Source organism: Chenopodium quinoa, unplaced genomic scaffold (assembly GCF_001683475.1).
Source record: "Chenopodium quinoa cultivar QQ74 unplaced genomic scaffold, ASM168347v1, whole genome shotgun sequence".
NCBI lineage: Eukaryota > Viridiplantae > Streptophyta > Magnoliopsida > Caryophyllales > Amaranthaceae > Chenopodium > Chenopodium quinoa.
In genome coordinates, this window is record NW_018742484.1 from 8,130,507 (window position 1) to 8,202,595 (window position 72,089).

The following is a 72,089-nucleotide window of genomic DNA, read 5'->3' on the forward strand; positions in this document are numbered from 1 at the left end:
AATTCAACTTAATGAACTAACAATCAATACCCACATTAAGTCATATTTTTCCCCTCATTTTTACTTGAGCCACTAGCCACCTCATTTTTAAATGGGGGATTTTTTGCGTGACTGGTCACACCGTGTGGCCGGGATGACTTGAGTTACTTAGTCAGGGGTTACTCGAGTTACTTCTGACCAAGTGACCCCTCAAGTAACCCCTGACCGAATTCCCCGGTCTCGAGTAAATTAAACCCCTGACCGAGTAACTCGAGTAACCCTTGACCGAGTAACCCCTCAAGTAACCCATGGCCGAGTAACCCCTAACTGAACCCCTCAAGTAACCCATGACTGAGTAACCCCTGACTGAACCCCTAAAGTAAACCCTGACAGAGTAACCCCTCGAGTAACCCCTGGCCGAGTAATCCCTAACCGAGTAACCCCTTAAGTAACCCATGACCGAGTAACTAACCCCTGATTGAACCCCTCAAGTAACCCCTGACCGAACCCCTCAAGTAACCCATGACCGAGTAACTAACCCCTGACCGAACCCCTCAAGTAACCCCAGATCGAACCCCTCAGTAGTCCCTGACTAAACCCCTCAAGTAACCCCCTAATCGAGTAACTCGAGTAATCCTGCCACACGGTGTGGCCAGTCACATATAAAAATTTGTCTTTTAAATGACTATCTCCGTCCTCTAACTTAATATATTTTTGGAAAAGTTTACCAGTATAATAACATGATCATTATATATTGTATTTCGTATATCACATATATTTTCGTATCTTTTTTTTCTCCTTTATGGCTTCTAAAAACACTTAAAGTTTAACATGAAACTTTTAAAAATAGGATTTTTGATTCCATCACTTACTACCTTGATTTTATTACATGATGAATTCACCTGATCATCACCACACACCTATCGTACCTTCTACAACCAAAAATTCACACGTCTAAAAAATTTGCAAAGCCACTAACTTAAAACTTAGTACGAAGTATAATTTTTTTTTTCTAAAATTTTAACCTCGGAATGATGTTTAGGCTTGTCAATTGTTTGACTATCCGTCTTTTTTGAATTATATGTAATCATTTTATATTTTTATTACATATATATAATAGTAAATAAAAAAAAATACAAGCATATAAGAGAAGAAAAATAAAATGCATATCATTCTTACATATCACTCGTGACGACATATACAAAATCTATAACATATTTTCTGTGCGGCTGGTCACACCGTGTGAGCGCTTGTAAACAAAACGGAGTAACCCCTATGACACTAACTAACTAACCCCTACTATATTGACAGAGTAACTTCTAAGCCCTATTCACTTCACCTTATATTTGTTAAATTTAAATTATTTTTACTGAATCAAAATTATTTTTGATAAACTTAAATTATTTTTACTAAACTAAAATTAATTTTATTGAATTGAAATTATTTTTGCTGATAATTTTTTTTTTTTGTTGTTTCTCTATTATATTTCTTCTTTAAAGTAATAGTTTTTTACTTACCTGAAATTAATATACCAAATTGAACTTATTTATACTAAACTGAAATTATTTTTTCCAAATATTATATCTTTAAGATGAAGTTAACAGAGTCTTATTATAACCCTTAAATAACAAAGTAACAACTATAACACTAGCTGGGTAACCCCTATAACACTAACCGAGTAACCCTATGATGGTTGGCTACACACATATAAAATTAGTACCAAAATCTATATTAAAAATGAGAATTATATTTTATCTTATAGGGTGGTACACTTACGTGCCTCGTATTATTATTTTTTTTATATGCATTTATTTATGTCTATTATGCAAATTTATATACAATAGATAAATAAATTAAAATCATTTCTTATGCACACTCAATACTCATAAGTTCATAATGGATACGTATATGTAGTATCAAGTATAATATTATCCCTATATTCATTCCATGAACTAACTGTCTAACTAACAATACCCACATCTTAAATATGTTGATTGTAGATATTACGCATGAGTGTATTGTAATATTAGTTGTCAAATAAATAGTTTGATTATAGGTGTAGCATAAATTTAAAATCCTATTATAATATGAAGAGATTTTGGGTTTAGGAATTTTGTAACAAATTATTATAGCAAAAATTGAATCAGCAACTTTAGTGTGTTGCTGGCCACACGATGTGGCGAGCAAACACATGAGTAACCCTTGACGTGACCAGGTAACCCTTGAGCGATTGAGTAACCCCAAATCAAGTAACCCCTGAGTCCCTGACCGACTGAGTAACCCTTGACTGATTGAATAACCCCTGACCAAGTGAGTAACTCCTGACTGACCGAGTAACCCTTGACCAAGTAACCCCGACCATTATTTAAAAAAAAAAGAAAAAAAATGTGGCTAGCTACATGGTGTGGCCAGCCACTTATGAAAGTTTGTGAAATTGAATTATATACAATATGTAAATTTTTTTATAAAATAAATATGATATACCTAAAATTTTACGGTACAAAATTAGTATTATATCAACATAATTGGCTCACAATTTACATATTTTAAAAACATAATTTAACAAAAGACTACTATTAAACATTTTTGAATCAATCAAAATCAATTCGTAGTATATCAAATAATTAATCAAAATTCATAATTTTGTGATCAATTTTTAATTAGCGGTATATCATTTTTATGTATAGTATTCTGATAATAGTTTCTAGTCAATTATTTTTTTGATTGATTTTTTTTGGTGAAATATCCCTTTTTTTTTTTAATGTTACATGATTTTAGACTAAGATTCACGAAAAATAATCATATCACCTTCTATAAATGCGTATATACAATTTTTATAAGTGTATAAATATGTAAAATAATCAAATTCGAGTAAATAAAAAATATGGAAATGCACTTATCATAATTTATTATTTAGACCACGTGTTATATAAATTTGTATATTTGAATGATATATGATTGATAATCTATATTATCAATAATATCATTAATTAACAAAACTATAATCTAAATTTGACTAAAAATATAGAGGATATAAGATATTATAGATTATTCTATAATATGCAATATTATAAATCTTTTACTAATGTAATTTATAAAATTTTCTAGCTTCATAAATGGTCAAGAATGCTTATAATTTGTAGCTATTCATAATCTATTATTGACTATCATTGTAGGAAAAAATATCACTTGTCAATCTTTTACCAAACTGTAAGAGATTTTTAATACATAGATTTTATATATAGAGTGGTAAAATATAGGAAAAATATATCTTTTCTATAAATTATATGTATCACTCCATATCTTTTAATAATATTCTACTTAATAATATATTACATTCTATGAAAAGATAGAATATTACATATTATAAAATATATATTTTAAGGAATAGTATACTTGAGTGATAGATGAGTGATAATCTATATATTCAATACGTATACATTATATTTCTTCAAAAAAAATAAATTCGTATACATTATATTGAGTTCCATACAAGAATAAAAACAAAAAATTTATTTCTTAGGATTATGTATGTAGGATGAAAATTATTTACTATAACTAAAGTATAAAAATATTATTCAACATCTTTTACAAAATTATTTGCTACTTAATACTACCCTCGCTTTCCCAAGTTCTATCCATTTACAATTCCTAAGGTTAAAGTTGAGGTAGTATATTACGTAGTATATTTTATAAATAAAATAATTTATAAAATTAGTGTATTTGAGTGATAATCTACCTTTACTAAAGTATTCAATATTCATGTGTAAAATATATCAGATTTTATATATTATGAACATTATTTTATAATATGCAATTAATAGAATTTTTGACAATGATATACATTCTAACAATAGACAGCTAAAAAAAAAAAAAAGGACACGTGTCAGCTTTGGAGCTAGTGTACCCTATTTTAGTATAGTGTGTGTGTATATATATAGATTGTTTTCTTGACAAGAACAAGAAAAAATTCACTTTTTAGAAAATACTTAATTGCCGTAAATAGAAAAAACAACGCTATATTTTTTTATCAATGCACTATATGTATTTTTTTATTTATTTATTTATTTTTTTTTATGCAAGGGGAACTTCATTTTCATGTTCAAACAAACAACATTTTTGCAGTTCCTTATTTATAGATGGAGAAACTGCAGATTGAGCTAGACACTGTAAACTACCAAACTTAAATTAATAACAAACGCTCATACGTATACTAGCTAGTATAATTGGTAATTATTGCATCTTTTAATACTTTTATCTTACATTAGTGAGCTACAATTATAATTTATACGAGTATCATTATATTATAATCTGGTGTGAGATATTTTCTTCTAAAGTCAATCAACGTGGAGGATGCACACATTCTAAAATAAGACTCAAGCGAGTGTTGTAATTAGGGAGACAAAAGATCAATTAAAAAAAATTACTTTCTCCGTTTCGTATTAATCGCAACACTAGGGTGCTCACAAAATTTAAAAATTTTATAGGGTAGAGCCTAAATAAAGATTCTTTATAATATAAAGTATTATTAGTAGAAGAGAAATAATAAAAAAGTAGGGTAAGTGGGGTTGGTAAAAAAGCGATTTAATAAAATATTTGTGAAAGTGAGGTTAGTGTGAAAGAGAAATCATAAAATAATGGTGGGTCCTTTCAAATATAGAAGTGTTGCAATTAATATGAAACAAATGAAAAAGGGAAAGTGTTGTGATTAATACGAAACGGAGGAAGTAACTCATTTGAATAATATGACGAACAAGTAAATAAACGAGAACCATTAGTCTATTTAAAATGTTACTCCCTCTGCGGCTCCGCCTCAAAAGAATTTAAATGTATAACTTCTTTTTTTCTTCTTACAATTTATATACTAATTTTGAGCATAATATTTAGTAATGCGTCGCCAAAAACAAAATTTTTAAAATATAATGTTTCATAATATCAATTTTTTTTTGCTCTCTCTCTCTTTATTATATTTCCTTTTGTTCTTTCTAAATAGCATTGTTGGTGATTTCATGTTTGGATTCTATAATTGTTACATACTGATTAGTATTATTTATAACTTTTGAATTTTTTTATGCCTCACAAATAATCTCTAAAAATTGTAAATTATATGTAATGGAGTTAGTTTGTAAGGTCAAAGTATTAAATTGACATCGAAGTCAAATTCAACTGTGTCAATTATTTTGGTTAGAAGAAAGTCGTTTAAGAGTTAAAGACACACAAGATAAATCATAATATTTACTCAAAAAAAAAAAGATAAATCATAATATAACACATGTAATTAGTGCATTGGTTCATTGAACAATTCACACTAATAATTTAGTTATTTTATAATTAAAGATTCCTCCCATGTCTTAAAATGGAAAAATACTACAGTAGTACATGTAAAAAAGATTTTAAAAAATAATTATATATATATATATATATATATATATATATATATAAATGGCCCAAAATTTTCTGCCGGGTTTACTCTAGCCAACCGTGTTGCCTGCCGCGAAGCAGACAGTGATAGTGACGAGACTTAGCGGTAACGGCAGCCCCACGCTCTTCCGTCACTGTTGTTACACTTTCCCGTTAAGTCACGCGCCCCTAAACGACGCCATTTATTGGAAACATTATTACTTCATTTTTTACCACTACTATTCAGTCAATATGTGTCAACCTACTTGTTAACTAACGGCTCCGTCAATTGATTTTGTTGTCCCTTACCACAACATTACACCAACATCCCTTTGATCCCGTTTAAGATTCTAACCATGGTTAAAAAAGAACTTAACCATGGTTGGATAAATTAGTTAAGTTTTGTCAATTTTTGCAATTATTTTTAATTTTCCGGCCTGCCCACATCATGAATGAAAAAGAAGGAAGGTCCCCCACATTATGAAGTACTAGTACTAATGCTTTTGTAATTATTGAACTATTTGTGTGTTCTAGATGTGACTATCTCTTATACTACTTGAATTGTAATGTAATGCTATCTTGATTTACCTAGGATTATATAAAAAGGACATGTCCATAGCTTATACTTATGCTTATACTTATACTTAAGCTAAGTATAGCAACAAATTTGTAAATCTTTTCCAAGTAATGGATAAGTTACTTTTAGATGTGACCGTGACAGATGAAAAAAATAACAATAAACGTAAGGGATAAAATAAGCGCAAATCTAACTACAAACTCTATATATGGCTTGGCGTACATCAATAGACACATGTAAATGAAAATGTAAAGCCCAAATTTACTGAATTCTATGCAAGGTTTGGCGTGCATCAATAGACACGTGTTGTATGTGTGAGTGATAATGTAAAACCTAGACTTAAATAATGGATGGATTTTACTTTAAACATATGATGTTACCGAAAAAGAAGTATAAAACCATTTAACCAAATCAAAATAAATTAAAACTATACATGGTAAAATGCTATGGCATACAAAGTATCTAAATACGAGACACATGGTATGAGACTATGAGTAGCATAAGTTTTCGCCATAGGAAAATTTTTCCAATTCAATCTTCATTCTGTTCCGATTGAAAGCATTGTGATTTACCTAAGATTTTTTTTAACAAAAAATGAGCTTGTTATATTAAGCTAAATAACAAGATATTGTAAAGTCTATTTCAAATAATGGATGAGTTAATTTAGACATGAATGTATGACAACAATATAGAGATATTGTGGTTAATGACAAATGCAAACATTAACATAAACTCAAATTTATAGATAGACCGCTATGCATGCCTAAGTGCAAAATTAATCAATAGGAACTTAACATGATGTACGTGTCTATACTAATTCAACACATATATATGCCTTTATCGGACTAAACAATTAATGAATGTGTACACCATCTGTTTTATATAGATTTTTTTTTAAAAGTGAGAATATTATCATCAATATGAAACATATTGTAAGAAGTATATGATTTATTTTAAGCATTGTATACATTTTCTTCCAGCTTAAAAATAATATTAATAATAAAGGAAATGAATTGAACATCATAATACAATTGACTTCACAACCTCGATCTAGATCTTTTGCTTAGGTTTTAATTTATATAATTAGTACATTTGGTTTAATTTGCAAATAACTAAACTAGTAGTGGAATTTAGCTCTATGATGTGATAAATTTTCTCCTCTTTTCGTTTGTTAATAAGAGCTAGGGGATAATACATTAATACATAACCACTATTGTTGTTCAATAACAAAATTGCTGATTTTGACCCGTTTATTGAAACACCTTTTTGATCTGATCCAAACCTTTTAAACTGATTGCAAAATTTTCACATAGGTATTTAGATAGTTAGAGTACAAGTGATGTTGGTAAAACATTTTAGAGTACGCCTATACGTACAGACCTTATCACTTGTGTTATACGATGTTGTAATTAATTTGAAATGGAAGAGAGCTAATTCATCTATAAGCCTTAAAGTGGAACATGTCAAAAAGCAATAATAGGTTCTCACATCATAGGGTTTTTGCTTATTGACGTATCGTGCAAAGTATATTAAAAAAAAAAAAAATTATGTGTGTGACTTGACATATTTCACACCTACTCCCTCCGTCCCTTATATTTTGCCCCATAGTGTAATGTTACTTTATTAAGTTTTGGTTGAAAAAAGGTAATTAGAGAGAAAAGTAATGAGGTTAATGGGGTGGTCGTGAGAGTAGAAATGTCCAAAAATAAAATGGGACAAAATTAAAAAGACAGACTAAAAAGAAAATTGGGATAAAAATTAAGGGAGAGAGGAAGTACAAATAAATGTGACATCACTACCTCTTACCGGATATACATATCATTAACACCTCTAATTGGATATTATCTAAACTAGTTGGGCCCAATTCACATAACTGTCTTTATAGATATCATCAAACTCAAGTGATTAATTAAGTTTAATTTCCAAAATTTACATACAATAATGTATTTTTGTTTTTAAAAAAGGGCTCCATGTGTAATAATGTGTGAAATATTATTAGCTGTGTAAATCATATGAAAAGGGAAATTAATTATTTATTAATGATACCATTTCTTATATGTCTTGCAATTAGTTGTCCATAATCTCACATTGCCTTCTATTAAGATTTACTAATATATCATCCAAATATAAAAGATTATTTCTATCATTAAGATGTTTCAAGTCTATATATACAATGGTCTAAATCAGTGACAAATTCCATTCAAGAAGATACTCCACAAAACATATACAAAAATATCCTTGAAGAATTCCTCCATATAGCAAAGGTAAGTCATCACATATTCTCTTTAGTATTAGAATGTCTATCAATTATAATTATATATTCTCTATAGCATAGATGTCTTCCAATCTGTTACTTTGTCAAAATACAGCAATTCGAATAATACCATTTCTAAATCTTTTATTTATATAAATTCATTCGTACAAGATAAAAAGCACCCATGCTTCCCTACAAACAGTATGGAATCATTTTATTTATTTGACTATAAAATCCAGTATTTTATCTTTTAATAAGTAATACAAGTACTGTACCATTTTTTTTTTTGAAGCAACTATTCCTTTTTATAATTAGTTGCATCATTTTTTTTTGCACTATCTATATATAAAATTGTCATAAACTCATCACCCAATCAGAAAAAACTCGATCATATAATTAATCTGCATGAGCATATAAATTTAGCACAACTTAAAATCCGAAATGACCCAATCTAACCTTGCCCGATGACCGTACCCGAATTTACATTGGTTTTGATCCCGTTTGTTTTACATACTTTATATAGTACTCTGTAGCTAGATTTATAATTCTATATAAATTTATGCAATATCAAACCTAAAAGTCATCAAAATGGTGTTACGGCTATGTTTAATTTACCTTTATTATTTCAGAAACTTATTAGTTGTAGTTGATCACCAGCTCAGACCAAAAAAAAAAAATGAATTGATTAATATTTTACACTTTAAATGTATCAATATAATTAGGATTTTTTTGTAAATAACCACCAAAATGTACCCAGTGTTGAACTAACCACTCATTTTTTTTTGAAATTAAAAAATACCACCCTTATTTTACAAAACCAGTAGCTTTCACCACCCATCCTATATCCCGGCCTGTTTTCCGACTGATGGCCCACGTGGCACCACCCCTATTGGTCTAAAATAAAGAAAATAAAAAAAAAATCAAATTTTCCCCTCCTCCTCCTCCTGCCATCGGGACAGTGAACCCCACCCAAACCAACCTCTTGCCGGACCATCAAAATCAGCCAACGCCGCCCTCTCCCACTCCCCATTCACTGCCAGCGTCTAGCATAGCCTCCCCGCCAGCACCCACTCTTCCCCTAATTGCCGACAAACCAAACTCAACCTTCTAGCCTCCACCTCGACCATCGCCTGAAACTCGCATCATTCCTCGAAGAAGCACCAATCGCTATCCCCACCCCTCACCTGAAATCTGTAACTCATCCCTCGCCTGAAACCCTTACCCACTCTCCACAGCCTGAAATCCCCTATTAGCCCGAAACTCCAACCCTCACATGAAACCTAACCCTTAAACTATCCTAAACCAAGGAGGGGGGTCGAAATTATTGAGGGGGGAAGGAAAGGGGCCGGAAACAAGGACGGAAAGAAGGAGGGGGTGCCGGAAACGGAGACGCGGAAAGCAGGGGGTGCCGGTGGTGGCAGGGCTGCCGCCTACTAGAGGTGACAGGAATGGGTTTAAATTTTTGTAAGTTTAATTTTTATTTCAAAACCCTAAATCGAAAAAACTGGCCGGAATAGAGGTAGGGGTGGTAAAATCTACTGATTTTGTAAAATAGTGGTGGTATTTTTTAATTTAAAAAACAATGGGTGGTTGGTTCAACACAGGGTACATTTTGGGGTGGTTATTTACAAAAATCTATATAATTATAAAAATTAAGTTTCTTTAGATTAAAATAAAAATTGAAATAATTTTTTTAAAAAAAAATAAATTGTAAAAATTAATACGGAGTATTTAATTAAATACATAAAAAATAATACGAGTACCAACTACAGTATTGAAAAACATGTCACTTAACTTGCTAAAATCGGTTATCAACCAATCTTATTCTATTTAAACGAATGCCCCGAAGGACAAAGGTGGTACTATTATTATTTTGGAATAATTAACCAAAGGGTCAATTAGTTATGGAAGATCAATCAAAAGTCATATACTACAAGATTTTTTAATCGAATGAAGTAAGATTTTTACTTCATATTTTCTTTGGCCAGTTGTCCAGATTCGTAAATAAAAAAGACTCATTATGACAATTTGATAAAAAAAATGACTCCAACAACAATTTGGTAAAAAAACCTAATTCCAAGTGACAGTTTGCTTAAAAAAAAAAAGTTGAAGTTAGTTTTTTTTTTATTTTTTTTTTTTATTACCAAATTAGTCTTTTTTATTTACAAATGTGATCAATTGACCTATTTTCTTTTAAATGAAAAACTTTAGTCCTAAAATAAGGAGAGAGAAAGAAGTGATGTCCGTGTGAGTCATGACACGGTGAAAGGCAGCAACAAACGGGGGTGAGAGGATGCGTATAATAAGACGCGCGTAAAGCGGTTTTGGGATTCTGTAACGGCGTTCATTTCCCCCATCAAATCAAACATACCCAAAAAAAAAAAAAAAAAAAAAACTAGAGAGAGAAAAAACTCCAGCACCAACAACATTACAAGAAGCAGAGGAACAAAAAGCTGGTTTTACTGGATTTTTTAAGCGGTTTTGTTTAGCTAAAAAGCAGTTTTCCGGGTGGTAGAGAAGTGGGTTTTATGTGATTATAAACTTTTGGGGTGGTTTTTTTTATTAGAGAAATTTCATTTCAGTTACAAACGTTTCGAAACTCCAAAGGTTGGAGCTTTAATTGCAGACAATAATATTGGTGATAAATTGAGTATTTATTGATTGATTCAGAAGCTTTGTATTTTTTGTTACCCTTTTCAACTCATTTTAAGATTTGAAGAAGAAGATTATTTATGGCAAATAGTATGGCATTTGGACAACCCAATTTATCTCCTGGTGTTCGAGATTCAGGTACATATTTTTTAGAAAATTTTTCCAAATTTAATTTAATAATTCCTGTGAATTTCGTCAATTGAATATAAAATGGGTTTATTTATTTTATAATTTTTGTGAAATTGTGAATAATTTAGCAGGTGGAGGTGATGTTCTGTATCCAGAGCTATGGAGGGCGTGTGCTGGTCCACTGGTGGAAATTCCGCGCGTGAATGAGAGAGTTTACTATTTTCCTCAAGGTCATATGGAACAAGTGAGTTTAATTTCCATATATATATATATATTTTTATTTTTTTTTTAATTTTGGGTTTTTAATTTTTTTGAAGGATTTTTAATTTTTTCTGGGTTAATTTTGATGAATATTTGCAAAATTGTTTGTAGTTGGAAGCGTCAACAAACGAGGAATTAAATCAGAGAATTCACATGTTTAATCTAAATTCTAAGATCTTATGTCGTGTGTTGAACATTCATTTGCTGGTAATTATTCTTTGAATTTCGCTATTTTTTTTTTAATAATTTTTGTAATTTTATAATGTTTTAAATTAATTAATTATTTGGTTGTTTAATTGTAGGCTGAAAAAGAAACAGATGAAGTGTATGCACAAATAACTTTACTGCCAGAAGCAGATGTAAGACTCTTTGAAAATGATTGTTAATTTGTTTGATTTTGACAAGGCCTTTGCATCTTTTGATTTTGATTTTGATTTTATTACTTTTTGTGTTGAAATTTCTTTTTGGGGGTGTTTGCTTTTTTTTTTGATTTTCTCCTGAAATTGTGGTTTGTTGAGGAAATTTTGTTATTTTTGTGTGTAGCAAACTGAACCACTAACTGCTGATGAATATCCATCCGAGCCACGGAGGCCGACGATTCGGTCCTTCTCTAAGGTCTTGACTGCCTCCGACACCAGCACCCATGGTGGATTCTCCGTTCTTCGCAAACACGCGAATGAATGCCTTCCTCCTTTGGTATATACTTGTTTTTGCTCAAATTTTAAGTTTGTGGTTCTGCTGATTTTTGATGATAATTGATTTCTCGTGTTTTTTTTCTTTCCTAGGATATGACCCAACAAACTCCAACTCAAGAGTTGGCAGCCGAAGATCTTCATGGCTATCCGTGGCGCTTTAAGCATATCTTCAGAGGTATGATCATTTTGTAGTTCAATGTGATGTTCAATTCATTAATCGAGCAATGTTCAATTTTCATTGATTAGTAAATACACCAAATTGTTGAAAGTAAAGCTGCTTGCTACCTTGCTCTAATCACATGCATTAGGTTGTCTAGAAACCACCTAATGTTCTCACCAATCATTTCATCCTCGTGTAGGTCAACCTCGAAGGCATTTGTTAACAACTGGATGGAGTCATTTTGTGACTTCAAAGAGAATAGTTGCTGGTGATTCTTTTGTTTTCCTCAGGTAAATTGCTTGTTCCAAAATTACAAGGATCCTGTATGCAAATTGTCTGTGGTATTGTATTAATGTTCGTCATTGGGTTGTTTAGAGGAGAGAAGGGTGAATTACGAGTTGGGGTGCGGCGTGTTGCCCGTCAACAGAGCAGCATGCCCTCGTCTGTGATCTCTAGTCAGAGTATGCACCTCGGAGTACTTGCAACTGCATCCCATGCTGTCACTACTAATACCTACTTTGTGGTTTATTATAAGCCGAGGTAAGCTTCACTACTAATTATGAAATGTAAATTGTAATGCTGTTGCTGGTTTCCAATCTTAGGAGTCGAGAACTATAATATTTTTGTGACACCAGTTGGTTTTTTTTTCATCTTAAAACAAGCAGGATGAGTCAGTTCATCGTAGGATTGAACAAATACTTGCAGTCGGTTGCCAATGATTATAAAGTGGGCATGAGGTTTAAGATGAAATTTGAAGGGGACGACACTCCAGAGAGAAGGTATTGGAACGTCACGTGTCCTTTCAGTTAAATTTGTTTCTGAGATTAGAGTTGTCATTAAATAATCTATTCTATTCTTAAATTTGGTGATTTCAATAGGTTTACAGGTACAATTGTTGGTGTTGAGGAACTCTCACCCCAATGGAAGGATTCTAAATGGCGATCATTGAAGGTTCAGAAGCCCTCCTTTTCTGTGTCCAATTATGAAGTTGCTACGCTTTGTAGTCAAATTTCTTATTGTTTTACCTTCTTTTGTAGGTTCAATGGGATGAACCCACATCCATTCCTAGATCAGATAGGGTGTCTCCATGGGAGATTGAACCCTTTGGTTATCCTGCTGCTTCAGATGTTGCAGATCCTGTTGTCAAGAACAAAAAGCCCCGGCCATCAGTTGAAATCCCTGGCCATGGTAAGAGAAGCCTTTTCTGCATTACTCCTGTCTTTTGAGCTCAAAATTTTTAATGTGTTGCTTAGAATCTTCTGTACAACTTTCGTTCCTAATTTCCACCATCTTACTTGCAGCTTCCATGTCAGTTAATGATTCAACTCCTTGGAATCCCATTAATGACATCGCTCAGGTGAGTCTAGAGTCTTTGAATTTCATAAAACATACTCTGTATTTATTATCAAGAATCTCGACATTTGGATTTCTTTTGGATTACTGCTATATTTTCTCTATCTTACATGTAAATTTGATATCAGGCAGAAATAGAGGATTGTAAAACTGCAACTGCATGGTCCGTTTTCTCTGGATATGGAACCCCACAGTCTGCGAAACAAACTGGTGACCTAACTGAAATTGGGAAGAAAACCGAGACCACTTCGAGCTACAGGCTGTTTGGTATTGACCTAATGAAACCTTCCACACCGACAACTGTGGAGGAGGACTTTGTGCAAGAGCCAAATGTGAATGGAGTCTCCAAAGAGGAACAGGGGCGCAGCTTAGACTCAGCCGCTGAATCTGAACAAAAATCAGATCTTTCAAAGATTTCTCAAGAAAAGAAGCAAACGCTACTATTGGCTTCATCCAAAGATATGCCAAGCAAGCAGGGTTCCTCTACCAGAAGTCGTACAAAGGTATATACAAGTGATGCATAAGATAGTACCCTATGATCCTGATTTTCCTAGTTTATTAGTCTAATAAGAACATTTGTTGGAATAGGTGCAAATGCAAGGTGTTGCTGTTGGTCGGGCTGTTGATTTGACAACGTTGGAAAATTATGATCAGCTAATCGATGAATTGGAAGAGCTTTTCGATATAAAAGGAGAACTTCGTCCCAGAGTTAAATGGGAAATCGTATTCACAGATGATGAAGGTGATATGATGCTTGTTGGCGATGATCCTTGGCTGTGAGTCTTCTTTCTATCTTGGTCTCATTAAAATGAAACAAAAACTGTCCATTTCCAAATTTGCTGATTCAGTTTTTTATTTGTTTTCGTGCAGTGAATTCTGTAGCATGGCCAAGAAACTTTACATCTGTTCAAGCCAAGAAGTGAAGAAAATGAGCGCGGGATGCAAGTTGCCCTCGTCATCATTAGAAGGTGATGGTACTGTTGTAAGCATGGAATCTTCTGGGAATTGAAGGGCTCTTAATCAAAACTTTAGGACCTTCCTTCTGGGTGAATGGGTGATCAACCTTTTTTTTTTAGTCTTTTTAATTCATTTTGATGAAATGGAAACTGTTTCATAATTTGTTAGTGCTAATGTGGTGAGCTTAGAGAAAAGGATTCTTTTCCTTTTTGTTGGCAACTCACTTTTTAGGGAGTTATTTTATAAAAACTTGGTAGGCTAAGTAGTAGTCCTAAAAGCCAACTACTAAAGTTGGGGTTTTTTTCAAGTGTTAAAAATCAATTTCAAATCATCAGGATGATTAGTGGGAAGAGAGAGAGATAGAAATGTTAGGACTTTTAGACTGTTGTGAATATATAAAATGTTAAGCCATTTTTAGTGGTTCTTTCTTTCTCTTTTCTATGTTTGGTTTGTAAATAACTGTACTTAGCTTGTGGCAATTTAGTCATTTATTTTGCCTTTACCAGCTTTATGGTATTATTGGTATATACAAACAAATTAGAGTAATTTCTTGTTATATTTCTACCATATATAGACCAACTAGTTTTAGTGGACTACATGGGATGATTCTTGCAAGTATAAAAAATTCTGAAGTTAGTTCATTTTCTTGCTTTAGCAGTAGTGAAAGTGACTACATAATTACCTTCTTCGGCCGCCTATTAGGGTGAAGTTACTTGAAAGAGAAAGTAAGTAGGGCTGAATGTAGGTGTGAAAGTAAATTGTGTTAATCTATGAGACTATGACCATTTGTAGTACGGGGCAAACTCAAGCCCTCAAGGGGACTAATCAGATTGAAAGCCTGGCAAACTCGAAAGGACAAACTTTGTTCCTTTCAAGTGATAGAGGGAGTAGCTGAAGATTTCATTTCCAATTTTTGTGCCTTACAAAGGAGAATGATAAGTTTTGGGTAGAGAATTTCCAATTTCTTTGAAGTTAAGTCTAGCCGCTTTTATGCAAAATATGGTGATTTCCTTTCTACCATCCTTTTCTCATAAGTATGCTATAGGTTATTTTCTACTTCTTCAACTGGATAAGTTGGAGTTTAAGTTGGAGCTTGGAGATATAGTTGTCTCCTATTGATTTTGGAATGAAATCTTACTCTAGCCATCACCTATTGATTTTGGAATGAAATCTAATTTGGGCTTATAAACGGCTAACTCCATTTACATATTTAATGTTAAATATTCATCGGGGTAACCTCTTTCTTTTTTGAGGAAGATTTACGTAGTACATTATTTGGTTCTCTTACATGCCATATTTCGATCCTTACTATAAGATAGTATACTAGCAGGATAAAAATTTACTCCTATTAAGTTTTGGGTTTGTGGTTTTTGTTAACTACTCATCATATAATTATTTGTCTTAGACTATCTTTATTAGAATTTGGATCTTTTAGTACGTATTTCTAGAAAGGAAGAAATCAAATCCAATTAATCTATCGTGAAGACTAAAGGAGACACTTCAGGATATGGTTTATCCAATTCAGAAATCAGGATATGGTTTGTCAGAGTTTTCTTCAAGCTAATGGTATGCAACATCAAAAAACACACACTAATGCACTATGCTACTATGATCAAGTATTTGGGGGAGTGTACAACTTTTTGTTCAGTGTGAATGCAACATGTCTTATTCTTGGCGTAATCGTGTAACTCGTGAAATCCTGTATTCTGTTCATTCTCCTTGATAGCCAATGAGTACTTGTAGTTTGGTACCACCATGTCATTTGTCGTCCTGACCAATAAGTGTTGATATTCTAGGTTTTCTAAATGAAGCTTAAGATTGTATTACGGAACTGAAAATGAAGCTTAAGATTGTATTACGGAACTGAAAATGAATGTTAAGCGGGTTAAATTGTGATTGATAAGCAGTTAGAGTAGAGGATAGAGATAATATGGTGGTCTTATTTCATCCAAGATATTTTAGAAGGAATAGGCAGATAGCAGAATGCAACTTACAAAGACAATTAGGTTTTTGATGGGCCTATGTTGTCAGAAAGTTCAATAGTTGTTAGCTTGATGGTAATTCATGAGAATTGTTAAAGTTGGAATTTAAAAGGGGCCTTGATTTGGAATATAATTAAAGGGTCGTGATCCATTGCAAATTTACAATATAAAAGCTATATTAATCTCACAATTATTTATTACGACTTTTACAACGAGGAATCAAAGATGAATGTTTCTTTGAATTTTTGAAATGACTTGTATATTTTTTGCAAAGGACATGTATGTGCTATTTACATCATCATTTGCAATACGGAGATGAATTTCGATCTACTCAACCATGCTGTCTTTCACCGTTGCTTCTAAGATACTAAACGGCAAATTAATGGTTAATAAAGGGCATTAAACTCCCTATTATCTCGTAATAGTTTGACTTATACTTCGTATATCAAAGTATTTTCATTGATCATCTGCAAGAATGAGATGGGTTAAGTTAATCCTTTTGGTAGAAGCTAAGTGCTAACCTTATTTCTTCTTCCATTAGAAAAAAAGGGCTTCCCAACTCACGTAGAGGTTCTGACATATGGGGTTGTTTAGCAATCGGCGGTTGGCTGTTGGCTTATTTGCTTGGCTTGTTTGACTAGCTGGAAGTATTAGCTGTATGGATTGACCTTTTAAGTTAGTTGTTTAAGCCGGCTGTTTACAAAAGTGTTTGGTAAAATTATCTATGGTTGTTAGCCGTTTATTAGTGATAGAGTGGGCCAACAAGCCAAAAGCCAATAGAAAAAGTTACTTCTATTAGCTTTTGGCTTTTGGCGGAAAAACCAGCTTAAAAGCCAACAAAAAAGCCAACTATTGATGTATGCGTTTTATACCATGATTTACCCCGGTTTTATAGTGTATATTTGCATGGTTTTGAGCTCTACGGAGCCCTTTCTCGCTAACAATCTCTTCTCTAGTGTGTTCGATCTATTTTATTGAGTTTCACAGGAATACAAAGATTTCTTAGATGAATCGGACTTATTTTGGATGATTATAGAAGAATTGTCGAGTGAAGAATGAAGATTTCCCCAATGCCTTATCGGGCATCCCATGCCCTGGCTGCTAGGGCGAAGAAAGGAAGAGCTAACTACGAAGAATAGTCATTTGATCACACGTGCCCTATCGGGCATGTCATGCCCTGGCAGACCGGGCAATGAAGAGTTATTTTTAGAGCTTCATTCTTGAAGCTGTTATGCGCGCCCGACCGGGCGTGAGGTGCCCTGGCTGACCGGGCAGAAGAAGAAAGTTAGAGTAGGAGACATTAACTTTGTCCGCCCGATTGGGCAGGCCTTGCCCGGTCTGGTCGGGCACTGTTGCGCACCGTCGTTAATTGTTTTCGGAATTCTATCTTTTGAAGGGTATAAATACCCCCTGTAATCACATTTAGAAGACAGCTTATTATTTTCCCTAGTATTAGAACTACTTTAAAAACCCTAGTTTACTCTCTTTAAGCAATTAATTTCTACTCTTGGTTTTAGAATTATTGTTCATCAACAATTTAAGCTTTCTCAATTGAAGTAATTGGTATTCATCTACTTTATCACTCTTTTACTTTTCATTGCTTATTAACTATGTTTTCTTCATTGAATCTTATTTTTGCCTTCGTTAATACGTGTGAGTAGATCATTAATCCGGGATCTTGCAAGGCCCGAGTATGGTTGATACATGAATTGAATCTTTAATTCCTCCAATAATAATCCCAATTGACATGCTTAATTGATTGTGTTTATGCCATGCTAGATTAGGAATAATTAGTATTGTTATCATCCCTTTGTTCTTATTGCAACAGAAGTTGGGTATTAACGAGATTTGGGTATTTCAATTAGTGGTTTGAAGATCATCACGGAAGTAGGTGATTGGATGATTAGGAAGTTAAGCATTGTGTTTAATGTCCCTTATTACTTGATTCCATGGAAATAGGCTTGATAGTTTATATGGGAAGTCATTGATAACTCGGAAGAGACCTTTGGTATTGTTTAGGGAATGTTTTTCCTCTTGTCAATTGACTTATTATTGGGGGTAGATTTATTAGTGTATCGATTATGTTCGTGGTAATGCTTGATCTTGGATGTTTTAGTTAATTGATTTATCACTCTATTTAAATTAATTGTGCCATTTAGATATATTAGTTATTAGTGTTCTTCACTATTGATTGGTTACTTGCTTAGTGATCGCTTGAGTCTAATTAATTAGGTGAACCTTAGTCTCTTGGGATTCGATCCTTACTTGCCCGTCTACATAGTAGTGGTCTTGTTTGGTTTATTTTTGTTAGGTACGTGACACGTCTATCAACTATCAAACATATATTTTGACTATTTGACCAAACTAAAAAGCCAAAAGTCAAAAGTTAGGCAAAAAACCAATTGCCAAACACCCCAATAACCATGCATCAATGACCATGCTATATGGGTCATTGAATCAACAATCCCACTAAGGGATGCCTTGCACGGCTGCACCCCACTATAGAAGTCAAAATCATCACTAACTATCTAAAATGTGTTCTCATAAAACTATCATTTTTACAACGAAACAATGTAAACTCGGTCAACTTGACTGTGGACAGGGGGAGTATAGTAATACTTATGTAATACAATGAAACAAACTTGTTTCTATCTCCGTCAAAATTGACCATCTACATAGTAGTGGTCTTGTTTGGTTTATTTTTGTTAGGTACACGACACGCCTATCAACTATCAAACATATATTTTGACTGTTTGACCAAACTAAAAAGCCAAAAGCCAAAAGTTAGGCAAAAAACCAATTGCCAAACACCCCAATAACCATGCATCAATGACCATGCTATACGGGTCATTGAATCAACAATCCCACTAAGGGATGCCTTGCACGGCTGCACCCCACTATAGAAGTCAAAATCATCACTAGCTATCTAAAATGTGTTCTCATAAAACTATCATTTTTACACGAAACAATGTAACCTCGATCAACTTGACTGTGGACAGGAGGAGTATAGTAATACTTATGTAATACGATGAAACAAACATGTTTCTATCTCCGTCAAAATTGACCGTTGTAACAACTTTATGATATTAAAGCACAACTGCACAAGTATGTAAAGTGACGCACTCTGTATTATTAAACACTAAACACATGAGCCGGTTAGGTAGCCAATTTAAAAAATATCTTCTTCATTAATCTCTACACAATCCTATGAGATTTTGCTATCCATTTCCCGTAATTATGCAAGAAACCCCGCTTTTAATAACACTCGTCAATGTTGTTATCACAATATCACCAGATGCACCTTACATGGCCTATTGGCCAACTTCTATACTCAAAATAAATTTTAACAACAATAAAAAAAATGAGGCTTCTATAAAACCATTTTTCCATTCAGTTGAAAGCAATGTAAATCCAAGCTTAAGACGTCAAAGTCTATTTTGCAATTAAAATGGCTAAATTCACGGTTTCCCTCCTCTTGGTTCTCCTTGCTTCCATCTTTGGTACGGTGATTAGTTCTTCTCCTTCGAATTAAGATTTTGAATTACTTCTTCTTCTTTGTATTATTCTGAAAGATGGGGTAAAAGGTTGGATTATTCTGTAATAATCAAAAGGTGAGATTATTTTGGGAGATTTGAGCAAAGGTTGGATTATTTAAAATAATTTTTTCAATTTAAAATTAAATCTAGCTAGCTTATTAAACTAGCTTAGTAAAGAGTTGTTTTATTTGTAGACGCTATATAAAATAGAAAAGTGACCTACGTCTTAGTAATTAATTAATTAATTATAAAGAGACGGTATTTTTTTTTTTTGACATTTTAGTCCAATTAATCAATATTTATAAATTTATAATAGTATATGACATATGTGACTATTATTTCTAGATGATTATGTGTTGCTTGCAATTTCATATTTTTATTTTCATCTTATTTGCGATTTTTATAGAATGGTGTTTGTTTTTGTATGTAGGAATTACAACAGGGGAAAGTTGCACATATTTTGCACAAGTACCTGGAGGGTGCCCTGACATTAAACAATGCACAGAAACATGCAGGCCTTGTTACCGAGGAGTAGGGCTTATACTACCAGAATGTGTGGCACCAGGCGGCGACGTCCATTTCTGGGAATGTAGGTGTTACTTCAGAAATGGGGCACCCTGCCCACCACCAGGCAGTGGCCCTACATGCCCTAAGCCGCCTGGTGCATTGCCGCGACAATGATCAAGCCCATTGAGCAGTCCTAAGCTAGATTCACCTTGCATCGCATTTTGTTGATCCTAAAGAATCCTTTCTAGTCCATGGTTGTTTATTTATTATAGTCTTAATTAAAGGACAATAAAATTTGATAGGTTCAAATTTGAGCTTTGAAGGAGTTAATTTTTTTTTTATTTGATTTTTTTAGCCTACAATTAAATGTTGTTATTGGCCATAAAAATCAAGCACCTATAATGTTTTTGGTCATAGGAATACATTGAAAATAGTGGATGATCTATTCATACTTTTACTGTTACATAGTTACATGCATGCTGTCACAACCTTACACAAATTTATTTTTTTTATTTTTATTTTTTGAGGAAACCACCTTACATAAATTAGGGACTATTAATGGCATCACTAAATCTGGAAAATATAATTTAATTTCGAATTACACACCCAAATTAGAGAATTCGATCTTGACCCAATGACATAGGGGCACTACTGCGTGTAGAAAACACATTTGTTTTCAATGTGTATATCGAAAACCGTACAAATAAAGTACTCCGTAACAACTTATGAAAACAAAAGGAAGCCTATAATTATTTTGTGAGTGAAAACAAGACCGAGTTTTTAACTTTTTATCGAACTTATTTTTATTTTTAATAAACCTAACTTATTTTTATTGAGCATAATTTATTTTAATTGAACTTAGCTTAATTTCACTTTTTCGAAATGCTCTATTAATGCTAGACTATCTTTTGGTGATAACTAATTTTTCTTCTTCTATTATACCTGTATGTTTGATTAGCTAGCATGAATGCATGATTATAATTTATATATTTCAATTTTTAATATAAATTTTTTGGATTTATCATGTCAAATTTAATACTACGTAATTTAATTAAGTTTATTGTTATATTGTCAATCAAATTGAAGTAGCAAATTTTCAAAATTAATTAGAGTAAGTAACACTGGTGCAGATAATGCTAGTTTTTCCATAATCCAACCTTTTTTTTGGTGTAGTTTCACCCGGTTCACCCTTTGGGCTAATCTGGATTCGGGCTCAGTTTTGGGTGGTTAGGTTCCACTCCCTTCCCAATTATTGTTGCGGGGGATCGACCACGCGGTCCTTCCTACCAAGTGTAGCTCCAATCACCACTACTGTACCAACAACCAATTGGTTCCATAATCCAACTTTACATATATATGCAGTTATGCTTATTATTGATTAATTGCTTACATTGAGTTGACATGTACTCCGTTTATACATTACACTCAAAATATTCTTAACATATACTGTATTGCTAATAATTCCATGATTTAAGAACTTCACATATGCACATTATATTATTGCTCACCATTAATTGACATATATATATACATTATACTCAAAATTATCTTAATTAACATATATAGCTAATATTTCCATGATTCAAGAACTTTACATATGCACATTATTGCTCATAATGAAACCGCATATATATTATACTTTAAATAATCTCAACGTATATAGCTAAGTTTACCATAATTCAAGAACTTTACATAATTACTTATCCGCATTGCTCATAATTAATTGGCATATAGTACTACATAGTTACGTAATATGATCTTAACATTTATAGCTAATCTTTCCATAATACAATAAATTTACATATTCGGGCCATAGAATCAATTCAACTACTTTCACCACTTAGCTATAAAAAGCACTCCTCGCACCCCAAAATTAAAGACCATAACTCTAATTGATTTTACTTACAAGTGCGCAACAATCTTCTGCGTTTGAAATGGCTAAATTTGCAGTTTTATTTTTATTGCGTTGGTTGTTCGTGTTGCTACTTCTCCCGATAATAATTTTTTGCCCATTCTTTTAATTTGCAAATTCAATTTTTCGTCGTATATATATTCAAGATGTATGTCTGAAATAATTAATTACTTAACAAGTTATTATAATCAAATTAAATATCTTGCATTATGTACTTTGTATTCAATTAAAATTTACATCTTATGGAGTAATCTAATTGTTCTTTCAAAATTAGCTTATATTTTTTTATATAAAAACAAAAGTGGTTTAACGATAATTTATACGTATATATGGAGTTGATTTAAATGATATGAAAGCTTCATGCATTGATATATGCACTGTAATTTCTCACTTGTAACAGTTTATAAAGTATTAATGGAGGCAACTGTACGTGTTATTCGATTGTTATAGAAAGAGTTATGTGTGTCAAATCACATGTATATTAGTGATGTAATAATGCATGTATGATGCATGCACGCATAAACAAACCTCATTCATAAATAGACATGACTAATTTATTACTATAAGAATTAGAATTCGCTCGTGCTAACACTTGTGATATATCACATGTATTTGTACAGGAAAACAATATTATATTGAAACTTGAAAGTTATGAAAAGTTATGTAATTATCTATTTTTTTTAGTGTTAGGAGTTTCATGGCTTGGTTAAAAGTTGTAAAACTAACTAACATTGTTTTTTATATTACGATGTAAAAATAAGAATGCAGGGAAAGCTCGAGGAGATGATACTTGCTCAACATATTTTTCACAAATACCAGGAGGATGCCCGGACTTTGAGAAGTGTCTACATTTATGTTCAACATGTTTTACAGGAATTGGCAATATACAAGCTGACTGTGCTGCCCCTGGTGGTTTTATTCATCTTTGGGAATGTAGGTGTTATTTCTTAAATGGAGCCCCGTGCCCGATAAGTCCACCGGGTTGTCCTCTACCTCCTGGTGCACACATTTCACCTCCTAGTCCTATTGGATTCACCCAAAACACAACCGAGCTTCTAAATTGATGTGCCGCGCACTTTCAATGATAGAAAAATATTTTCCTATCTTTATATTATTATGTTAAATATTTGTTAGTGAATCAATATTAATAATATTATTATAGTTACTTTGGTATTTATTACGAGTATTAACTTTATTTTGTTTGTTTATTGTTTTCTTTGAGGGTACTCATATTTGATATCGAGTCTGAAATACCATGTTTAAGACCAAAGATTAGGTTTAATATGATATGCATGTATTGAGATCAATAAACCACGATGACTTTGTCAAATTGCCAAATTGACGTAGATACTTCCAATTGAGGGGAAAAAAAACATATCTAGTGATTTGGATCGAGATTTTATTCCAATAGTGATGAGAAGAGTGACTCTTAACCTTATTCAAAATACGGAGTATATATTGATTAGGTATCCCAATGGATCTAAATAAATTCTTATACTATCTATTAAATGGAGTACCATTAGTCCATTACTGCCCTTAGATGCAATCATAAATGAATTGCTTGTATCAATTTCAACCGTTAAGTTTTACGAGGTTACGAGATAGCTCAGCCGCAGTTGTAGTGGTCTACACTGGTCCACTACATATTTTGATATGGTACAAGGCTACGGCCTAGGAGTAAGGTTGGGGTTTGCTGACTAGGAAAAATCGTTAGCTACTGCTGTTATCCAAAACTCCTGCAAGCCATGCATTATTCACCACATATTCGGAAAATTCGAGACATACTTGCTTTGTTTCTTTTTCTTTGTCCCGTTTTTTTTTTTTTTTTTGAATGTTCCTTGAAAATTGTTTAATTGTCTTAGTAACTAAATTTACTCGCTTGTCATTCCGTCCGTTTGATCTCTTGCTCTCTCTCCTTATCAACCATATTCACGATCCCGCGGGATAGGAAGATAGTAACAAACTAGGTTAGGTATCGTGCCATATATGGTAATTTTCAATAACCATTACTTAATTTACACTATTTTTAATTATAAAAAAATGAATCAGTCTAAGTTGTTACTTTGTAAAATGATTTTATTATAAAAGAACCTATTATTAGCAAAAAAGATTTTTTTAAAATACGCATATATGTATATTTATATACAGTATATTTCACCAACAAATTTATATCATTTTCTTCTTGTTAACCAAATGAATATATATCTTAACAATATGTATTTAACCTGTAAATAGATTTATTTTATACACACTATTTTTATTCTCTCTTATGCAGTATTTTTTTCAATAATTAACTGGCTTAAAATGTTTTTTCATATCTTTCCTGGCAAGCTTTTCATACATAATTAAGTAAAAAAATCTTTTACAAAAAATGATCTTCGTTGTAATAATGATAGAGTAGTACATAATATTATGTATGTTACAAATTATGTTAGGAATTTGATTATTTTTTAAAACTTAAGTTTATGGTATCAATATATATTGTGGAAGGATACATTAAATCTTTTTATTCTTTTATATATGTATAAGATTTGTTTCCTAAATAATTTTTTTTTTTAAAAATAAAATAAAATTTAGGGACACACCAGAAAATAACATTAAAAAAATTACTTATAATTATGATGTTGCCTTAATAACTTTTAGAGATAAATAATCTAGTGCCTCTAAAAATTTGGTCGCTAATTCATGGTTGCCCCTAAAGCCTCTTTTAAAGGCAATACAATGCATTGCTTCTAAAAACCCGAGGCAACCGTATAATCTTGCCCCTAAATATATTTAAAGACATTATGAAAATTTGCTTCTAAATAGCATATATAATTAGGGGTAACCATATAATTTTGCCTCAAAATATAATTAGAGGCATTATATCTATTTGCTTCTAAATACCATATACATTAAGAGGCAATCATGTAATTTTGTCTCAAAATATAATTAGATGCAATTTTGTATATTAATGCTAATGATATTTAGATGTCAATCAGAAATTTGACATGAAAGGTTTTTCGAGGCAGAATACATGATATATGCCTCTAATATATTGTTTCTAATTGTATAGAAATTTATATTACAATAATTTTTCATTTTAGGATATAATTTTTGTTGTTTATTTATTGGCAAAATCATTTAAAAGGATTAACCATGTCAGTATAACATAAATAAAGCAAGTTGATTTCATTAAATCAAACAAAAATGATATTATTAATAATATAATAGTCATTACATAATTGATCCCAAAAAAATTAATTAAGTTACTAAACTACTTGACTTCAAAACATGCACATGAATAATTAAAAAAAGTTGGATAATGTAAATAAGAAAGAGTTTTCATCTAAAACTATAAGCTTGAAAACAACATTATTTTCTTCAATTTCTTCTAATTCGATCTCTAGCCATCTTCATTATATATTTTTCTAGTCATTAAAAAGTATGAAATTAATTTTTGTTACAATGCGAAAAATTAAATTAAAATAAGTTTAAATAACTAATTCATATAAAAAAAAACTATAAATGATCATAAATAAATATTATCAAATTCAAAGAAAGATTAAAATTAATTTCACTAAAACTTACAATGAATGAAAATAAATAGTACTAATACTTCTCATCTACTTGCATTTCATCATCCTCTTCATCGTCATTCTCATCATCATCCTCATCGTCATCCATGTTATCATTAACCTATAATTTAATAATTAGTATGCAATGACAAATAAAAAATAATTTTTAAATTTAATTCAATAATCATATAACAATATTAAATAATGAAATATACCTCATCCGAATCTATTTCAGATAAATCATAGCCTAAATGGCTCAAAATATTCTCCATGAAATCTTTCATGACCTCAATTTCCTTCTAAAGGCCTCTCATCTTTTTAGTTAGGGCTTTATTTTTCACATTAGCTTCTTTTGCCTCTTTTTTAGCCTCTATTACCTCATTCTTTGCTACATCAGCTTCTTTGCGTAACTTTGCTCCCTCACTAAATGTCCCATATAATGATGTAATAGAAGGGCTAACTACCTTGCCACGATAACGACCACGTTTACCAATGGGTTTAACTTTTGCATAGATTTCTTCATCGATCATATCTATTTCTCCCGCCTCACGTTACACAAGGAGCTCTTTAACTTTTTACTGCATAAAAAAAATGTAAGATTATACAAAAAGGGGAAAAATAATAATAAACACTAATATTTACAAATGAACTCAATTAATTATATACTAGATTGATTCTAGAGAGAGAAAAAAGGTCACAAGTCTTTTTAACTAATAACAAATAAAATGTTTCCCTTATAATATGACTGAAAACCAACTTTAATATAGTCGTTTCAACCTGCTTTGTCACACAATAAACATAAAACAACTCCAACATCATTTAAATCACAACACATACCACCTCCACAATTTATTTCCAGAGTTACCCTATCTTTAATAATATAAAAATAAAAAATGAAAATATAATGAACTAAGTTATTGATAGGATTTGTTCATTAGCTTTTCTAATATATTATAGATATAGTATAATTTTTCAACATTATTCCTACACTATATGTACTACTTAATTTCTTACCATGGTTTCTTTTGTCACTTCAGTGATAGGTGCTTTATCACGAGTTTCCTCATATAAATCCAACATGCTCGGCATTACTTTGTCACGCTTGAACTGATATTATAAAAAGTCACATCATCAAATTAATTTTTTTTTGGGTAAAAAAATAGAAAAAAAAAAAAAGAGTTTACCATGTCTTCGGCTTTTTGAGCAAAACTCTTTGTACCAGCAGTATGTCCTACATCTTTTTTTTTTTTTTTGGTAAATAGTATGTCCTACATCTTGGTAAGACCGATTGTCAACATTTCTTTTACTTATGGCCTTTAAAATTTGAAAAGTAATATATAATTGATGTCCAAAACTAAAAGAGAAATAAAGAAACATATGATAACATTATACTATACCTTAAAGTCTGTTGACCCAAAATATTCAACAAGCCATTTCCAGTCATTTTCATCGACATTTGGAGGCATATTTTCTTCTTTAAATCGATCTTCATTTGTATCCACTGTATCATAATATGTACTCTTCAATCTTGCGCGATAATTCCTGTACTTCTTATTCAAAGATTCCATGATATACTTTTTCCTTTCCTCTAACTTCTTATCACGTTCCTCTTCATCCTCAAGTCCTATATTAAATTTTTCCTTGACAATATATACAAATGTAGTTATTAGAACCCAAAAAAAAAAAAAAAAAAATTGCAAGAAAAACATAATCTATATGTAACAAGATATAAAATCCAAAAAAAAATAAAAAAATACCCGAACAAGTTTCCACATCTTCTCCTTATTTTCTTTCGGAGTTTGTGAAAATACTTTCACCTCATAAAGTGGAGCATTAAGAGGATCTCGTACAAGGGCACCACAATAACTTGCCAAACAAGCTCTATTTACACCAATCGGCTGACCTTTTATGTTAAAATCCACCTTTTTTTTTTCTCACCAGGTCTCATTTTTGCCATTTGAAGATTTCTTGTAGGACCTCTAGGAGTGTTAGTCTTGTAAGTTTTTCTCTTTTTTTTTTTAGTTCCTATAATATAAAAACATTCTGGAATGTATTAATTCGTGCAATGTAAATAAAAATCATTGAATAAATAATAAGAAATACCATTGTTGTCTTCTCCTTCATTTATAGGTATTTCATCATCATAACTTCTAATCATGTCTGCATTGTTGAAATCTTCTTGATCTTCTAAATTAATGTCTCTTGTTTGATCTAAATTGTTATAACCTTCTCGACCTTGCAAATCATTATCATTATTGTTCTCAGAGTGTTGCACTTCATCTCGTCCTATGTCAAGTGCATTTTGGGGTCAAGTTAGTAGAATATGCCAAAGTTAAGAAATCGCATAAACATTCTAAAATAGATGATTATATAATGAAATAAATAATATTAATAATAAATGAACCTTTAAAATGACACTTCTTTCTCCATCATTTCTTTGTTCAAATCCTAGTAAGTATTAAAATTTAAAAATTCACGAAAAATGCATATCTTGGTCGTATATGAAATTATAAATATAAGTGTATAAAAAGAAACCTTGTTACAGCTTTGATGGATGTTCTGGTTTTATCAGCATTTTTATTTACATGTCTTGCCTGTTTTTCTTTATTTGATCTTAATAACCTAGCAACTGACATTGGTGGAATGAGATTTCTCCTTCGACCCCTTTCTTTGATCTCATTAATTTTAACCTGAAAAATTTTATAATAGAGAGTAGGTACCCAAATACAAGATAATGCATAATTATTCGATAGTATCCAAGAAAAACTTTACGAAGGAACCTTTTTAATAGTTACACTACTACTAAATTTGGAATACATAATGGTAAAATAACATGCCAACATCTCAACAATATATTCTGGAAGTATTTGTAACACTCTAGAAATTCCTTTTCTTTAAAATAGTTGTTTTGCTTTTTTAAAATATGAAATAGGAAATTTTAAGACATTACCGCCACCGTGAAAACGGCTAAGGCAATTATCAAAGACACATAGCGGAAGACTCTCTTTAAAACCATTCAAATCAAGTCAACTTAAAAAGTCAAACCAAATGAAAGTAAAGTCAACCAAAGTCAACCTACAACTTGGAACCATTGTAGGCCCTTAATAAAACCGAGATAAAACATTTGAAAACCTTTGCGTTAGTCTCACAAGCAAAATATATAATAACTAAAGCAACAAACCACATCATATTCTTATGAAAACTAAATGTGATTCGCTCTTCACTCTTGCTCAGCCCATCATGAATATGCTTATACACTTGAAAAACTCCTCTTTACTTTGTCCCCGCTACTTGCCATTAGAAATGGGTCGTCGTAGGGCCAAGATAAAGATAAGGCCAAACAAACACACAACACACAATTAGCAATGCTAAGTACATAAGTGTAAACAGTACACACTAACATGCTTTAACCCTATCAATACACAACTTACCTTGCTGCACCTGTTTTCAAGCACACAACACAACCAACCAATAATTAGACAACTAAATTGCTTATTTAATTTGATTATGCATCGAACGGGTTTCCCACCAAATCCCTGCCCCAAATAAATTGAGGTAAAGTACGCCGGGAGCTAACCGGGTAGGCAAATGCCACATGAAGTGACTGGACGTCTTGCGCATAAAATAAATAAAAGGAAAATACAGCTTCCTGCACTCCCAGTAGAAGTCATGGTAAAATATAAAACCCCATAACTCCCCCCATATGTTCATACTCAAGGTATATATGTTCCAAGAGTTTTGATGCATAATCTCTTTCACTTTACGTTGGTTACATATTGTCACACTTGGTGATAACTCTTAAACCATAACACAATCAATCATAATAAATCATTCAAGTAATCAAACATACTGGTAGGCGGTCGCACACCTAGCAAAAATAACCTAACTATTCCTCCTAATTATGTAGCAGGGTAAGTCAGGGTCGATCCCACAGAGACTATGGTTCACCTAAATTATCTAGACTCAAATAATTACTAAGCAAGAATCAAATCAATGGTGGAATAACAAAGAGCTAATGTATGGAAAACTTAAAATAAATCAAGGAATATAATAAATCAATAAGCTAAAACATCCAAGATCAAGTATCACCACAATTACGATCGATGCAATTATATATTTACCCCTATTATACAATTCCAATTAACATGGGGAAAAGTAAACCCTAATCAATACCAAGGACCTCTCTCGAGTATCAATGGCTTCCCTAACCTACAATCAAGCCTATTCTCATGGTATCATGCAAATTAGAGACATTAAACACTTTACTTCACTTCCCAATTATCAATTCAACTACTCTCGTGATGAATCTCAAACCCTAAATCAATTTCTCAAATCCGTTAAAACCCAACTCTCGTTGTGATTGAAACTATGGAATAATAACAATACTAATTATCTCTAATCTAGTATTGGCATAATCACAATCAATTTAGCATAAATAATTGTAATAGTTATTAGAGAATTTAAAGAAATAAATCATGCATCAATCATAATTGGGCTACCCTAGATCTTGGAATAAGAAAACTACTCACACATATTGAAAGAAAAAATAACAATAATAATCAAGGAAAACATAATTAAGAAACAAAAGATGAAAAGAAAATACCAAATCTTGAAATAAATGGAGATTGCAAAAGTAGAAACTTGAATCTTGAATTACAAAGCAATGTAAAAATAATAGAGAGAACTAGGTCTAATAATAAAAACTAGATGCTAATAAAATACTCAATAATGAAATAATATAAAGTCTAGAGTATTTGTACTCCGAAAAAGATAAGAAAACGCAACAAAAATATATCGCGCAGTCTTCCTAAGAGGCACGGACGTGCCTCACTTCGTGTAAGGTTCTTTCTCATCTTCTGGACTCCAGGCACGGACGTGCCTATATTGGGCACGGACGTGCCTCATATGAAAATTCGAAGTCAGCAGGGGCACAGACGTGCCTATATGAGGCACGGACGTGCCTCACTTCCAGATAGTTTTCTTCAGTTTCTGAGGCCTAGGCACGGATGTGCCTAGCTTCCAGATTACTTCTTCTTTCTTTCTTCAATTATACATGGCCGTGCTTGACTCCAAAAAGGCCTAAATGACTCGTTCTTCGACCAATGAGCTTCGTGAAGGTCCGTGGGCCTCGGTTTAGTCTCATGGCTTCATAAAAATCTCCATATTTGCTTCGTTAATCCTGAAATACATCAAAAACAACGAAATTACCCATAAAAGCATCGAATCATCGAAACTAAACCAAATCAAACCAAAATGGACTAAAATACTAAGCAAGACTAATAAAAACAACTAAAAAGAAGACAACAAACATGCACAAAACACGGCTTATCGCATACCAATTTAATTATTGAATAATTAGTAACCACATAATTTAACGTTGAATCCTTTTTAAACTACCTCGGTATTAAATAACACCTTAAGCGCATAAAGCACCGCAAATCCTATCCCTCGGTGTTTAGAACACCTTAAGTGCATGTAGGCACCGCAATATAATTTATCCCTATGTAATAAGACACTTAATAGCTCAATTCCCATGCTTAAAGCATCAATAAAAATTATATGAACCACAATAAAAATTCTCTTTTCATATTCCAAATCAAATTAAACATTTAGTTTAGTTAAACATGCTCTCAATCATGCCAATAATAAAAGTGTAGTTCATATTCAACATGCCAATATAATTAATTCCAATCATTAATCCATCATAAATAATTCATACATCACAAATCAATCACCAACATCAATCCAATCGCCAATTCCAATTCCACCTAACATCATACTACCATGGAATTAACTATACAAAGCCTAGCATGCTTCTATACACTTAAATAATTCTCGAGAACGCAAACGTACCTTGAATATGATCTCAAAATCGCCACGACTACACAAAATCACTCACTTGGAAATCTTCTACAACCCAAAATTTCAAAGAGACATTAATTCCTATTCAATATAAATTTCAAGCAATATATACACTCTTTAAATCGCTCATCAACCCTCTAAAACAAGCTGAAAATTAATTTTTAACCCTTACTTTTATTCCCAATTAATGGGTAATTAAAAATCTCTTCAAGAAACATAATTATAACCTTTATATTAAAATTCTAGCTTTATAAAAACATGTAAAATTGTTATAATTATGTTTAAAAATATCTAATTTATTAGTTTCATTCACCTACAATCAATTTCCATCAATATACATTAATTTAGAAACTTAGGTTCCTCAATTTGGGGCTTTTTAATTCAAAACCCAAATCTGAAAATTATTTACTTAATAAAAATAATCAAACATCATAAAAATATTACAAAACCCAAAAATAATAATTGAATCAAGGCTATAATAATTTTAAAACAAAAGAAGAGAATTTTTTTATTTTTTTTTAAAACACGCACACAAGGGGGAAAAAGGGAGGGTGGGTGGTGCCACCTCCCACGGCTGCTGCCGCCGGCCCGGCCGCCACCGTGATGGTGGTGGTGTGTGTGGCGATGTGTGTAAAATCTAAAAGGGAGGGGGGAAATTAAAGGAGAAAGAAAATAAGAGGAGAGATAGAGAGTTTACCTTTGGATATTCTCCACCTTGGGCAAGATCTAACTTGCTCATAAGACGGGTATTTATACCCCCTCTCTAAAACCCTCCTAAACTTAAATTCCCTTTCTACCCTTAATATCCCTTCTCCTATTCAAACTAGTCATTTGACTTTCTTTAAATACCATTGACTTTAAATTTCCTTTTATAAAATAATATGCCCTAAAATTTCTAAATAATAAATTAAAATATTTTTAAAACAAATTAAATAAATAAAAATAATTCTTTTTAAATAAATAAAATACTATAAATAATTCATTTTAAATTATTTAAATACTTCATAAAATAATGATTTAAATTAAAATATGTATAAAAATACGGGGTATTACAGTATTAAAAGTTGAATAGCAAAATAAATCAAAAAAAAAAAAGGCAATACCTTCTTGTTTGAAGTCACATTGTGAGTTTCTTTCTCATACTCAACTTCTTCATTCTCATCAGGTACATAATCACCATCTTTCTCAAGAGATGCATTACACTTTTGTTTAAACTTTTGAGCTATCTACTAAGCTTGTCAAAGAAGCAGCAATGCGCTTTATGCCCAACGTCTTCATCCTCGTCTTGTTAGCTTCAATTGTCTTAAGTCTTTGTAGTTCATACGCATTTTGAGCTATATGTAATCTTCTTTGTATGAAACAACATTCTTTCAATGCTTATACCAGGTCCTTAGGGGCCGAAAGATAAGTTTGATGTTATTTGCAACCTTTAATAGAGGAGCTAAAATTACTTTGGGAAGTTGGTGTTGAAATATATATGATGCTTCAAAGAAAGAGAACTTTAAAATGCATGCATCTTTGTTATGGACTATAAGTGATTATCCTGCCTATGGTGATTTATCAGGTTGGAAAACTGGAGGAGCTGTTGGTTGTCCGTCTTGTAATAGTGATACTTGTTCTAAGTGGTTACCAAATGGAAATAAACATTGTTATATGTGATACCGTAGACTCTTACCTTTAGATCATAAATGGAGATATGATGGAAGAACCTTTGATGGGGAACAAGAGCTGAGACCTGCACCTAGACCATTATCTGGTGAGGAAGTGTTACAACAAATTAATGCTGAACAAGCTGAATGTAATAAGAAAAAGATAAAACCAAAGAAATTATGGCGAAAGAAGAGCATTTTCTTTGAATAGCCATATTGGAGTAGTCTTTTGATACGTCATAATTTGGATGTAATGCATATAGAAAAAAAATGTGTGTGAAACTTTACTTGGGACACTACTGGAAATTGAAGGTAAAACTAAAGATAATTTGAGTGCACGTCTTGATCTAGAGGAAATGCAATTTAGAAAGTCATTGCACCCTATAATACATCCTGATAAATCAAAAGAGCTACCTCCGGCTCCTCATACATTATCTTCGGAGCAAAAGAGAGATTTGTGTAATTTTTTGACTAGTGTGAAGTTTCCAGATGGGTATGCTTAAAATATTTCAAAAAATTCCCTCCTTAAAGAACGTAAACACTCTGGATTAAAAAGCCATGATTATCATTTTATTATGGAGCATCTATTGCCTATTGCTATACGTGGTTGGCCTAAATCATTGTCTGCTCCACTTATTCAGTTGAGCATCTCTTTCAAAGAGTTATGTTCTAAGGCTTTGAAGACTGATAAGTTAGAGAAACTTGAAAAACAAATTGGTGTTACCCTATGTGAGCTAGAAAGGATTTTTCCAGGACCAGTTCATTATCGTTGGATGTACCCCATTGAAAGGTAGATAAATTTCATTTTATTTCTTTTTGTTTTTATAACAATAATGATAAATAAATATGTAATTTTTACTTTTTTCTATGGGTATCTTGGAAAATTAAAAGGATATGTACGCAATAAAGGTCACTCAGAAGGATCAATTGCAGAAGGTTATCTTTTAGAGGGATGCTTGACATTTTGTTCAAGATATATGGAGGATATAGAGACAAGATTTAACAAACAGGATAGAATTTATGATGACCGTGAAATTTTCCAACTGATATCCTACCTATATTTGAGACAAGAGGTAGAGCATTTGGGAAAGAATGTCCTCGTTTACTTACTACAGAGGAATGGGAAGAAGTTCACTTTTATGTGCTGAATAATTGTGACGAAGTACAACCATTTATTAAGTAAGTTTTACATATTTTAGCAAGCATAAAGATTACTTTTATAGAAAAAAAAAATATAACTTTGCTAATTATCTATCACAGTGAGTACACTCGCAATGCTATAAGTAACAAGAGGATGATTTCTTCTCAAAAAAGAGATTTCATAAAATGGTTTAGAGATCAAGTAATTAAGTATTTATTTATTTCTTATATTTTTTCCTATTTTGAAAATATATTTTTCTTATTTCATATAAATGGTGTAGAGATCACAGTGATTAATCTGGTTGCTGAAAAGTAATCGTAATTTATTTTATTATTATTTTTTAAAATATAATTATAAAACTATTGTCGTCTAATTATAGGTTCCTACTTTACACTTGATGTTATTTTTTATATATCATCATGATTTGATTTATGCACATACGTATTAGTGTTTTTTTTTTTTTTTTTAACTTTGATTTCTTATATTTATTTTACACCTATTTATGATTTTTTTTAGTTCTTATATGACTAGATTGGGTGGAAATGCACATTCAAAGCATGATGATATAACTGCAGATGAGTATAAACAACCAAAACTCAAGACTATTATATTGTAGCTAACAAAGTAAAAATGAAGACATTATTGGGCATAAAACACATTGCTGCCTCTTTGACAAGCAAGTACAGAGTGTGAAGCCACTATTTACCCCTGTGAAGCTACTGCTACCCCTATGAAGCTAACGGCTGCCTTGTATTCGCTGTTCTGGTCGCCCCAATCTAGGCTAAAAACTTTCTCGATTATTGTGCGCTAAGAGTCAAGCCTTTGGCAATTTTTTGTGCCCTGCTATGTTGTACATTGTAGATTAGTAAAATAATTGTTACACGTCATATTATTATATGATTTTACGATTAAATTAATATTATATACACTAAAAAATAAAAGATAAAATACGAAAAATTTCACACGATGGTTAATTTTTTTGTTTTAAGATTTAATTTTTCTTTTAACAATTTGAAATTATTGTCAAAACAAAGTACCAAGTAATTGTTGCACAAATTAAAGGCTTCAACTTTACAAGGCTTGCACAAGAAGAATAACCACTTAATCATTTCCCTTTTTACGCATCACTATATTTACATACAATTTCCGGTTCATAAAATTCATTATTGCTATAAATAACTTTTAGAGGTAACCAAATTTTCACTAATGCTAAAAATGAACTTTTAGAGGCAAGTTTAAATTCACTAATGCTGAAACTAACTTTTAGAGGCAACAATAATTTCATTGATGCTAAAAAGAACATTTAGGGGCATCCTATAATCCACTAATGCTAAAAATAACATTTAGAGATAATCATAGTTTAGTAATCCACTAATCCAGAGTGCTTTTGTGCCGGGTAGACTTATCACAGACAATGCTTTAGTAGCTCTGGAGCTATTTCATACTATGAAAACGAGGTGTAAGGGCAAAAAGGGTTTGATTTCTTTGAAATTGGATATGAGCAAGGCTTATGACAGAGTTGAATGGAATTTTCTTGAGAAACTCCTGCTAAAAATGGGTTTTGCTGATGGTTGGGTCAGAATTGTGATGGATTGTGTTACTTCAGTCTCGTATTCATTTATTGTTAATGGAGGGGTGTGTGGTTCTGTGACCCCTTCCCGTGGCCTCAGACAGGGGATCCATTGTCCCCGTATCTTTTTATTCTTGTTGCTGATGCTTTTTCTGGTCTTTTGCGGAAAGCTATGATTGATGGCTCGATTCATGGAGCTAGGGCTAGCAGGAAAGGTCCGGAAATTTCTAATTTACTTTTTGCAGATGATAGTCTTCTTTTTGCAAGAGCCAATCGAAGGGAATGCTCGAAAATAGTTGAAATTCTCAACACATATGAAGCAGCTTCCGGACAGAAAATTAACTATGATAAATCGGAGGTCTCTTTTAGCAAGGGTGTCAGTACGTCAATGCAAGAGGAATTGATCGAAACTTTGGCAATGAGAAGAGTTGATACCCACGGGAAATATTTTGGTATTCCCACCATTATTGGAAGATTGAAGAGGATGGTGTTCATGGCTCTTAAGGATAAATATGGAAAAAATTAAATGGGTGGAAGGAAAAGCTACTTTCTCGATCAATTAAACTATAATGCTAAAAATGGAAAAAACTTGCGTGGACCTGGTCCACAATAATACCTGAGCTGAGGTTTATTCGCACGTAACTGGCGTTATATTGAATATAGTGACCCTTATGTTGAACATAGAGACCCTAATTTAACATAGTGATCTTCTTCATTCATATTGACCAGTATATAAAAAATCATTAAAAAAAAACCTCTTATAGCCTTTATAATACCACAATGACTTTTATTTCAACATACCAACCTTTATTTAAATGTAGTGACTTTTTTTTTATTTTTTTTTATTAATAAAACGACCATTATTGTGTCTCTAATGTGGTCCACAATAAATTAGTATGAACCAGGTTTATTTAAGAATTTGTAATGAAAAATTATTTGCCTCTGTTGATAAATTTTCTTGTAGTGGTGTGTCTTTTTAGTACGAGTATATAGTTTTTTTTTTCAATAAGTCTTGTGTAAGGCGGGTGTATGTTAATTTTATTTTAAAACGATCAAAGATAACTTTTAATTTGTCGTAGGTTTGAATTTTATTTTAATGTGTAATTTCTTATAGAATCATGATTACATATTATAAATGCTAATGTTATTAATCTAATACATTATATGTTTTTTGTAAGATAAAATTTATTATTAGAAAAATAATAACTTTTGTAGTATAAAGGATAGCTTTTTATTTATTTATTTATTTTTAAAAATGATAACTTTAATTACTTTTAAGATAACTTTAACCCGTTTTACAATAAATTAATGTACACACGCCTCTTTTTTTTTTTTTTTTTTTTTTTCCCACCCGATTAGTATATAATTAGTTATTGATAGCTTAGGAAATAGGAACGTCAATATGGTTTCCCTCCAGTCTAGCTAAAAGTCTACAACAAATATTAACGAATCATTGTTTAATTTGGTCGTTCTCGCATAAAACATTATAGGGATTAGGGACCATAACCAAAATCAATTAAAAAGTACAATAGTATATCGCTCTAATCTCACTTTACTTTCAGTCGTAAGTCTCATAACAATTGATTTCACTAATTTTTTCCCATGCACGGTTTTTATAACCAATATTTTTTTCGTACGTTTGTGATAAAATTTGTTACTTTATTTATATGTTGTACCTAGTATATATTATATTATTATTTAATATTTTTATTTTATTTATTTAAAATAAATTGTGAATTTTCTCTCATTCATTATATATTTAGATGAAATTCCTAATATCAAAAGATAATATTTTATAATTAATTAATTTAAACTTAAAATCTCATTCGCTAATTTTACTTATTTAATTGGAATTAATGCCTATTTATAATAATAACAAATCATAAGATGAAATTTTATTATAATCACTTGTCATATTTTCATTTTTTTTTATCTAATCCATTTTTTTAAAAATATCAATTGAGTATGAATTTCATTTTTTTTTAAGTTTAATAGATTTTTTTTTAGGTATACAAAATAAAATAAATAGTTTCTTTTTTCTTAGATAAAATTTCCAATTTAAAAAGGTAGCATTTTATTTTTATAATAATTGTTTCTTTTTTCTTAGATAAAATTTCCAATTTAAAGAGGTAGTATTTTATTTTTATAATAAATTTAATTTTTTAATTTTAATCTTACGTGGCGCTTTAAAATAACAATCCTACGTGGCATAATCCTATACGTAACGCTCCAAAAATACTAATCCTACATGGCCATGACGTTCTATTAATTTTTTATAAATCAAAATCCTAGGTGGCTCTCTAAAATCTCGGGAAAAAACTCCCCTTTATATATATACTAGTATTGTGTCCCGGGCGATACCCAAGTTGTTTATTGAATTTTAGGATAAACCTTTTGGCTTGAATGGTAAATACAGTCATATAATAACTTTTGATAACGCAGGATATTTAGACATGTGATATCATACTTAATTATTTTTACTAATTGAAAGTATTTTTACCGATTAAAACTTATTTTTAGTAATTCTCTATTATTTTAAATATTGTATAAATGGATCTTATTTTAAAGAACTTTTTAATACAAATTTTATGATTGAAATAGAACCGAGTTATTAGATTTTTATTCAAAGTTATGATTAATTTTGTATATAGGAAATATTAGTAGTGTATCGATAATAAAACTCTATACAATATTTTTTTATCTTCAAAAATCTATTCAAAATTCAATTATTTAGCATCATATGTGTCACAATAATACCTATTTTATCCCCTACATGACACAACACTTGGCGAAAAACTAATATGTCAAGTGTCGCCGTCTCATGACCTAGCTGTGAGACCACCTTTATTTATTAGTGACTAGTTTTGTGCCTAGGCGATGCCTAGATGGTTTATAAAATTTTAAGATAACATTTTTACTTGAACGTTAAATACGGTCAAATAATTTGTTCTGATAATGTAGGATATTAGATTTATGATATCATATGGGGTGTACTTTGTGTAGTTTTGTTTGTAAATAGATATCTACGTTATTATTGACTTGAAATTTTTATTGAACTTAAAATATTTTCAATGAAATGAAAGTATTTTACCAAATTAAAATTATTTTTGATTAAAAATTATTTTACTGATTATCTAATATTTTTTAAATAAATTAAATAACAATGCATTTTTCATGCAACTAACCACACCATCTGACCGGACAAAGTAACCCCTATAAAACCGATCGAGTAACCCCTGTAATACTAACTGATCGAGTAACCTCTAACACCGCTAAGTAACTCCTATCTATAACACTGATTGAGTAACCACTATAACACTGACCAAGTAACCTCTATAGCACTAACGAAGTAACTTTGATCTTGTAATAGTTGGTGACACGGTTTGACCTGCTACGTATAAAAGTTTGTGATCAAATATATTATAAATGAATCTTATTTTAAAGAATTTTGTAAAACAAATTTGATGATCGAGTAACCTCTAACACCAACTAAGTAACTCCTATCTATAACACTGATTGAGTAACCACTATAACACTGACCAAGTAACCTTTATAGCACTAACGAAGTAACTCTGATCTTGTAATAGTTGGGGACACGGTTCGGCCAGCTACGTATAAAAGTTTGTGATTAAATATATTATAAATGGATCTTATTTTAAAGAATTTTTTAAAACAAAATTTGATGATGGAAATAGAATTGAGTTATAGGATATTTATTAAAAGTTATGATTACTTATATATATATATAAAATATTAGAATTTTATCGATAATAAAACTCTATACAAAAAAAAAATATATCCAAAAATTGCTTAGTTAGCATCATATGTGTCACAAGAATACTTGTTTATCTCCTACATGGCGCGACACTTGGCGAAAAACTGGAATGCCAAGTGTCGTTGTCTCGTGGCCAGGCTGCGAGACCGGCTTTATTTATTAGTGACTAGTTTTGTGCTCGGGTGATGCCCAAATGGTTGATAAATTTTATGATAAAACTTTTTGGCTTGAATGTTAAATACGGTCATATAATCCCATTTGATGATGCAGGAAATTTAGGCATACGATATCATATCGCTTATTTATATAATAATGCACTTTTATAGTTTTGTTTCTAAATAGATATTTATGTTATTATTGACTTGAAATTATTTTTATTGAACTTAAATTATTTTTACTGAAATGAAAGTATTTTTTTTTCTGATTAAAACTTATTTTTATTTAATAAAACTTATTTTTACTTATTCTCTATTATTTATATAAATGAATTAAATATATTATAAATGGGTCTTATTTTAAGGAACTTTTTAAAACGAATTTTATAATGGAAATAAAATTGAGTTATAGGATATTTATAAAAAGTTATGATTAATAATGTTGTATATATGAAATATTAGAAGTATATCGATAATAAAACTCTATACAACAATTTTATCTTACAAAATCTATCCAACATTCTCTTACTTAACATCATATGTGTCACAATAATACCTATTTGTCGCCTACGTGACGCAACACTTGGCGAAAAACTGAAATGTTAAAGATTGCTGTTTCGTAACCTGACTGCGAGACCGACTTCATTTATTAGTGATATGATATGATATAATATGATATATTAGATTAAATTATTATATTTATTTCAATTAGCCGGGGCAAATAAAAGATAACAAAGGGTTCTAAAATTGTTTTTACTTCGTACATGGAAGACGGACTGGGAATACAAGATAGGCTCCTGATAAGTCACACTTACTACAATGCCACACGTTGCTAAAAATTTCCCGTTTCGCAATGTATGTTATGTTGTAACAAGTCCAAATGAGGCAACTCTATGCTTGTCCATCTATCAAAATTATTAGTGTTAAATATCAAACCGAAACCGTTTAATTATCCGAAGCCAACCGATTCAAATAAGAACCGAATCGATTAAAAACTGATTTTTTAAAACCGAAAATCGATCCGAACCGTATTTTAGTAAACCTGAAACCGAACCGATTCGAATAATGTTAAACCGTATAAGGACCAAACCCGTTAAGGAACCGAACCAGTTCTAAACCGAATTCAATGAAAATCGAACCGAAAAAGAACCGAATCGTTTCTAACCCGAAACCGTTCCAACCCGAAACCGTTTGAACCGCGATAAAAACCGTTTACATCGAACCGTTAACAAACCACAACACGCTTGCACCGAACCGTGTACAAACCGAGCAATTTATGAACCAAACCGTTTATGAATCAAACCGTCTACAAACCATTTACTATAAAGGAAGATTAAATCACGTTAAAATGAATTTTATATGGACATCTAATTATGCACACATGTTTACCACAGATACGAAGTACATTATTGTTTTCACTAACTTTTTTTTATGTAATTATGGATTAAGCAAAAATAATCTTTGTCTTCTCATTAAACAATATCATCAAAGTGCTACATACATATTGTGCTCATAATTATATTAGACCAAAGCTGGCCTAATCAAATTCTTATGATGTACTCCTATTATCGTAATTCTCAAACTTTTTAGAATAGATGATTGCATCCTTTGATCTTTCAAAAACAAATTAAAGTCTATACAAAAATTATAATAAAGAATATGATTAATTAATTCATCAATTGAAAAAGAAACTCGAAAAATTCTAAGCTAGCTTGAAACCAATAGGCCAAAATGAGAACCGAACCGATTAAAAACCGATTTTTTGAAATCAAAATTTGACTTGAACCATTTTTAGTAAACCTGAAACCGAACCGATCCGAATAATGTTAAACTGTATAAGAACCGAACCCGTTAACGAACCGAATTGAAAAAAACCAAACCGAAAAAAAATCGAACCGTTTCTAACCCAAAAGCGTTTGAACCGGGATAAAAACTATTCACACCGAACCGTTAACAAACCGCAACCCGTTTGCACCGAAACGTTTACTACCTAAAACGAATTAAAATCGCTTAAGAATAAACCGAAACCGAACCGAAATGATAATTATTTGAACTGAACCGAAACTGACTCGTAAGGCACTTGAACCGATTTCAAACCGACCCATTTTCAAACCAATCAGGTTTCAAACCGAATCGAAACCAAACTGTCAAACCGTTTTGACAGTGCTAATCAAAATACATACAATTTGTTACAAGTTAATGTCATTGTGTGTATCGTATATATTTAACAATGTTTTATGCTTGTTAGCTTGTTGCACACTTGCGCGTATAACATAGACACACTTGAATCTTTTTCAGGCATCACATAGACAATTTGCGCTGTCCTCTCCGGTGACTGACAACAAACTTTTTTTTCCACCCCCGATTTCTTATCACTACTTTTTCTCTCTTGTAGTTGGTATCAATTTACTAATCATTTTTGTATGTAAATCAATAAGATGTACAAATAACATGATTTGCTTTTTGCTAAATCGTGCATCACATGTTGCCTAAGTAGTGGGACATAGTGGATTTTGGCATTTTGCAAATATATTACTCCAACGGTTTTTTTTTTTTTTTTTTTTTTTTTTTTTTTTTTTTTTTTTTTTTTTTGTCATGTGCTAATCTTATCCAACAAATAAGAGTTTGAAAGGGAGAGGAAGGGTTGAGGATTGATTATATTCAATAAAGAAATTAACTCATAAGGAATATGAAAGAAATATATAATGTTGCAATTGCATGTAATGATTTAGCTTTAAGACTAATTATTTTTATTATAAATTATAAATGTTTATAAATAAATTAAATAAAAGGTATGACATGTGACACTATTGATTTGAGTTTCTCTATAATATATACTTGGTTAGATTTCAATGATCTATCTATCATTATATTTAGGAATGTGTCAATAATTAATTAAAAAAAAATGGACAAAAAGGAAATGGTGTCAATTAGAAATGGAAGAACTCTTACAATAAGTTTTTAAATTGAATTGTCATTGACGATGTACTAATCTCCTATCTTTTGTATTTCTTTTTGCAAATAAGCTAATTTGCTTGATCAAACTAATTTAATATTTTAGCCCTGGTTCGATGGTCAAGTTGGAATTACAAGATAATCCCTAGATACATCTATTGGAGATCAAATGATTAAATTATATGTCAAATATAAACTTGATACTCTTTAATTTCTGATTAATAGCAACACTTTTTTTTATTAATTGTGTTAGTAATTTAGAGTGTATGTCTGGAGAGCCCTCTCAGCTCCAAAGGGTGCCGCGCCCGCGGTGGCTGGGGAGAGCCCTCTCCAAGGGCGCGACCAGCCTTCTTCAGAATTCAGAGGGTGAAATCTAATTCACCCTGTCCGCTCCCGTGGCATGGACCGCTGCGCTCGCGGCCCGCGACAGTTTGCGGTTTTTGTCGTTCTTTTAATTGTGAAATTAAAAGAAGAAGGGGGACATTCAGTTTTCTCTCCTCCCCAAAGTTATTCTCTCCACATTTTCATTATAGAACCATGCAAACTCTTCATTGAAACTCTATTAATCTAGCCAAATATTTGAGAATTTATCATCTAATTACGATTCTTAGTGCTAAGATCGTAGTGTTGTCTTTTGTATCTCAAAGAGAATTTGCGGTAAAATCCCAAGCACCGTTGTGGGGGAAATTAATCTCTTTAGAAAAGTGTTTCACACGCCTAAGATAAAGTATCAAGGTTTGAGACTCACGTGGTCATTGGAATTCTCATGTTCATGTTTGTTGAAAGGCTTGGAAGTGAGGCAAGTTTATAATCTTTAATATTAGTTAACTTCATTGTAATTTCTATAATTCTTTGAGTTAGTTGTGCTTGGTTTGAATACAATTGTTTGTATTGATTTGGTTGCATAATTTTTATTATTATACACTATTTTAGGTTTTGTTCCCACATAATTTGTATTTGATTTATACTAGTCAAAACCTAACAAATGCACCACTCCTTTACTTTACAAGGGCCTATGAAATACTATCTCTCCCATTAACAATTACATATTTACATATATACTATACCAACTATATTTTATATGAATTATTAGAAAAACATTACTCTAGTCTTCACCCTATATTTTCTTCCTCCATGTGGCAAGCATAGTATGTATAAAATAAAATGGATTGAGAAACAAAAACTAAAGATTAGATGAAGTGAGTATGTATAAAAATAAAACGGATTTTTCACCAAATATCACTGAGTTCTTTCGTAATTCACCATTTACCACACAAAATTTTCTAATACACCAAATACCACTGAGTTTAATATAAATGTCACAACATACCATTAATGACTAACGGACGTTAACATCGTTAGTCATTAAGGCTAATAATACCATGTGGCAAAATATAATTGGTTCCCTTTTTAATTATTTAATTTTAAAATAATTATTTAGTTAATTATCAAAAAAAAAAGAAAATATTCTTTTCTCTGTCCTTCCCCGCCACCAGTGCTCCACCCATTCCCACCACCACTGCAGCACTCCGGTTTCATCCCACCATCACCAAGGCACCAACCAGTCCTTATTCCACCCAACCCTTCTGTAGCCCCGATTCCACCCCTTCCCGACCACCGCAGCTAACCCCCACCACCTTAAACTCCCACAAACCCCACCAACGAGCCTGAACTCCCCACCCCACCTAACCACAACTCCCTTCTCCTTCACGAACAGCAGCTTTGCTGCCGTTGTCTCTCCTCGCACCAACAATAAAAGCCCCGCCGCGGCGCCGCCAATCGCAGGTGTTTTCTAATTTTAGTTTTGCGCATTTCGTGCTTTCAATCTTGTGTGGTGAGATTTGCGAACAATTATGTTCTGGGAAGTAGTTATGCTAATGAAATAATGGTTTCATTGAAAAGATCAAAGGATTGATGATTATAAAAGCAATTGATTTGTTCGTATATACTTGGTACTACTTTATAATCATGATTGTGTTTGGCTGACTGTTTAAGCTTTTGCCCCGACTCAGCTGCTTTTTGTAATCTTTATGGTTACATGGTTATATTTTTATTGAGGGAGTGAGAAGGGCAATATATATATATATATATATATATATATATATATATATATATATATATATATATATATATATATATATATATATATATATATATATATATATATATATATATATATATATATATATATATATATATATATATATATATATTGATATGAATGTTCTTGAATCGGCTTGTTTGGTTATATATTGACAGAATGACAAGCAAATCGTAGTAGAGAATTGGTGATGCGCAAGTGGATTCGGGAGGGAGAGCGGGATTCGCAGGTGGTGCTGGGGAATTCGACTAAGGTGTGGTGGCTAGGGATTTCGGGAGGGAGAGGGAAATTCACAGGTGGTGGTTGAGAATTCGGGAGGAAGAGGTGGCTGGGGTCTAGAATGTCGTCGGCGGGGGGATGGTGGCGGCCAGCTAGCCGGGGGTGAAGGTTGGGGTTGGGCAGGGGCGGTGGTGGTTGTGTTGGTGGTGTTTAATTTTTATTTTATTTTTAAAAATATTTTTTCTAAAGTTAATTAATTAAATACATAATATTAATTAGAACCAATTACAAGCTGCCACGTGGCATAATTAACGTTAATGACTAATTGAGTTAACGAAAATGGCATGTTGTGACATTTATGTTAAACTCAGTGGTATTTGGTGTATTAGAAAATTTTGTGTGGTATATGGTGAATTACAAAAGAACTTAGTGGTATTTGGTGAAAAATCCGAAAATAAAATGGATTAATCATAAATGAAGTCACTAATAGAAAAAACTAAATAGGCACCCCCCCTATAGCACCGGTTCATGAAAACCGGTGCCAACTAAAACGAGCGCGAGTTAAAATTTCAGAGTTGGCACCGGTTCTTACTTGAACCGGTGCCAATTACGCTAATTAGCACCGGTTCAAACCAGTGCCAACTGTTTTTTTTTTATTTTAAAAAAAAAAAGAATAGAGTTCGCACCGGTTAACCGGTGCCAACTGATTATTTAAAAAAAAAAAAAAAAAAAACGAGTTTAAAACAAAGCTATGCCGAGTTTCTGGGTTTTAACTCCTTCATTTCTTCTTCAATTCATTTTTCATTCTCTCTCTCTTAGCTCCCTGAAATTCCTTATCTCTGAATGCATGCATGCCTCTCTCCTTCAATTCCTTATCTCTGATCTCATCTTTCATCTTTGTTCTTCTCTCTCCAACCAAGCACAACAACGAAGCCGCTGCTGTCAACCACAACAAACATTGCCACCACCTAAAATCAGAAATTTGAGGTTAGGGTTTCTGAGTTTTGGGTTTTTCACAATTTTGGCTGGGTTTTTCACGAATTCTGGGTTTTTCACGATTCTAGGTTTATGCGTTTTGTGGGTTGAATCTGTGAGGGTGTATTTGTGCGAAATCGTTCATTTTTAAGGGGTTTATTTGATCGATTTTTGTTCGATTTTTTGGGTTTATTTGTCGATTTTTTTCCGATTTGTTTGGGGTTTATTTGTTCTATTTATTTTTTGTTTTTTTGGTTGAATTTATCTGGGTTAATCGTTCGTTTTTAAGGGGTTTATTTGATCGATTTTTGTTCCTTTTTTTGGGTTTATTTCTTCAATTTATTTTCGATTTTTTGGGGTTTATTTGTTCTATTTATTTTTTGTTTTTTTGGTATTTATCTGGGTTAATCGTTCGTTTTGAATGGGGTTTAATTGATCGATTTGTGTTCGATTTTTTGTTTAATTTTTCGATTGTCTTTCAATTTGTTTAGGTTTATTTGTTCTATTTATATTTTGTTTTTTTGGTTGAATTTATTGGGTTGAATCTTAGTGCGTTGTTCGATTTTTTGGGGTTATTTGTTCTATTTATTTTCGATTTTTTTTGGGTTTATTTTTTCTATTTATAATTGGGTTTTTTGTTGAACTTATCTGGGTTAATCGTTCGTTTTTAAGGGGTTTTTTTGATCGATTTTTGTTCGATTTTTGGGTTAATTTGTTCTATTGATTTCCGATTTTTTTGAGTTTTATTTGTTCGATTTTTTGGGTTTATTTGTTCGATTTTTGTTGAGTTTATCTGATTTTATTGTTTCAATTGATGCAGATTTGAAGGACGTGAATTTGCTGAGTATGAAGTTCGAAGTTTCCGGGTTTCGGATTGTAATTTATTTTTCAGCAATTTTTCTGTTTTTTTAATAAACTGTAAAAAAAAACAATTTATTTGATGAATATAGCCTTAGCTTGTTTGATTTCATGTTTTGGGTCGAATGTATAAATTGGATTGATGAAGAAATTTTATGCTGAAATATTTTTTTTTTTACTGTTTGAAGGCATATTTGGCACCGGTTAACCGGTGCCAATTGAAGTTTAAATTAAAAAAAAAAAAAACAGCGCGCATTAACATTTCGCACCGGTTAACCGGTGCTAAAGTGTGTAGTTAGCATCGGTTAACCGGTGCCAATTGCTTTAGTTGGCACCGGTTTCGAACCGGTGCCAAATTTTTTGGGATTTGGCACCCCTCAAATCCCCAACGGTTCAAAACCGGTGCCTTAGGGGGGGTTTGAACCGGTGCCAAATTAGCTTTTTTGTCTAGTGAGTGAGTATGTATAAAAATAAAATAATGGATTGAGAAACAAATGACTTCAATTGGGAAAAACAAAAAGGAAAGATTAGAATACATTTTTTAAAAATGTATTTACTAGTGAGTAGCCTGGGCATTGTCACAGGTGACTACTTCTGTAGTTATGCAACTGTTAATTTTTAAAGGCATTTAATAGTGTGTACGTAATATGTGTCTTCGATACTTTTGTAGTACATTATAATTTGTGTACAAATTTAAAGCATAATTGATAATTAGCCTATAAAAGGGTGAGCAAAAGTTTCGGGTACCCGGAATTGGAACCGGAATCGGAATCGATTACGAACTGGCGGGTCCAAAACCGAAATTGGAACCACCGGGTGGTGGTTCCAATTCCGGGTAATAAATTAAGCAATCGGTTCCAATTCCAATTATCGATATTTTGGACCCGGAATCGGTTGGGTACCCGGTTACCCAACATATGTTACACTAAATAAGTTTTTAAAAATAAAATTATATTAAATGTATCTAGTTAGTAAAATAAAAAAATATTTTTAATACCTAACATAAATAAAATAGCTTAGTGCATATAATAAATACAAGTGTTAAACGTTAAAAATGAAAATAGACTAAAATAAATATTACAATTTATATTATATTTACCAATTATATACATAAGTAGGTACTCGCAACCAGAACCGGTACCTGGTGGTTCCAATTCCAGGACCTAAATTTTAGAACCCGGTTGAACCAATTCCAATTCCGGTTCCAAATTTTAGGACCCAGTCTGTAACACCCCAATAATTTTCTCTTTACAAAAACCTGTAAAATCCTGTATTAACCTGCATAACCTGTAATAACCTTTATAACCTGTAATAACATGTGAAAGAATTATTGGAGTGTTACCGCCACGTGTTCAAACGTTAAGGCTAGTTTCAGAAATCAGCAGCAGAAAACTGACTTAGTTTTTTTTATTTTAAAAAGAAAAGGATATAAGTTTTGAAACTAAAAACCAAAATCAGGCTTTAGATTTACAAGTTGGAACCATAAAGGCCCTTATTCAAAATCCATATAAAATAGGAAGTAAGTAAAATTATAGTCAAATAAACTCAGTCTATGAAGTGAAATAAGCTAAGTAATTAACCAACGCTCCACTCAAATCCCATCACCCTGATGCAAGACAGTTTATGCAAAAACCTGTGATGAATCTGCTCCCCAATATTACAAGTGTAATAATTGGATCATTACAAGGTCATTGAAGGCGAAGGCCATGACCAAAGAAAACACACAAAAGCACGCAATCAGCAACGCTGAGTACATACAAGTTACGAAATATAGTAAAGAGTTCTAGCATGATACTAACAAGCATTCCATACACTCACAATATTATCATTGACTCGAACACATGACTCCATAGTTACTCATTACTAAGTTTTTATTTAAATAGCATTGATCACTTCATTAATTGATTAGATTAAGCAATAGACCGGGTTGTCCCCCTGTGCTCCATTCCGGAACATTAAATAAGAAAACCCTATGCCTCTTTCAGAAGACATTAATAAACATCCAATGGCAGACAGGCGCGACTCCGTGGCCATAGCTAGTATGAGATCTCATCTAACTCATTATAATTTTAAAAGAATTTAAAACAAGAGACTCGTAGATCAGACGGCCTCTGAAAAGTGCACGGCTAATACCCCGTGAACCCCAACCCCTGTTTGTCATTACTCTAGATGTGCACAAATCCAGAGTTTTATTGCTCATCCTTCTTGCACTTTACGTGATTTACCAGTTTAAATTTGGTGATGACTCATATGCAAACAATACAACCAATCATACATCAACTATTTTAAAACCATTCAAGTTTCCAATTCAATTCTTAATTTACCAGTGACAAACAACATTTATTATTGAATCCTTTAACTACCTCGGTGTATAAACACCTTAAATGCATAAGGCACCTCATATCCACAATTTTGTTTTATAAGACTTTAACTCTACCTTTACTCATTCCATTTCAATATAAATGAACAAGTAACCAAAATTATTCATTCCATATGTATACTTGTAGCTTTGCTTCTAAGCTCACTCTGCAAATTATTGCATAAATAATGCTCATAAGGAAAATCAATGCAAATTTTCTCATACATAAATTAAACCAATCATCACATTTATCATCAATCAACTCATTACCAAACAATTTCAACCAATCCACAAGTTCCCTAGCATGATTCTAGGTTTTTCCAAGTCCCTAAACATGCTCCTAAAATCAAGGTTTCTCGTATTCTTATACGTACCCTGAGTACACAAATTGGTTGGCCACTTTAAGGCTAGAAGTCACCTTCTACGAAGTCCCTTCCTAAACAAAACAACCATAGTTCAATTAATACTCAAGCAATATATTTTACAGCAATACCAAACTATTTTAAAATCCTTTAAACCATTGAAATGATGCTCTTAAATTATTCCCAATAGCCAAAGTTAATAATTTAGTACTTCAACTATGGGTTTATATGCTACAAATCATAAAAATATGGCTTATAGGAAAAATTTCAGCAACTTTAAAGTGGTGTTATAAATCTGAAAATTCGTTTGAAGCTTGTAAAACAATCCCATAAACATTACGTTAGTATGTTGAGAACTTGAAAATCCGTCATAAAACCATGATTTAAAGCTATTTAAAGTTAAGGTTAAAATCTGAAATTTAGTTTATAATCAAGATAATTGAATTTAAACATAATTTTACACATACTACAATTAGATAATTCAATCTTCACGTTCTAAACCCACAAATCATGAAAAATCAACATTTAAAACCCAAAATCAGCTTTTCTGAAAATCTAAAAATTACATATAATCATCGAAAATTAAAGGTAGAACCATATTTAAATACAAAGTAATTAGTTAAATCAATTATTCATGGTTTAATCCCAAAACATTGCGAAAATCACGATTTTTGAACCCTAATTTCGTAGCTAATAAAATCTGATATTAATCATGTACTTAGTATATCATAAACTCAACAAATTCGCAACATAACTCAATAAATTTGCAATATTCATCATGTATATGCATAATCAAATCAATAATTCATATGAAGGTTAAATCTTTAAAGAAATTAAACAAGAAAAGAGGAAGATAGAAGAAAAGGGAAATGAAAGGAAACCGGCTGGTGGTTCGAGCAGCAGCGACGGGTCGCTGGCGGCAGCAGCAGTGCGGCGGCGACACCAGCAGCGTAGGCGACAGCAGCAACGAAGGGGCAGCAGCGAATTTTTATTTTTTTTTATTTTTTGTGAGTGTCGTGAATTGTGGATGGGGAAAGGAGGAAGCAGTAGAGGAGTAATAAGGAGAGGGCAGTAGGAGGGTTTTAGGAGAAGTTTACTTAATTAGAAATGAGGGTTTGGGAGGTTTGGGCTTCTTTTATTTTTTGTAGAATTGGAATGGTAATCATAGCCCAAAGTGAGTAAAATGCTATTAAAGTATAAGTTATTGTTTTTGTTTTTTTTTTTTTTTTTTGAAATCTTCCCAAAGTATTTTTGTATAATTATAAAATTATTAAAATAATCGTATACATAAAAATATATATAATTATTATTTACTAAGAAAATATGGGGGATTACACAGTCCCATCCAATTCTGAGTCCGGAACCTAAAATTTTGACTGGGTACCCGGTAAAAGCCTCACCCCTAAGCCTATATAGTTAAATAATAATATTTTTTTTCTAAGAGGTTAAGTGTTCAAGCCTTCTCATCCATGATAAGGAGTTGAACGGGTGATGTGGCATAATGAGGAGTGAATTGTGTGACATGGCGTAATGAGTGGTCTATGTGGCATATAGACTTTCTTAGGAACACTTTTTGATATATTATATTTTTGGGCCAAGGCGATGCCCCGGGATTGTTACATGTATTATAATAATTGTGAATGATATTCATGATTAAAATTGCGTATTAAAATAATTGCGCTGTATAATTTTATGATTCAATAATAATTTTATCGAATTTTTGTATATTATGCTGTTATATAATAATTTTATTTTTGCTATAAATGACACATATCTAGACATAGCTCGACAGTTATGTTCCTACTAATTTAACCTTAAAATCAAGAGTTCGAATCTTATATGAATCACATTTCTAAATTTTTTAATGTGTAATGACATGGAATAATAGCCATTGAAAAGTTGAGAGAGTGCCACATGGCATGTGAACTTGATTCGAAACGTCTTTTAGTATATAGTATATATAGTTTTTTTTTTGAGATAGATATATTATTATTATTATTATTATTATTATTATTATTATTATTATTATTATTATTATTATTATTATTATTATTATTATTATTATTATTATTATTCCCTTCGTCCTCTAATACAAAGTCTTATTTCCTTTTTGGATAAACCAAAATACAGTGTCTCTTTCTATTTAAAGGTTGTATATTTTGGCATTATTACCCTCTTTTTAATGAGTTGTTATCTTTTTTTCCTTTACTTTTTTGTACTTTTAACATCAATTTCCAACACTTTCTCTCTCTATTTTTTCAATTATTCTCAACTACTTTTTTTTTTCTTTCTATCTCTCTCTAACCCCACATGCACGTATGTACTTTTAATAAAGAATTTACAACTTTCCTAATTCCCACGCAAAAATCAAAAGAGGCTTTGTATTAGGGGAAGGAAGGACCTAAAAATAATTAGTGGGAAGCCGAGATACAATGTGGGTCCCCCATTCCTCTATCTATAGCAAAGTCTATTCTAGTGAAAATATGAGCAGTAGCACGTGCCCCAATGTCCTGAGTCGTCAAGAACTTTTGAACCCGATTCAGCAATGCAACAGTCTCCTTCTCTAATTCTCCAACTTATTATTATTATTATTATTATTATTATTATTATTATTATTATTATTATTATTATTATAAAAAACAAAACGTACAGAGTCAATCAATTTACAAGAAATTGGTAGGGAGCCGAGATACAATCTGGGCCCCCACCCCTCTAGCTATAGCGAACCCGATCTTGCTGAAGATGTGAGCAGCTGCACGAGCACCAATATCCTGAGTCTTAGCGAACGCCTGAACCCGCTTCAGCAATACAATAGCATCCTTCTCTAATTCCCCCAACGAAGAAAAGGAGAAAGGAATAAAACCATAGCCAATAGCCCTGCAACGCGCCCCATACTTGTCCCGCTTCCGCTTCCGCTGAGCCGCCACCGACACAACACGACCAGGAACGAAGTCAGACAACCCCGATTGTGTCAAAGGTGAAGACCCCGTCAAATCAACACATACATCAAGGCCTCTATCCCAGGAATAAAGCAGCACATCTACAGGTCGTAGAGCCCCGCCGTTTCCTCCAATCAACCCAATGTTAACCTCCTTTCGAGCAGAGATTCCAGACCGAATACAAATATCAACAAGGGTGTCACGAACAACATTGTGCCGATGTTTAATACCCACCATCTCAGCACAAGACACATTCATAGTCTGACCCAAACCCGATATCGGGACCGTCCGCAACCAGGCCGAAGAGAGATCCCCCTGTTGGGACTTCCATAAGGCTACCTGACGCGGAGTTAAGGAGAAAGTGGAATCCGCAGATGCACTGACCTTCGTGAAATATATATCTGCCAACTTTTTCATGAGTTTGGGGGCAGCGATCTCCCTAGGGTTACTCAAAAGGTCGGTCTCCGCAGCGCTGTTAAAAAGACTAAGAGCACCATCGAAGGCCGGTCCCGGACCAACAATACCAGAATGGAGAAGAAGCGTCTCTTATATATATGATTATCTATGGTTATTATGTTCGTTCAACTTACCTGATATGATTTTATATGAAATTTATTTATATAATCTAAACTTTTTCAGTTTATGTCATATGATCTTATCTAGATCTGGCAATTTTAACTCAGACCCGATGATCCGACCCATAACCCGAAATTGACCCAAAAATGACCCGACTCGACCCATACCCGACCCGAAAATGGAGTTGACTCGATCCCGACCTGACACCCAAACTGACCTGACCCAAAGTGTTTGACCCGAACATACTCGATACCCGAAATTGACCCGAACAAACCCGATACCAAAAAAGTCCCGAATTAAAATTACTTTATAATTGAACTTAAACTGTCTTGTACCAAAAATAACTCAATTGTTCATCTTCAACCGTAGCTAAGCTTATAAACTGAATTGATAGTTTTTATTATAACAATAACAAATAAAATATATACTCCGTATAAAATTATTGATTTGAGCTTGATTCACATATGTAACAACCCGAAGACCAGATTTTAACCTAACCCGAATATACTTGACCCGAAATTGACTCGACCCGAACATACCCGACCCAAAATTGACCCGACCCTAACTCAACCCGATACCTGACCCAAAGTTGACCCGAAACTCAAATCGACCCGGCCCGACCCATACCCGACCTGAATGTTAGCTGACCTGAAATGACCCGACCCGAAAGTGACTCGACCCAGAATCGACCTGAATGACCCATTTGCCAGGTCTAATCTTATCCGATTTGGATTTTTTTGGTGTTTATTTTTTTGTTTTTATATTTTATTTTTTATTTGATATGGGATTATACAATAAATAATTATTATTGCATTTGATTTTCTTAGATGGAGTTTCTAAATTTACCACCATTTGAAAGTAAGTGTTGAAATTTGAATTCTAAGATCAAAGTTTTAAGTTTGAATATTAGAACTGTTTTTTGATCAATTCTAATTGGGCTGAGTAGTTTTGGATAGGTTTCGACTTACGATACTTGACCATCTTGACCCAAAGTATTTGGTTTCTCATAAGGAGTATTTTTTTTGACACACATAATATTTAATATTTTGAGCTTTGTGTTCATGACCAAATTTTATCGAAATAGTATTGAATTATTGATGCCGGGTCGAAATTTCCCATGTATAGCTTTTATTGTAATTAATGTTTCACAAATGCACAAGAATTATTTTTTATATTGTTAGATTTTTTGCGGTCAATGTATGTCTGTTATTTTAGATCGATGGAAATATTTTCAAATATTGTCCATTATTCAACTACTAGTATTATACTATTATTACACCAATAAAACTAAATTTTAGTCAGTAGTTTAGTAATTATTACTAGTTTACTACAGTATTAAGATAAAACATAAATTAAACAATTATATATAATGAACAAAAAAAATTATTGAGTAGGAGATGTTGATTTGATGTGATCTACCGTGATTAGGCCCTGTTCACCTCACCTTAAAAAAAAAAATTCATCAGTTCAGTAGAAATAAGTTCAATTCTGTTCAGTAAAAATAATTTTAGTTCAGTAAAAATAATTTCAATTCATCAAAAATAAGGTAAAGTGAAAAAGCCTTATTCTTGTTCGATTTGATATACACAAACTATTGGGTGCGGGCGTTCGCACCCAACAGTTCATGTGTCTGTAGATGACAATGACGACAATGGTGGATGTCGATGACGATCATCGATTGGAACCCTAGATTTGAAGTAGCGGCTGATCGATGGAGTTCCCTGCTGGTTTGTGTGGTTGGGCACTCCGCCTGGCTACGCGTCTGGCCGTGTAGGCGTGGATGCTCTGGGCTTCGGCAGGAGTTGTGGTGTGGGTGTGTAGGGTACTCGTAGCAGGGCAGCAGCAGGGGAGGGGTGGTGGCTACGGGCAGCAGCAGGGGAAGGGTCGTGATGGCTCGTAGCAATTTAGGCAGCAGCAGGTTAGGGTGGTGGCGTGAGGTTAAGGTGGTGGTTGGTTGGGTGTGGCGTGAGGTTAAGGTGAGTGAGGTTATGGTTATGGTTTGTTGATTCTTGGGTGGGAGGTGGCGTGAGAAACAAAGAGAGAGGAAGAAAGAGGAGAGAGAAAGAGATAAATATAGTAGTATCATATTAGCCAACAAATAACTCATATCAGCTAATTGATGTCTGATATCAGTCAACATTAGGGACATATTAGATACTAATAAGAACTTATCAGCCAACAAAACTAATATATCAGCCAACGACAGATACATATTGATCCGGAATTGATCCATGATCCGGAACTCATACAAGCCAATGAACCTAACAATTCAAAAGGGCCAAACACACGTTCAAGGGTCCAAAAAGATCAAGTTCCTATTGTCCATGGGTTGTTCGTTCATGGGTCCAAGTTAGACAAAGCGCAACGCATGGGCTTTGATGTTTCTTTGTCATTATACAAGTCATGCTTGACTTGGATAGATGACTAGGCGTAGAAGGTGTTTACTTGGGTGCCTTGGATTCTTTCTTTTCTTTGGGGAAAGGATCTTCTTGGATACTTGTTGTTTAGGAGACAGCCAAAGCAAGGGAATAAAGAGGAGGTTACGCTCGGTTTTGATGGGCATTTAAGAGGGATGTTACACACCCTTTTGGACGCCACTCTTGGAGCTTAAAACTCCTTAGTTTTATTGCTTTTTAATACTAGTTAATTATATGTTTATTTTTAGTTGTTAGAAGTAATTAGCTAAGCTTAAAGTGGCTGTAATAACACTGTAATAGTCAGCCGTTACAAGGGAGAAGCTGGGCGAATCTACAGCGAGTTCCTTCAGGAACTCCTCTAAGGAACTCCAACAGTTATTAGTCTTTAATAGGTGACGGTTTCCAAGGAAAACGTTACACATGAGGGCTGGGTATACCTGGCGACTTTTTGAGTTCTTTGTTGGTGACTTTTAAGTTCCTTTTTAATTATTTTAGCTAAGTTAGATAATTAATGTAACTACTTCCTTAGCCTATAAAAGGAAGTCTTATCTAGCTTGTAATCAATCGATTTTGAATGAAAAACAACAATTTTGAAATATACCTTGTGTTATTTCTTATTTTAAACTTGTGGATTCAAGTTTTACTTGAACTCGTGGATTCGAGTTTGTGAGCTTAACTCGGAGTGTTCGGGGTTAGCTTGTCTTATGGTTAGTAGAGTGAGTGTTCAACTCTAACCATACATATCCTTGATTAGTTTTGCGAGTGTTCCTTGTTGATCAAACTTTGAGTTCCTCGCTGTCAGGAACTTTGTTCTTTTCCTTACCCGTGTTCCCACGTAAACACCTAGCCCAAACACATAGCCCATCACCCAAAAACACACAACCCAACCTTAAATTCGCATCACATATAAGCCAACAAGAATAACATATCATCCAACAAAAGGTACATATCAGCCAACAGAAGGAATATATTAGCTAACAAATGGAGCGTATCAGCCAACAAAAGGATGAAACAGCAAAGCAAAGCAACAGGTAAGCCAACAAAATAAACATATCAGCCAACAAAATAAAACATATAAGCCAACAATTAAAATATACATATCAGCTAACAAAATAAATATATCAGCCAAGTAAAGAAATATATAAGCCAAATGATGGCTGATATCAGCCAACAAAAGGAACCTATAAAAAATATCAGCCAACAAAAAGAATATATTAGCCAACACAAAACTCATATCAGCCAACAAATGAAACATATCAGCTAACATATGAAACAGATAAGCCAACAAATAAAACATATCAGTCAAGCCAGTCGCACGAAAATTTGCGTGCGGGCATCAGCACGCAATAGCTTCTCTTTGATATATACTATTTGAAATAAATTCAATTAAACATAACCTGAGATTCTCCATCCAACCAATTGATATTTCTTGCGGTTGTTACATGGCTGGAAATTAAAATTGATGAAAGTGAAGATTTTGAAGTTACTATTATTTTATTTTATTTTTTTGTAAATGAAACCTGCATATTTTTTTTTTTTTTACAAAAAAATGAAACCTTCATAATTCATTAAGGTGCTAGAGCAAGTTTCAACAATATGTCAATAAAAAGGATCATATTTTATGTATAATTTTTTAAATTATCAAATGTGAGCGCAGATAAAATGAATGATGACAATATGTCAATCCCAGAAATCAATCCACCAGAGATCAATGCTCAAGTTGGTGATAAAAATGTCCTAATCAGAATTACTTGTGTCATACAAAAGGGAAGTTTCTGTAAAATAGCCATGAAGATTGAAGATTGTCATCTCATTATTACAAACATGAATGTTGTGCCTATCAGTGGTAATATATCCAATATAACAATTGTCGCTCAGGTATATATTTTCATAGTCATTTATATTATACTCTCTCCGACTTTTAAAATTATTTATGTTTAGATGGTGATTCATTATGTTTTAAAAATAAATAAATAAAAAATTAAAAATAGGAAATTTTGTCAAAAACCTCCTTATAAAAGCATTTTTTTAAAAAAAAACCCTCATAATTTTTTTTTTTGCAAAATCATACCTTAATCAATTTTTTTTTTTTTTTTTTTGCGAAGTCATACCTTATGCCAGAAAATGAGGTATAAGGAGGTTTTTGACAAATTTTCCTTGAAAATAAGAAGAATTCTTTGAGGCGAAAGGTGTATATTTTATATGATGACTTTAGAATCTTTGTTAAATTAGTTCATATGTATAAAAGTTTATAATTTAATGCAATCATATTTTGGCTACTTGTAGATGGAACCGGATTTTTGTATGAGTCAAGAAGATTTGGTGACCGACCTTCATTCGATTTTCCAGTAGTCAACAAGATTACTTACATAATGCATGCATTTATCCGTAATCATGTACTTAATTAGTTATTTGGTCAATTTTCTTTCTTTTCTATCCCTCAAAAATCAAAATCCTCGTTATTTCTTTGTAATTTTAGAGACTATCAGTTTATCATTGAATTGGCATTCTAGGCTATGGATCGTAACTCGCAAGTATCTTTTCTTTGTTATTAATTACTAATGTTTGGGTTAAAGCTCACGCTCAATGAAATATCCTTTTTTTTTTTTTTTTTTTTTGACAATAGCAAATATATTTATAAAATCAGAGTTTATAACCTACAAAACAAGAACTAAAACTTAAAGCATGACTTTTAATACTTAAGCCGTTACAACAACTTATGAGATTAAAAACAAAATTAAACTTGAATTGGCCGGACAAGTCGCAGATTAGGGACTCCTTACAAACCAAGGAGCAAAAACATACTACACACCATAAAGAGAGCAACGGAGAGGATCGAAACTGTTTGACCATGGCTAGCAAATCTTTACCTGGCGGGATCAACTCATCACCAAGTAAGGTCTTCAAATGGGTCACTTGAACTAGTGACCTTCCAATCAATAACTTTCCTTGTTGGCAAGAAAGCTTTCACAACGTCGAGACTCGAGAAACCCCAAAACAAAGTTTGGGCGCCTGCTTCAGATAACAAGTATCAAGAGTAATGATCACAAGAATCATTACATCCGAGGGAAAAGAAACCAAACCAATACTACTCCAACAAAGGACACACTTCACCTTAGCCAAGGTCAACTTCTTGTTCAAACCCCCAACAACTAAAACTGTAACCTCTCTTACCACAATAACCACACCATAATCCTTAACAAAGGATCTTAACTCCCTCTGCACATAACCATCCAAAATACTATAGCCAAAACAACTAAATAGCTTGGAAAACAACCAAAGGAGGCTAAAATATTCCATAACACAAACTAAGGCAAGTAAACTCTGATAAATACTAAGAAAAAACATGCTTAGGAAAGGGAACAAAACAGAGGAGAGCACCGTCCAAACCGAAAACCCGAAACCACGAACACTAGGAACCTCGAAACCCTAGCCCTAACTTCACTGTTTCCGTCTCTAACTACTCTTGACGGTGGCGTTAGGCCTAGCCCTCCAGCGCAAGGACCCACGAAACCCTAACCCTAACTTTACTGTTTCCGTCACGGTCAAAATTACTGATGACCAATGACGGCGGCGTTAGGCCTAGTCCTTATGCCTTGTTTCACCGGCGGAGAAACCCTTAAGCGAACGCAAACCTTCCACACAAAGGTAGGAAACGACGTCGAAGTTGGACAATCGAAACACTCCCCTTAAAACCTTTGAAAACTAGGATAGGCTCTCACAAACACCACAAAAAGGATTAAAATCCTCAAGAAGAAAAAAAATAACGATGTGAGGAAACCGCCTAAACCAAGAAGGGGAAAAGAAAGGAGAAGAGAAGCAGAAGAAAAGAGAAGAATAACAAAGAAGAGGAGGAGGAAAGAAGAGGAGGAGGCTCGCCAGAGTACGGTCGCAGCGCCGGAACTCCGGCGAGCTCCTAGGGTTTTAAAGGGGGGAGATGAAACAGGGGAGGAGAGAGAAGAGAGGATTTTAGGAGGAGAGAAAGTTTCAACTCGAGGAAGAGGATTTGATATATGTCTTTGTTATCAAGTTTGTGAGAGTTTAGGGAGTATATATGTTTTTTTTTTCTCATATAAATTGTTAAATGGTAGTGAACTAGTGATGGGAATTTAAGCGATATTGCATGCAATAGAAATAGATATTGGTTTTTGTCAACAATTAATTAAAAAAAATCAAGCTAATAATCGCAAAACTACAATAGAATGTGCCTTTTTGTAGACGGTACGTTGTATGAGATAATAACATGAAAAAAGTGCACATTAAAATAGGTTTAATCTTATTTACAATGATTATATATTTTTTAGGGGAGATTTTGATTTTATTTGATATATTAGAGTGTGAACTATGAACTATATATATATATATATATATATATATATATATATATATATATATATATATATATATATATATATATATATATTAGTGTTTGATAATCAAGATTTTACATAGTACACAACCCTTACTAAATTAGATTGTGTAAAGTGAATCTTAATTAAAATAAAATTTAAAATTATATCCTTTATGGTCTATTCCATATGTGATACAGGAAAAGGCTTACAAATTAATTAAATCAGTGCAATATCAATGCCTTAATAGTTAATCTAATCTAATCTAATATATATATATATATATATATATATATATATATATATATATATATATATATATATATATATATCACTAACAAATAAAGCCAGCCTCGCAGCCAGGCCACGAGACAGCGACACTTGGCATTCCAGTTTTTTGCCAAGTGTCGCGCCATGTAGGCGATAAATAGGTATTATTGTGACATGTATGATGTTGAGTAAGCAATTTTTGGATAGATTTTAAGATAAAATTGTTGTATAGAGTTTTATTATCGATAGAATTCTAATATTTCATATATACAAAATTAATCATCGCTTAATAAATATCTTATAACTTGGTACTATTTCCATCATAAAATTCATTTTAAAAAGTTCTTTAAAATAAGATTCATTTATAATATATTTAACTTATTTACAAAATAATAAGAATTGGTGAAAATAAGTTTTAATTAGAAAAAATAATGTTAGTTTTGGTAAAAATACTTTCAGTTCAGTAAAAATAATTTTAGTTCAATAAAATATCATTTCAGTTCAGTATGTCTAAATATCTTGCATTATTAAAGGGATTATATGATCGTATTTAACATTCAATCCAAAAAAAATTTCCTAAACTTTTATCAACCATCTGGGCATCACCCGGGCACAAGCCGGTCTTGCAGTCAGGCCACGAAACATCGACACTTGACATTTCAGATTTTCATCAAGTGCTGTGCTACGTAGGCGACAAATAGGTATATTGTGACGCATATAATGCTAAGTAAACGAATTTTGGATAGATTTTTAAAAATAAAAAATGTTTTATAGAGTTTTATTATTGATAAACTTCTAATATTTTATATATACAAAATTAATAATTACTTTTAATAAATATCCTATAACTTGGTTCTATTTTCGTCATAAAATTCATTATAAAAAGTTCTTTATAATAAGATTAATTTATAATATATTTTATTTATTTAAAATATTATAGAAAATCAGTAAAACTAATCAGTAAAACTAATTTTAGTTTGGTAAAAATACTAGTCCAGTCAAAATAATTTCAAGTTAATAATAATATTGAAATCTATTTACAAACAAAACTACAAAAAGTACATTATTATATAAATATAAGCGATATGATATCATATGTCTAAATATTCTGAATCTTTAAAGGGATTATATGACCGTATTCAAAATCTAAGCAAAAAGGTTTATCCTTAAATCTTATCAACAGTCCGAGCATCGCCCGAGCACAAAACTAATTACTAATATATAAAGTCGGTCACGCAGTCAGGCCTCGAGACAGTGACACTTGGCATTCCAGCTTTTTGCCAAGTGTCAAGCCATGTAGACGACAAATAGATATTGTTGTAATTAGATTAGATGCCACGTTAGATTAGATTGGATACATTTGTTTAGGATAAAAAAGTATCCATAAAAAAATTTATAATTCTTTTGAATTTTCTTTTTTTTTTTTTTTTATCTTTTTATTGACCATAGAATTTTACTTATAGTAACACACTATATATTATAATTACTATGAATATCCAATTAACAATAGAATTTTACTCCTATACGAAAAACCGCAGAATTATAAATATGGCCAAGTGTCATTAATTTTTTTTAATCTAATATTCTAAAAAATTATAAATACTACTACTAATAATAATAATACAAAACATGTCCACAAATAAGTACACTCTCTAAAATGGGTATCCGGGATAAAGAGGAGTTTTTTCCCAATTTTTTAGAGAGCCACGTGGGATTAAGTTTTCTTAACGTGCCATGTATGATTATAAATTTTAATTATAGACAATCAATAAGAGATTTGTTAATTCTTTTAGAAATAAATAATCCACATAAGTAAAATTGGCGAATGAGATTTTAGAGTTTAAATTAATTAAATGTAAAATATTATCTTTTGAGATTAGGAATTTTATCTAAATATATAAGGAATGAGATAAAATTCACAATTTATCTTAAATATTAAATGATATATTATGCACTACAAATAAAATAACAAATTGGCTTCAAAAAAAAAATCAAATAAAAACAAAAAATATTTTTTTTAAAAAATAAAAATAAACTGTGCATCGCACGAGCTTCATCTAGTGTGTATATATATATATATCAAACTCATGTTTTAATCCAATTTATTTTTATATATGTGTGTTAGTGAAAAAGTTTCATTCAAAAGGAAAGTTTTTGGAATATTAGGCATGCTATACAACCTATAGTTTGGTTTAAAATTATAGTTTAAGAAAATAAATTGACATAATTTACCATATTTCATATTTATGTGTAACGATAAACATACAATGAAAAATGCTAATGGACTAACTTTTATATTGGCAAGTGTGAAATTTAAAATTGTATATATTTCTTGAAAATTTTGGGCTTTTTGTCCATTTTTATTACAAAAACTTTTGTGTACACTCGGTGTACAATAATATTAATGTATATCATATCAAAGTCAATTTGAGATAACTTTTAAATTTTAACTATTTTGGGATAATTTTAAACTTGATATTATTTTAATGTAAATAGACAACATGATAAGTTTATAAGAGTAATATAGTTACTCTCTAAGATTTAAACTTTATCAATAAACCAATCAAATATATAAAAACTTATAAGCGCTACGTAAGATTATGATTTTGCGCTACGTAGGATTAAAATGCACTGTACGTGTGTAAGATTTCAATTTAAAGTGTGCCATGTAGGATAATAATTATTAAAAAAAATAACATTATAAAATTTTGATTATTATTTATAAAGGGTAATGATTATTAAATAAAATAACATAATAACTTAAAATAACTATGTCATTTAGGATTATGTTTATCAAATAAAAACTTAAAGATTTGCTTCACTAAAGAATCCAATTAAATCTAAAAGTGGACTAAGATATTTATAAAAAATGCTAAAGAATCCAATCAATGATACGTAGTGGATTAAGCCATACATATATATATTTCAATAGTTTTATTAAGAAAATAAATAATGTTGTTGCATGGATAAATTTTTGGACTGTTAGGAATTTTTAAAAATTACAATTTGAAAAATGATAAAATTTAGATTGGGAAAAAGATATGAATTGATTTAATTAGCTTATGATTTGTTATTATTATAATAAGCATTAATTTAATTCATGCACCACCAAAAAATCACATAAAACTTCATAAAAAATAATTTGGGATTTTATATTGTGGTTTAAAAATATGTCGGTCTAATTCCTTAATCTCAATTTTGTTTTTTCAAATTGTAATTACTGGTAATATTATTTTTAACTATTTTCTTTTCATTGCATTGTTTTCTTAAGTCTATTTCGTTGATTCGAGAAATTAATTCTTCCAAAAATGATTGGAAAATTAAAGTACGTGTATCAAGGCTTTTTGATGTTTTAAAATTTCGGAAACATAATAGTTTGATTAGTTTGGACATGGTTTTAATTGACGAAGAGGTATGCCTTTAATTTTTTATTTGATCATACTTATCGTTTTAAATCATTGAATAATATATAATATTTGTTTTCAAATTCATTGTGTAACTTACAATATTATTTTTCATGTGTAGGGTAATAATGTCTATGCTTCAATCAAAGGAAAATTTGTCCAACAATTTCGTTCAAAACTAATTGAAGGCAAAGTGTACACAATTCGATTCCGTTGTACCTAACAAGAATGAATATCGTGTTGTGAGCGATAGCAAGATAATGATACAATTTTTTCAAAATACAACTGTCAAGGGTATTTTGGGTAAAAATACCCAGGCCACATGGCCTAATCAGAAGGGGATACGTGTCACCCCAAGACATGTCCAAAAAGGACCAATCACCAGTTGACACGTGGCACTCCCAATCATCAGGGAAAATGCGTCTTTCAAAGGCGCAAATCGCGAGAACATCGTAAAAACGGCACAACCCATTTACCTAGGTTGATGACCTGGAAAAGGGGGCACCGATTTCTATGACCCTATAAATAGGGAGATTACCCCAATTTGGGGGCACGTTCATTTATTAGATCACACTCAATTCTCTCACATCAGATCAGAGAAAAAACAGATCTCGGGATTCGAGAAGATACTTTTACTTTCCGCACATTTACTTCACTTCGACCGTTTCTAACTTGATCGTCGAAGGCGAAACTCCGAACCCCCGGAGTTTCTGTTCGTTTGCAGGTACAACCGAAGAGTTGCTAGTCTTGGTGACGTAACTCTCCCGTAGGACATCTTGCAATAAACCCCGAAACATTTGGCGCCGTCTGTGGGGAGAGTACCTCTAAGATGGTTTCTCAAGAAACTGTACCACCTCCTGAGGAAAAGCATCCGTCAGCTGAGGTCCATTCGGACCATGATACAGAGTCGGACCCAGAGGTCGAAGTATTTACGGCCGGAGATGGATCCCTCATCACCAGACGCATACGTTCCAAGGATAACAAGGAACGGGGCGATAACCAGGTAGGCCCGATAAAGTCAGCCGGCCAGCCTTAACTTACAGAACAGACTGCTCACATCACCCGTGAGGAGTTTGTCAAGTTCATGATGAATTTTAAAGGTGAGATGAAAGATCTCATCAAGACCTAGATGGCTGGTCTAAGCAAAGGGAAGTCGTCCAAGAAACCTTCTCATTTTGGGAAGACAAAGCCGGTCAAGGACAGACAGCCTACTCCGCATACAAAACAGAAGGAGGGGGACCGACCTTTGATCGCTGGACGAATATTCGTCTCCCGGGGGTGAATCAGACAAAGCTTATCCGTTATGTACAACCGGATGGCAGCAAGAAGACTTACGCCGATGCTCGACATTTCCTTGAGAAAAAGTGGAACAACCAACTGTCTGACACGGCTGGGGGAGAGCGGGCAATGGCGCAATATGGTCATCCAATTCTTGGTTGTAACAGAGCTGACCGCCTACAACCTCATAATTGGTCGTCCGACTTTGAACGAATCTAAGGCCATCATTATCCTATCTCTCATGCTTCTGAAATTTGAGAAAGATGATGGTTCTGTTGGCTCCTTGAATAGAGATCAGAAGACGGCTCGAGAGTGCTATCTCTCAAATGTTAAGCCCATGTCAATTGGCTAAGACGCAGAGCCAATAGACCTTGACAATGTTAAGGAACCTGAGTGTGCCCTACCAGTAGGCGGCAAGAAGAGAAAGGCCAACCAGCTGGTGACTGTCAAGAAAGAGAAGCAATAGAAATCACTGACCGGGGAACGGTCAGATGACCTCCGTTCCTAGCCGGTTGGTGAACACATTGACATCGCTCTAGATGACACACGTCCGAAATGAACTGTAAAGGTTAGGACGGTTGCTTTTGCAAAGTTGGGGGCAGACTTGCATAATCAGTTGAAAGAATTCAAGGACATTTTTGCCTTTAAAGTGGAAGAGATGCCAAACATCAAACCGGATCTTGCTATCCACAAACTCGCTGTTGATCCAAAGAAGAAGCCTGTAAGGCAAAATAAAAGAAATCACGGCGAGGAAAGATCTCAGACGGTAGCTGTTGAGGTCAAGAAGTTGTTGCTCGGTTCATTCGACATGTCACTTCCCAGATTGGGTTGCGAATGTTGTTCTTGTGGAGAAGCCGAATGGGACCTAGCGCATGTGTGTTAATTACACCGATTTGAACAAGGCATGTCCAAAGGACAGTTACCGGCTTCCAAAGATCGACAGTCTGGTCGACTCTACAGCTGGACATGCTTTGATGAGTTTTATGGATGCGTATTCAGGTTTTCATCAGATACCCATGTGGAAGAATATCAAGAGAAGACGACATTTGTCACTGATCAGGGGTTATTCTGTTATACTGTGATGCCGTTTGGCTTAAAAAATGCGCTTGCTACTTTTCAACGAATGATTAATACGGTGTTCGTTATCAAATCGAAAGAAATGTAGAGACGTACATTGATGATATGATAGTCAAATCAAGCTACATACGGATCATCTTGTTGATCTCTGAGAAACCTTCACCACACTCAGGCGACACAAGTTCATGCTCTATCCCAAAAAGTTTGTCTTTGGTGTTGAGTGTGTGAAGTTTCTCGGATTTTTGATTGACTAAAGAGGGATAGAGGAAAATCCAATGATTTTATGCACCCTTGGTAGCCACATCATGTCACCTTCACCCTTTCAATTACACATCTCTTTTGATAAACCACTTTGAGCCTCGTTTAACAATCGACCTTTCTTTTTTCAACCCTCATCTACCTAACCTTGGGATGGGATGGTGTGCGACTTATGCAATTTTCAAAGCCAAGTAAAAAATCTTGAGTGATTTTTACCAAAATTTCAAAAAGTTTAAAAAGCAATAAAAGTGTGCAAAAGGGCAAGTGTTCCAATGTCTTTGATATGAACACGTCTTAGATTGCGTCTCTTATCGAGTGCTCGGCACCGTGCTTGAAAAACATGAATGCCAAGTGAGTGATAGACCGAAGGATTGGGATTGCCTACACTTACCGAGTATCCAACGAAGAAATAAATTCAAATACAAATGCGAAAGAAAAAAGGTTCAAAAATGAGAAACCTCAAACATACAAATACCAAGATTCAAATGCAAGGTTGCACAGCTTGAGGGCTTATATTGGGTCTTGAGCTTCTATCCTTCTTCAAACCTTTAGACTAAACCCGTTTCAACCCTTAAAAGACCTCATTGAGATATACACACACACTTGTGCAAGGTTCGGCTAGAGCTACGTTCGGCCTGATTCCTAACAGATACGTAGGCAACCACACATTGGGGTGCGGCCATAATAAAAATGCATTCATTCATATTAACATTCATGCATGATCATATCAAGGGATCTCCAATGCTCACCCTTATCCATTTAGAGCTAGACTTGAGGGCTTGATTCCTACTTCATTAGCCTACCCAGCCTAAGAGTCACTATCATTTGGCTCTTCTCAAAATATTTTCCACATCCTTAGCCTTTGTAGCTTAACCTTAGTGTCACTCTCAAACACATCACAAACACATAGTCAAATAATCCTTCCCTTAGGAACCCTTTGTCATGAAATCTTAATACAACCATGAAGTATGCCTTGCCATTTTAGAATCACTCATTATCATAATCATCCTTGCACCACAAAGTATGAAGTACTTAGCCTCCGCGCCTAAGTTACCTAAATACTTTGATTATCGAGTCATCAATTGAGATAGCCTAGGATACTACAATCCTAGGAGCATGAGATACAACGACCAATACATACACTTGATTAAGCTTACTCAACATGCACCATCGCTTGATTCATTGTTTTCCTTTTGAGAAGTTTAAAAAACTTCATTTTTCATCAATACTTTACCTCTTTTCATTTTCACGTCTTTCTTATCGGGAGAAAGTCGGTACCGTCCACAAAAATGACGGAAAATTTTTGCTTTTCTGCATTTTCGAGTCGCACGAGCACAATTACAACACAATGCACACACGAGTCATGAACATTGAGTCATGTCGTGTCATGACGTCGAGTTGAGTCAAAACTCTATACACACAAGTCGTACGCACAACATCCACATCGAGTCGATTTGAGCACGTTGAGTTATACATCGAGTTGAGTACATTGAGTCACACAATGAGTTGAGTAACACCAAGCCTTGAGTGAACCTTAGGCCAACCAACTACCAAGGTCTTTTGACAAAATTTGATTTTTTTTGCAGGGCTTAGGCACATCACCTATACGACAATTTTTCCAAAATTGGATTGTCATCTCAATTGGCAATGTTTCCAAGAGTGGATTGTCGCGCATCTTCTTCAACTAGAAATTTTTCCAAGATTGGATTATCATCTTCTTTGGCAATGTTTCCAAAAGTGGATTATCACGCTCCTTCTCCATTTGGCAATTTTTCCAAAAATGGATTGTCACCTCCTTTGGCAATTTGTTCCAAGTTTGGATTGTCATACGTTCATTAAGTCCTTGGCAATTTTTCAAAGATTATATTGCCGTTTCCCTTGGAACTTTTACCAAAAATTGGATTGTTATTAACCTAGTTCCCTATGACATTGTCTGTCCAAGCTAAAGTATAAGCTACGCATCATGCACAAGGTCATTCACCCCTTGGTTGGTTTTAAGGGTGGAGTTGTGAACCCACTCGGCCAGATTGATCCACCCATCCGGCTGGGGGAGAGCGGGCACGGGCGCAATATGGTCATCCGATTCTTGGTTGTAAAAGAGCTGACCGCCTACAACCTCATAATTGGTCGTGCGACTCTGAACGAATCTAAGGCCATCATTATCCCATCTCTCATGCTTTTGATATTTGAGAAAGATGATGGTTCTGTTGGCTCCTTGAATAGAGATCAGAAGACGGCTCGAGAGTGCTATATCTCAAACGTCAAGCCCATGGCTATTGGCCAGGACGCAGAGCCAATAGACCTTGACGATGTTAAGGAACCTGAGTCTGCCCCACCAGTAGGCGGCAAGAAGAGAAAGGCTAACCAGCTGGTGACTATGAAGAAAGAGAAGCAATAACAATTACTGACGGGGGAACGGTCAGATGACCGCCGTCCCCAGCCGCCTGGTGAACACATTGACATCGCTTTGAATAACACACGTCCGAAGCGAACTGTAGAGGTTAGGACGGTTGCTTTTGCAAAGTTGGGGACAGACTTGCACAATCAACTTAATGAATTCAAGGACATTTTTTCCTTTGAAGTGGAAGAGATGCCAGGCCTCAGCCCGGATCTTGCTGTCCACAAACTCGCCGTTGATCCAAAGAAGAAGCCTGTTAGGTAAAAGAAAAGAAATAACGACAAGGAAAGATCTCAGGCGGTAGCCGCCGATGTCAAGAAGCTGTTAGACGCTGGGTTCATTCGGCAATGTCACTTCCTAGATTGGGTTGTGAATGTTGTTCTAGTGAAGAAGACGAATGGGACTTGGCGCATGTATGTTGATTACACTAATTTGAACAAGGCATGTCTAGAGGACATTTACCCGCTTCCAAAGATCGACAGTCTGGTCGACTCTACAGCCAGACATGCTTTGATGAGTTTTATGGATGCCTATTTAGGCTTTCATCAGATTCTCATGTGGAAGAAAGATCAAGAGAAGACGACATTAGTCACTAATCAGGGGTTATTCTATTATACTATGATGCCATTTAGCTTGAAAAATGCGTCTGCTACTTTCCAACGAATGATTAATACGATTTTTATTAATCAAATCAACAAAGATGTAGAGGAGTACATTAATGATATGATAGTCAAATCCAAGCTACAGACGGATCATCTTGCTGTTTCGAGAAACCTTCACCACACTCAGGCGGCACAAGGTCATGCTCAATCCCAAGAAGTTTGTCTTTGGTGTTGAGTCTGGGAAGTTTCTCGGATTTTTGATTGTTCAAAGAGAGATAGAGGCAAATCTAGAGAAAATACAGGTGGTCATTGACATGAATTCACCCTACACTGTTAAGAAGGTTCAAAAATTAACCGGTTATCTGGCGACATTGGGGAGATTCCTCAGCTGCTCAGGGGACAAGTGCCTCTATTTTTTTCAAGCAATAAAAAAGAAGACCATGTTTGAATGGGAGAGAGGATGCTGAGGCGACCTTCCAAAAACTGAAAGAACATCTGCAATCCTTGCCAAGGCTTGTTAGCCCTCTGCCCAAAGAGACGCTTTACATGTACCTAGCCGTCTTAGATCATGCTCTTATTGCTGTTTTCCTTGCTGAGAGAGACGACAATCACCTCCCGGTCTATTTCGTTAGCCATATGCTTCGAAATGCTGAACTCCGGTATTCTATGGTTGAGAAATTTGGTCTTGCTAATTTCATGGCAGTCAAAAAGTTGAAGACATACTTCTTGGCACATCTGGTGGTAGTCTACACAAACCAACCCCAAGCGGCTAATGACAACCTTAGATCATTCGGGAGAATTCTTAAGTAGGCTATTAAAATGCAAAGTCCTTAAATCTTTTTCGAACCAAGGAAGGCAGTGAAGGGTTAGGCGTTCGCCGACTTTATTGTTGAAATGACACGGCCGGTTGAATCGGAAAATCTTGATCAGGTCTGGAAAGTGTATGTAGATGGGAGCTCTACTATGAACGACTGTGGTGCAGGGATTATCTATCAGTCTCCTGAAGGGGACAAGTATGAATATGCACTACGATTCTGTAGACACCTGATTGTATCTCCCCAAAAACCAAACCTAGTGATGAGTACACTAGGCGAAAATACGCATTCCCCACCGGCTCAAACCCCCCATTTCGCACCAGTTATGAACCGGTCTAGATTTGGGGGGTGCTAAAACCCCATAGATTTCGCACCAGTTCAAAACCGGTGGGGAAAAGAACTTTTAGCACCGGTTTTAGGGGTAAACCGGTGGCAATTCTTCAACTTTTCCAACCGGTTTTTACATAGAACCGGTGGCAAAAGTGCTTGCGCGCCTTGAATATTAAACACTTTTGCCACCGTTTCTAAGCAAAAACCGGTGGTAAAACCCCTTTTTTAAAAAAAAATATTTTTGCTTTAAATAATTATATTAATAAAAATGAAAACCTGCACATCCTGCATTAATTCTACCATCAATATATATTATAACAACAACAACAACAACAACAACAACAACAACAACAACAACAACAACAACAACAACAATAATAATAATAATAATTATAATAATAATAATAATAATAATTATTATTATTATTATTATTATTATAATATTATTAATAATTCTAATAACAATAATAATATAATAATTTCTAAATTGAAATAATAACAACTATACATAGATATAAATTAATAATCCCAAATGCAATACAATGAAGTGTCATATATATTTACAAATCCTTATAAAAAAAAAGTGTCATATTTACAAACAATACTAATTATTAATGTAGTTAACAAGTTCAAATTAAATTAAATGTGATGAAAGATGCCAACATGTCTCGAACTTCATTAAGTTTCGTGTTCGTCAATGGACCTCCTTTCTGTACCTTGCAAAACTTGGATAAACAAAAATTATATTAGAATTCAAGTGTTTTAGGACTCAATTACCTAGTTAGAGGTGGCTAAGCCTTGAAATAACATTAAAAGAGCAATTCAAGTGTTTTAGAACGCAATTTCATCCAAAATGGCCAAAATAAGGCCTATATGGCTATTAGGTTGCCTATTTTCAACATTTCTTATCAAATCAACTCATTCTTGCTCTTAATATGTCATTATTACCTAGTTATAGGCGGCTAAGCCTTGAAATCACATTAAAAGAGCAATTCAAGTGTTTTAGGATGCAATTTCATCCAAAATGGCCAAAATAAGGCATATATGGCTACTAGGTTGCCTCTTTTCTACATTTCTTATCAAATCAACTCATTCTTGCTCTTAACATGTCATTATTACCTATTTATAGGCGGATAAGCCTTGAAATCACATTAAAAGAGCAATACAAGTGTTTTAGGACGCAATTTCATCCAAAATGACCCAAATAAGGCCTATATGGCTATTAGGTTGCCTATTTCCTACATTTCTTATCAAATCAACTCATTCTTGCTCTTAACATGTCATTATTACCTAGTTATATGTGGCTAAGCCTTGAAATTACATTAAAAGAGCAATTCAAGGGTTTTAGGACGCAATTTCATTCAACATGAACCAAATAACCTACATGACTACTAGGATGCCTATTTCCTACATTTCTTGTCAAATCAAATGAAAAGATCAAATTAACTAAGTCAATGGCATACCACATACCTCATCAAGTTGTA

The 72,089-nt window shown here is 32.9% G+C and overlaps 2 protein-coding genes and 1 long non-coding RNA gene across 4 annotated transcripts; 1 reads left to right on the top strand and 2 right to left on the bottom strand.

The window, feature by feature from the left end:
* Window positions 1–10,397: 10,397 nt before the first annotated feature.
* LOC110719716 (auxin response factor 9-like) lies at window positions 10,398–14,858 on the top strand. 2 transcript variants are annotated; one of them, XM_021898704.1, is made up of 15 exons: window positions 10,398–11,000; window positions 11,120–11,235; window positions 11,364–11,459; window positions 11,555–11,611; window positions 11,796–11,948; window positions 12,038–12,122; window positions 12,307–12,397; window positions 12,483–12,647; window positions 12,773–12,886; window positions 12,986–13,058; window positions 13,145–13,295; window positions 13,409–13,464; window positions 13,589–13,963; window positions 14,049–14,236; window positions 14,331–14,858. In XM_021898704.1, exons 1-15 carry the CDS (start codon window positions 10,943–10,945, stop codon window positions 14,467–14,469), a joined length of 1,917 nt encoding a protein of 638 aa, XP_021754396.1. In that variant the 5' UTR covers window positions 10,398–10,942; the 3' UTR covers window positions 14,470–14,858. The 2 variants fall into 2 exon arrangements, with proteins under 2 accessions (XP_021754396.1, XP_021754397.1); XM_021898705.1 differs by having other exon boundaries at window positions 11,123–11,235.
* Window positions 14,859–27,302: 12,444 nt separating this feature from the next.
* LOC110719249 (component of gems protein 1-like) lies at window positions 27,303–33,139 on the bottom strand. The gene is made up of 5 exons (XM_021898148.1): window positions 33,098–33,139; window positions 32,877–32,999; window positions 29,343–29,352; window positions 28,015–28,197; window positions 27,303–27,535 (listed from the first exon to the last, which is right to left on the bottom strand). Exons 1-5 carry the CDS (start codon window positions 33,137–33,139, stop codon window positions 27,303–27,305), a joined length of 591 nt encoding a protein of 196 aa, XP_021753840.1.
* A 15,410-nt stretch (window positions 33,140–48,549) lies between these two features.
* On the bottom strand, window positions 48,550–51,168 carry LOC110719293. The gene is made up of 3 exons (XR_002511059.1): window positions 50,774–51,168; window positions 49,905–49,966; window positions 48,550–48,815 (listed from the first exon to the last, which is right to left on the bottom strand). It is a non-coding gene; the product is annotated as an uncharacterized LOC110719293 (long non-coding RNA).
* Between the last annotated feature and the right edge of the window lie 20,921 nt (window positions 51,169–72,089).

Excerpts from the sequence above, each read along its gene's own strand:
- LOC110719716 (XM_021898704.1), top strand. The coding sequence starts at position 10,943 with ATGGCAAATAGTATGGCATTTGGACAACCCAATTTATCTCCTGGTGTT. Across the intron at positions 12,123-12,306 it reads CTTTAAGCATATCTTCAGAG|GTCAACCTCGAAGGCATTTG; the intron begins GTATGATCATTT and ends ATCCTCGTGTAG. Across the intron at positions 13,465-13,588 it reads CCATTAATGACATCGCTCAG|GCAGAAATAGAGGATTGTAA; the intron begins GTGAGTCTAGAG and ends ATTTGATATCAG.
- LOC110719249 (XM_021898148.1), bottom strand. The coding sequence starts at position 33,139 with ATGTTGTTTCATACAAAGAAGATTACATATAGCTCAAAATGC. Across the intron at positions 33,000-33,097 it reads TTACATATAGCTCAAAATGC|ATAGCTCAAAAGTTTAAACA; the intron begins GTATGAACTACA and ends CAAGCTTAGTAG. Across the intron at positions 27,536-28,014 it reads TGAAGGAGAAGACAACAATG|GACTTGAGGATGAAGAGGAA; the intron begins GTATTTCTTATT and ends AATTTAATATAG.